Source organism: Symsagittifera roscoffensis, chromosome 3 (genome assembly GCF_963678635.1).
Source record: "Symsagittifera roscoffensis chromosome 3, txSymRosc1.1, whole genome shotgun sequence".
In the NCBI taxonomy this organism is placed as follows: Eukaryota; Metazoa; Xenacoelomorpha; order Acoela; family Convolutidae; genus Symsagittifera; species Symsagittifera roscoffensis.
The window spans coordinates 9,016,263-9,079,881 of NC_087064.1; the positions used below are offsets into that span (position 1 = coordinate 9,016,263).

The 63,619-nt window shown below is 35.6% G+C and overlaps 2 protein-coding genes and 2 non-coding genes across 4 annotated transcripts in view; all 4 read right to left on the reverse strand.

Annotated features, from left to right (window-relative positions):
- Positions 1-4,196, reverse strand: part of LOC134842839 (uncharacterized) — an 8,478-nt gene extending 4,282 nt beyond the window's left edge. Inside the window, exons 1-4 of the mRNA XM_063859338.1 lie at positions 4,073-4,196; positions 3,121-3,211; positions 1,002-1,066; positions 1-5 (exon numbers count right to left, since the gene is read on the reverse strand). The exon at positions 1-5 is cut by the window's left edge and continues 217 nt beyond it. Coding sequence (XP_063715408.1) covers positions 1-5; positions 1,002-1,066; positions 3,121-3,211; positions 4,073-4,094 — 183 coding nt within the window. The 5' untranslated portion in view covers positions 4,095-4,196. The remainder of the gene's footprint in view (positions 6-1,001; positions 1,067-3,120; positions 3,212-4,072) is intronic.
- On the reverse strand, positions 161-321 carry LOC134843021 (U1 spliceosomal RNA). The gene has a single exon (XR_010162595.1). It is a non-coding gene; the product is annotated as a U1 spliceosomal RNA (small nuclear RNA).
- A 29,282-nt stretch (positions 4,197-33,478) lies between the features above and the next one.
- On the reverse strand, positions 33,479-57,460 carry LOC134842741 (uncharacterized). Its single transcript, XM_063859219.1, has 5 exons — positions 57,273-57,460; positions 49,416-49,506; positions 48,996-49,057; positions 43,905-44,132; positions 33,479-33,949 (listed from the first exon to the last, which is right to left on the reverse strand). The coding sequence occupies exons 1-5, from the start codon at positions 57,286-57,288 to the stop codon at positions 33,696-33,698; spliced, it is 651 nt and encodes a 216-aa protein (XP_063715289.1). The 5' UTR covers positions 57,289-57,460; the 3' UTR covers positions 33,479-33,695.
- Positions 34,117-34,277, reverse strand: LOC134843022 (U1 spliceosomal RNA). Its single transcript, XR_010162596.1, has one exon. It is a non-coding gene; the product is annotated as a U1 spliceosomal RNA (small nuclear RNA).
- Positions 57,461-63,619: the final 6,159 nt, after the last annotated feature.

Genomic DNA, 63,619 nt, shown 5'->3' on the forward strand with positions numbered 1-63,619 from the left:
TATATCTGAAGAATGTCATCACAATGAAAAAATTATGTTTTCCAAAATTATCAATGTTGTATTTTTGATCGACTTTAATTAACATTGCAAAAACTGCGCATATGCAAATCTATCGATATTTTCTCGATTGAAGTACAGAAGTTTATAAGATTCATGATTATCAGGGAGAGCGCGTACGCAGTCCCCACACTAATAAATTGTGCGTCCGAGTTTCTCACTTGGAGAAATCGCAGGGGTCAACCTCCGCGCAGTGCAATGCAGAGGCCTCGCCCTGGACCACCTCTCTGCTTGATCAGAGGACGGTCGGCGCCAGGTAAGTATGAAGCTTTATGCCCCATTAGTGTGACCATCAAAAATTGCATGACTTTGTAATGTCAGTCATGTTAGTTTTAGACGCTTTACAAGCTTTGTTTTTACATTTTTGAAGGTTTTATCGATGTACAGTTTGAAACATAAAACGTATGTGAGAGTTCATCGAATATCTTGAGGTTGTTTTATTGCATTTTGACGACGAATCAAATAATTTTTCAACAGTCAGACAAAAGAACTATATTATGACCATATTTGGCCAGATTACCAAATATGGTAGCTTAAAGCACTTTGATTTGTAAAGTTTTGTTCAAAAATGAGAGAGCCAATGAGCGCTCGCGTGAATAGACAATTCGGTGAGTCATCGCGGTATGGCAATCTGTGTTGAGAAACATTTGGAATTCAAGTCAATAACTATGAAACTATTTTGACACAGAAAGCGAAATTTTACTCAGCGCAAAATTTTGTTGTAAGTTGGGATAGAAGTTCGAAAAATTGAATTGGGAGTAAAAATTTGCCGTTTGGTTTCAGGGGAGTTTGTAACTATTTCCCATTATGCTCCCTCTAGCCTAGAAATAAATAAAAAAATTACAGCCTCATTTCGGTAGGATTTTCGTAATATGGAGGACTATGGTTTGCTGGGGGAGGGTGGGGGGGGGGTATGGAAAGACTGCGTTGTGTGCATGGTATACCTTGAATTGGTCTGGCTACTCTGACTACTGCAACCACATCGTGGGGACTCTCAGCCGTGTCCCAGCTGGAACACAAAAGGATCAGATTCTTAACCCGACAAATTATGAGACTACATGGTAGAACTTATATGCAAACAAACACTCAGAAGGGTAAAGCTTAGTTGTGATGTAAATTTGGGGCCCATGTAAAAAATACTACCCCCCTAAGTGAACAACATCGGGGAAGGTTCTCATGCTTGGGGACCGGTTGCTTGAAAAATTTCGACCAATCAAAATCGCTAAGCGTTCCTATTGGCTAAATGCCGTTCTCACTAAATCGAAGTCAATATTAACAGAAAATGTATTAAATCAGTGGAAAATATTCAAAAATATTACAAATTGCGGGTTACAACCGCAGTACTATTCAGATAAACGTCAAGATATATGCGTTCAAGTTCATAGGAGTTTTTCAGCCTTGAAAACTTATCTGCTTATTATCTAATCGGTCAATATTAACACTAATGGCCTGGATTTTTTTTCTTTCTTCAAGATTTTTGCGATTTACTTTGAGATTTTGAATACTCAGTTCTAATTGGCTGAAAGTAAGCTAAAATTAATTTCAAGCATTCGATCCCTCAAGTATGAGGGTTACCACCAACAACATCCCCCTAAATTTAAATGGCATTTGCAAGCAGTAAGGACTGTATGTATTATACTCGAATCTGATTGACTGAAAAGTATTGCTTTTAACCAAGTGAGCGATCTCCTCCCTAATTTGAATTAGGGGAAAATTATTCACTTAGTCCTAATTTGGTATAAAGGTAATTTGGCATTGGTTAAATTGTTAAATATGTTAACCTTATACTGCTGCCGGTCGGCCAGTCGGTCATGTGAAAGAAATTCTGGTCACTTTTGGTTCGAATGGTATTTTTCAAAATTTCGAATTGGCCGCGCCATGCTCAAGTTTCTCATGATAACTAAAGAGAAATCATTACTATTCGCAATTTGTCAAATAACAATCAACATGAGTAGACTTGTCTTGTTCCTAATAGACAGCATCAAGAGTTCCACACTTGGAGCAAGAGAAAAATTGATTTGGAAGGTCGCCCACTCAAGTGACCCATTGCTCCAAAATTTATTGAAAATTTCTTGAGCGGAAATTATTGTTTTATTCAAACTTCTAGAGTTATAATTACATGATTCGATAGTGTCTGTAATTAATTCCAGAGTGGTTGTCTTGATCTGAGTACTTGAATTTAATTGCTAGAGTGCACTTTATACAGTTATGCTGAGGTGAGGCGAGTTTTAGGTTGATCCATCTGAATTGGATCAAATGTCCATTGGATCCCTGAATTGGATCCCTGAATTGGTTTAATTGAGGCTCCGACCCTGTTTTTAACCGTGTTTGCGTGTTTTAGGTATTTAGAGGCCTAGCCATGGGAACGTACTAATTTCAATCTAGAGTGGGTGGTTATTTTGGTAGTAGCCTTTTAATGTAACGAACCTTCAGTTCCATATCATAAGCGAATCGTGAGTTGGCTCCGACCGCGAGATTGAGGCAATAGTTATAGGGCCTATCCGTCTGAACATCATATGTGAAATGAGTGAACGACTGTTATACGGATTCACCACTAGGTTTGATATTCGCGTCTCTCCAGCAGTCAGTTTTGTCCTTAATTGGACCAGAAGGTTCATTACATGTACAAAGTGTATATTGTTTGTATGGAGTTACATTTTCACCCTCAATTCAAGGTTGCTAATTACCCAATTACCAAAAAGACATGATAATTGAATAAACTTTAACCTCATCGGTTGCCCGATGACGGTATTGGTGGTATGGTTAAAGTTGATCAAAAGGGCTATTTGAAGATCGCTATGAAGTCGATTGAAAGTTTTCAGCGGACGGTCAAAAAGTGCAATATGAAAGCTAGGATCTACTAAACAACCTCTCCCCTATGGTATCTAGTAAAAATTCTCCACTCCCATATACATAAATACAGTAAACTAGCAATAAAACTGGTGTTGAGAATTCGAACTTTGCTGCATGATTGGTCGAAAGTTCGATTAACTTAATCTACTTAATAATCCCCTTTCTTGATAGGGGGAGTTGCTTCGTAGATCCGAAACCTGTAACCCTTACGGTTCAGTGTAGAATACTTCAGTTGATAAGATAGGCTCGATTCGTCTGATAGGTCTTGTGTAGTCCCCAACCTCAACTAAGAAGCTGACACCTGAAATCACGCTCATTTCATGTGTTCCAGTGTAAAAAAGCGTTCCAACAAATTAGAAAAAAGGCAAAATTTAAGTTTTTTATTCCGACTTTTGTAACGAAAGTGACGGAATCTTTGTGCTCGGGGTGGGTTTTTCTTCAGACAAATTTCGACTTTTTAACTAGCCATTTTTTATGGAAAATTTTTTTATATCATTCGAAAGATATTGTTGTTCTGAGCTTAAATTTGAAAAAAAGATATTTCACCTGAATGTTCCGACTGCCTTTTAAGGTTTATGGAGCGGTAGTAACATTAGAAAATTCAATGAAATAAAACAATGAAAAAATTTTTTTCTAAAATTTGAATTTTTTTAAATAAAAATCATCCCCCCACATGCCATATATAGGTACAAAAGGATAGATTTCGCTCCTTGTAACAAATCAATTATGGCAAATAGGCTTTTTTTAACCAATTTGGAACGATTTCTAAGATGGATTAACTCTCCGCTTACGCGTTAATAGCGCGAAATATATCGCGCGTTAATTGTCCCAAATTGGCCAAAATGGCAATCTTTAAACCCCTGTAACTTTACGAAAAATGATCACAGGTGAAATATCTTTTCAAATTTAAGCTCAAGACAACAATACCTTTTGAATGATATTAAAAATTTCCGTCAAAAATGGCTAGTTAAAAAGTCGAAATTTGTCTGAAGAAAAAAAACCCACCCCGAGCACAAATATTCCGTTACTTTCCTATCGAAAGTCGGAACAATAAACACATAATGAATCGCGGATTCTCTGCTCAACATTGCCCAGTTTTCACTTATACATAGGAAGCATTAATGTTTTTTTTTATTAGTAAATCTACATTTGGATAAATTACCTTTTCCGTATCGCATACACATTCCAGAAGTAACAATCCAAAATCGATCTATAATAGTGCCGACACAAAAATTAGAAAGGGCATGCAGATATCGGATCCGGACCAAAAAGCGCCGATTGAAAGTCGGAAATCCATTAACGATAAGGCTCGAAGTGTGAATTTGGCTAACCCAAACTGATGTTTTATGAGTTTAAATTCATAGTTTAGTATGAATGAGCAAATCAAAATACAATAAAATATCAGAGTAGAATTCTTTAAGTTCATAATTGTTGATTTATTGAGCTGGTTTCACTACAAGTAAACACCTGAAATTAAAGAAATATCAAAGTTCGGTCTCCTCTGCTGAAAGAGGGATGAAGCTTAACGGTCGATATTATAAGGCTCTGTTTTTGAGATTTTGATTATCATGGCTGAATAATTAGATGTATTCATAGCCATTGCTCATGCATGATAGGATGCCACATCCTACGTGTCCTTGGAAACGTGGCTTTGGACTTTTTGGGTATGGTTTGACAAGTATCGCAACAAAAGACAACTCGCAAAATTTAAGAAATCGCGGGTTGACAAAAGATGCTTATCATACAATTTTCATAAATGAAAAAAATGCTTATCATACTTTTGCATACCATTTCATAGAATAAAAGTGTATGCATTAAAATAGCAAAGTGTAACTGACAGTTACCCAGAGGTACCCAGAGTGTAACTGGCAGTTACCACGCAGATAAACTGCATTTGATGGTTTCAGCCTTAAAAGTTAATTATAACATTTTCACATGGAAATATGTACCAAAAAAGTAACTTTTTGAATATGGCTAGATAATTTTTAGCTTGAAAATTTTGATGGTTGAGAAAAAAGGCCTGTTTTTTTACAAATTTATTTTTATCTTAGCAAATGAAACTAAAGATAATGTTCGTGTTTACAAAAAAAACAATTTCACGTAATTTTTGGGTTTTTTGGGTGAGAAACTCATCCTGGACTACGTTATAAACGCAAAAATGACAAATTTTGGCAAGCAATTTTTTTTTCGTAAAACTTATTTTTTAGCACAAATGCAAATTTGCAGCCAAAAAAGGGTTTAAAAATTTTTTACCTCAAATTTTTATTTTTGTTTATGAAAAAAATGCATATCATACAATTTTCATATATGAAAATTTTATGATAAGCATTTTTCTGACCGAAATTAAGTTTATGTTTTTGATTGTCAATATGCCCTCTATGATAGACATACTTATTTAAATCTATTTAATGTTACCCAGACACGTTTTTTCGTGATTTTGGAAAATTTTATTTTTTCTATGACGAAATGAATTTTTTATAATTTTCATACATGATAATTGTATGATAAGCGTTTTTTCCATAGACTTCATATATGAAACTGTATGATAATCATTTTTCTTCTATAGACGCCAACCCGGGAAGGCGATAATTGGCGGTAGATTTCGTATAAAGTCCTACCCTCTATTGGCAAGCTTGCAACACTGGCGCGTTTGCTCGGTGATAATATTGCGAGATGTAGTTTAATGCGAGTTGTCTTTTGTTGCGAGTTGTCATTTTTTGCGATTTGACTCATTACGGGTTTAACATATAGTCTTAAGATTGAAAAGTTTGCTAAAATGAACAAATTCTAATCAATTTTGTTAAATTTGAGCTGGTTGAAATATATTGAGAGATAGCAGCTTTGAGTCAAAACTTCATCCAAGCCAATTTTTCAGACGAAATTTATAACAAGCCATTTTTGACGGAACTTTTTTTAAAGTAATTCATAAAGTATTGTTGTACTGAGCTTATATTTAAAAACTTATCTTCATTGCCATAATTGATTTGTTTTTAGGAGCGAAATTTATCAATTTGTACTTTATTTGGCGAGTGGGATATGATTTTCCAAAAAAATATCTGAAATTTAAAAAAAACCCTATTTTAATTTATTACAAAAAACTTTTTCTTTTTTTACTGCTCCATAGACCTTAAAAGGCAGTTGGAACGTTCAGGGCTTCACCCCGATAAAAGCAGTCGTACTTACGTTGGTTCATTTTCCCTATTTGCTGAATTTGTTGGCTATACTCATTTATATAATCTAATATCTCAATTCTGGTTTTTTAATCCGACTTTTGCAAAAAAAGTAGCAGAATATTTGCGCTCGGGGTGATTTTTTTAATCAGATAAATTTCTAATTTTTCACTAGCCATTTTAGACTGAATTTTTAAATATCATTCTAAAGGTATTGTTGTCTTGACCTTAAATTTGAAAAGATGATATTCACTTGTGATCATTTTTTGTAAAGTTATGGGGTTTTAAAAAATGCCATTTTGGCCAATTTGGGACGATTAACGCGCGATTATTTCGCGTTATTAAAGCGTAAGCGGAGATTTAATTGTTCCGAATTGGTTGAATGAAGCTTTTTGCCATAATTGATTTGTTACTAGGAGCGAGATTTATCACTTTGTACTTTATATGGCGTGTGGGGGCATGATTTTCACAAAAAATCTCAAATGTAAAAAAAATCGTTTTTTTTTTAAATTTAATTTTGTAATGTTATTACAGCTTCATAGACCTTAAAACGCAGTCGGAAAATTCAGGGCTTCGCCCTAATGCGAGCAGTCTTGTTTTGTTAGCTAATATAATATCAGATTTCAGTGCTTCAGCGAGGCATGAAGTTTAGTTGGTAGTTCAAACTCTGTTGCTAACAACGGTAGTTTTGGTCTTATTGAAAATGACGCTCCCTTTTTTGATGAATCTACCGCAAAGTTGTCATATATTTCCTTCCCTCTTGATTCGAACAGTGTGATACAGTAGCGAAAACCCGAGTCAAAATTGATCCTCATTTAATTTTTTTTCATGGCGGGCGCGGACTAAACCCAAATTTTAGCAAAGAGGTTGAATAAGCCGATGATTTAGCAAACTGGGCCCAATTGTTGATCCCCAAATTCTCAATTTAGAGCTGAATGAGCCCAATTCTTCAAAAAGAAGCTGCAGCGAAAGGACCAAAATTTTTAGCGAAAGGACCAAAACGACCTCAATTTTTAGCAGTTCTGATTCATTCAGTCACCCAACTTTTGTTTAAAGAGACATCAAACTTTGTTAGAAACGAGGTAGCAAAGAGGTCTTAGGCACTCAGTCAATTGGTTTGAGTCCCTCGAGGAAATTGTTTTTGTTCAAAAAGGGTTAATTGAGCCCATTTTTTGATCTCTGATTTGCCATGGAAGGCTTGAACCGGGCAATTATTCTAAGTATTGGGCTCATAATTGAGCCTATTGCCCTGTTGGCAGGGGCGGATTTAGGAGGGGGGCGGACGCCCTTTCCTCAGGGATTTGACCCCCTGCCGACCCAAAGGGTCCCCCTTTTGATATTTTTTCACAGAAATCCATTTTTGGCCGACCGACCCTAAAACTTTTCTAAGGGCGCCTGCGGCGCCAGTATATACTAACTTTGAGGGTGAGCGCGCGCCAAAAAAACGCGATTTTTTTGTCAAAATTTATCAAAAAGTGCCCAAAAACGGCTTGTTTTTGACTTGTTTTTTCAAAAGTTTTTTCAAAAGTCAGACCCTTTTCAAACAAAATTTTATGCAAAAGATTCTAAGCGGGTGGTCGTATAGTGACTTCTTCTTTCGCCTCTGGAGTCGAGTGTGCGTCGAATCAACTGCGGGTGAAAAAAAAAGGTGGGGGTAGGGCGGATGCTTTTTTGCTCAGAAATTCAATCTCTGTATTAGTTATATTTTATCGAATCCCTTGTTGAGCGAACCTAAATTCATTTGTTAACTTCTTTTGAACGCTGCTCTGTTTCAAACACAAGTAGAGAAGTTTAATTCATCCTAGAGAAGATTGCCAAAAAGTATACTTCAGTGGTTTAAGGTATTAACCACCAGTATCACCCGTATGCTCAAACTTGTTGTCAGATATGAACTTGTCAAAATCAATTCTGTCACCTGGTGTTATGGTAATCTACTCTATCGTCTCCGTGCGGATAGTAAGGTCAAATAGTCATCTCCTCGTTATAGCGACCGGGCAACGTATTTAAAAAATAATCGAAAGGTCGCTTCAAATACGGCTAACTACTGTGTTTGCACCAGTACCCTTTGCTTGAACATGTACGTAGAGAAGACACTCAACTTTCTTGTATTTGCTCACTCGAAATCAGACAAGTGTTGGAAGAGATGAGTAAATGTGTTTCTTGGATGGAGTAAAAAAGGGCAAATTCCAATTTTGGAATTTCGACCCGTACGTAGTAAATGCTCTACTCTCTATCATTAGTGAAAGTTCAGATCTGAAATGGATTGTGAAATGTTAAAATAACGCTTCGATGCTTTAGGAATGGGTTATTTCAGATCTAATTTCAGATCTGAAATTTTGTTTTTCTTGATTATTTCAGATCTGAAATTGTTTTTGAGATCTAACTTAGTTTTTCTTGGTTATTTAAAATTACATAGATACAGATCTAAAATTACAATGAGTCTAACACAATTTTTGCTATTTTTGAGACTTTAGTACTTGATAGCTTCTGCTAGCTACTAGCAAGTACTCATCAAAGTCTCAAAAGGCCAAAAAACATTTCCCCAAGCAAGAGATTAACATTAAAAACGCATAAGTAGCGCCTGAAAGTGAAAAACTTGATAAGTCATCTGACTGTTTTTGAACTCTTTTTAACACAGTTGAACAAGAAACTTATTTGGAAAGAAAACTCTTTGTGAAGTTATTGGGAAGTCTTAGAAACTTATTTCGAAAGAAAACTTTTTGTGAAGTTATTGGGAAATCTTTTTTACCGCTAGTTAATCTAAACATAATTGTGTGTTGCTGAAACATCAAAAAATATAAACTCTATTTTTTGTTGGGAACGCATAAAATATAATTTAACAAAGGGTTTCTCAGATCTAATTTCAGATCTGAAGTTTTGTTTTTCAAGGTTACTTCAGATGTGAAATTTTGCATTTCAGTTCTGAAATTTCACACTCAAGATCTAAAATAGAGAATTTTACAATATAGAATTTATCTAAAATAAAGAATTTATCAAGATCTAAAACAAAGAATTTCAGATCTGAGAACCAACTTATGTTACAAACAAAAAAATTCAGATCTTGCACAGAAAATCCGCTGGGTACGGGAATTGCTGAGTTTTTTTTACTTCAAAATGCATAACGAAAGCTTCTGCATGCAACGAAGTATTGAACTAGGAAAAAACTCAAGAAACTGAATAAAATATCACCTTCTACTTCTGAAAAAAGCAGTATAGTATTTTGTTTTCTGAATTGTGCAGTAATTGGGCAATTTTGAAATTCTTTATTTTTTCTTCTAGAAAGAGAAAAAAAACGATAATCAATGCAAAAAATTTTTCTTGTTAAAACTTTCTTTGATACAGCAACATTGAAAATTGTCTCAACCACAATTGTTCAGTTAAATCAATGCTTTTAAAAAATTCAAAAGTTTGCTCAAATATTGTCGTTGCAGAAAAAGTCTCTTATTGTCCAGACTTCCGCAACAAAGTAACGGAATATGTGTTTTCGTTGTTTTTTTTTTATTCAGACAAATTTAGACTTTTTTAACTAGCCGTTTTTTTGACAGAAATTTTTTTTTATCATTCGAAAGAAAATGCTGTTTTGAATTAAATTTGATAGATAATTATTTCACCTGTTATCATTTTTCGGACAAATAAAGGGGTTTAAAGGTTGCCATTTTGGCCAATTTGGGACAATTAACGCGCGATATATTTCGCGTTTTTAACGCGCAAGAGGAGATTTAATCCGTCTCAGAAATCTTTCCAAAAGGTTGAATGAAGCTCATTTGTTAGAATTGGATTGTTCTAGGAGCAAAACCTATGCCCTGATACGAGCAGTTTTGTTTGAGTGATAATCCGTATTTTCCGTGGATGTGAACCAAAATCAGTTTGAATTGAACTTAAGGGTTTTAATTGCGAGAAGTTGTCAGTAAAAAAAATCAAAAAATTACGAAGATGGAATTTACAAAAGGTATACACCAGCAGTTGGTTGCTGAAAACTTACCGCAGAGATAATTAGTTTTTGTTTTGCCTGCTATGAAAGATTTTATTTTTTCAAATTTGTTTTTTTTGGGAAAAAATACATAATGTAACGTGTTTTGGCATCGCTTTGAAAAAATTGCCCGAAAATTTGTTTTTTTTGGTTGTCACTTTTCTCAGACTTGAAACTTTCTGCGTCGGAGTCTTCTTTGGATCAAAGATTAGACCAGAGAAGTCGTGAAATCTCTAAGAAAGTAGTTAATATAATTTTTGTTAAAAAATCTTTAGTTGAAGAGTGGTCTCAAAACTTATACTGAATTTAGTCACTTAATGACAAAACATAATATCATTTTTTGTCACTTTTTATCAAAACTTCAAAAAATTTTTGTCAATTTTCGTCGGAACCTTGTCTCACTTTTAGTAATCTATGGTCATAACATTTTGCTTAAAGAAGACGTCAACTCTCTGATAAAATAATAAATAACGTTTGACAAAATTTTCAATTGCCTCCAATCACAATCGGACAAAACTTGGGGATCGAAAAAAGCAAACTTTTGCTTTATAACATGATAAAACTAGACAAATTACACAATGTTATAATAATAAATCACCGTATCTTCTTTAACTAATTTTTGGAATGGATAAAATTCAGACTGCCTGCTTGATCTAGAAAATCTCAATTTTGGAACCTGATCTAAACTATATTTTATGATTGGATAAATTAAATGTTTTACCAATGTAAAGTATTTAATATTAACCAATCATGATCCATCTAACTAACAACCCACTTATTTGTAAGTGCTGAAGTTACTTGTAATTTCAGCACCAGAGAGATTTGAATTTAACTTAGAAATTAGTTGGACTCTCCCGAGCACTTCAGCAGCCGCAATAAACCAGTATACCCTAGATCTATTGAGCCTAGCAGAGACTAGTTAAACAACCTGAGACTAGATAGTATAAGAGTAAGATTAGGATCGGTATTAGACTAAGAAGTTGCACGAATCTATCCGGCCGAAAATAAGATAGCGTGACGAGCAGACGGTGTACCCTATCCGAAATTACTCTATGAGTTATACACCCCAGTCCTAACTCATCTGGTGCGACCATAAGTCTCGAACAAGACCTTACTAGATTAGAATTAACCAAAATTAGATTAGAAATTAGACAAAAACATTTACAAAATGTTATACGACAATAATTTAATTGAAATGTCTCTCCGACTCAATAGATCAGAGCCAATATTCCGAACCATAATAGAACTACCCGGAATTGGAAGAAGACATCGAACCAAAGACGACATACGACAAAGTAGAAACTTGCCGTATAGTTATATGATAGTTCGGCAAAAGCCAGAACAAACTTTTATATTTCGAATACTACTTGCAATGAATTTAGATTTCCATTTGCAAACATAAAACCTTGAAGTAAATCTTCAAAATCATTTCAGGCGCTAAACAAATTAATATTATACAATAACGATTGATAAAAAGATCTAAGATCGTTTTCCTAAAACTCTGCAGTATTATACAAAACATGTTTGAAGAATATTTATTGGAAAATAAAAATAAAAATTAGTAGCATGACAATAAATGGTTAGTAATCATAAATCATCCTGTTGTTCCAGCTTCATCACCTAAAACATAACAGCAATCATAAACCCACTAATATCATCAAAACACTAAATCTTTCCTTTACACAAATTTAAAACTTTATAAAAATTTAAAGTCACTTAATTTAAAATCAGATCATCAAGGCTTATCCTTGGATCTTAAATAATTTTCTACTTAATTAAATTTTAAATTTGATCATCAAGGCTTATCCTTGGATCAAACAGAACAACTTTGTTCTCCCCCACCCACTTAATTAGTGTCTAACGACCTCAAACGTCGATTCACTACCCAACCCTTTCTAAAATCCCAAGACTAATAGAAATTTTTAAACAAAACTAATCATTCAAATTAGGATAAACAGTGAAGAACTTCGGTTATTCATCCTTCACTTGACCCCTCCTCTTACCAGACCCAGGATAAATCTTAGACTTAGTAAGTTTAAAATAGTATCTAACGAACTACTCGCGTTCTAATTATACCTGAACCTTGTGGATCGATTTACTATTCTCCAACCCTTGAACACAATCACTACCCCTAAGTAAGATTAAGTAAGTTAACACCTTAGCTTATACTAGTCACGAGAAAGTAAAAATCATTCTTCGGAATCGATATACTTTTCTCTCCAACCCTGAACAATTAGACCCAGGTTAAGCTAACCAAAAAATCGTAAGAACTAACAGTTTAAGTCAATAGAAATCATTTAACAACCTTTTGCATCCGTCATTCTAAACCTTATGTCATTTAAAAACCTAGGAAATAAACAAACAATCATTTTACACAATTGTGAAATAGATAACAAAAAATACGACCTTGTAATCACACCTCATACACAAACAGTTGGATACATTCGAACAAAACGACAAACACTAAAGAGAAAAATAATAACTAAACAAAGACAAATAACACGAAAAAGATTTTCAAAAAATCGAAACGCATTTTCAGAATCAGAAACCAACAGTTTAGACGAACTTTACAAATTAAAAGAATCAATAGATAAAAATTACCCACAACACGATCAATTATATTTTTCTGACTCAGAAACAACTTCAAATTCATCACAAAGAGGAAAAAGAAGAATAAAAAAGCAGTATAAACACAAACCAGTACATCTATACAATTGGAATCAACCAATTCGACACATTAATAATTACATATTAACAGTCATCGAACGAAAAAATGAGTTCAACGCACACCCCAGGTGACGAAACTCCAGATGATGATGAAATCTTTCCTTTTATAGTAGATGCAGATACTGATAGAGGACAACACATATTTTGTCAAAATTTACTCGTAAATTTATTTGAACCCGGAATCAGTCCATGTAAAACAGAGTTCCCCGATGTAAAAATCAAAAGACAAATCATAGATCACTATCTAAAAGATATATGCAACATAACACAACAGTATGGAATCTACTCTATAGAATTCACTTCCCCAAACCATAATAATAGAACATATACTATTCAAACAGACGACCTTGATTTAGAATTTTCAAAAGTTTTTTCAGAATATATAAAAAGCATCCAATACCATAACTCACAAAGAGCAAACTCCATTTTCACCAATGAAGTTTTCGCACTAATATATAGTTATATTTCGATATTAGAAAATGAACTCCCATTAACAAATGTCTCACCGACAGAAACATCTAAACATTTAAGAGTACGACATGAAATCACACTACTCTCTAGTTATTTAAACATTATTAAAGAAAATTTCACGAAAGACGACGTTTCACAACATACCAAACACGATTTACAAAAAATTTTAGCATGGTTCATAATAGATTATTTCACACACAATATTGATTTAATTGCACAAGCAAGAAAAAATTTTAGACCCCAAAATTCGAACGATGATACCGCTATCACAGAACAATCAGATTATGTTTGGGACCCCGAATGGTCTCATCCAGCATTTATAAGCTTCCCACAATCAATCTCAAGTCAAGCAATAAGTACAATATCTTACATAAGAGATTATGTAAGAGTAATACCATTAACAATTGATGCAACACCATTAAACTATAATACATTTTTACCCGATACACAAAATAATAGTTTAAACTCTACAGTCATACACAATGAAAACCTCAATGGAACTAGGAATCTTACTCAACAAGATATCCAGACACCATCACACTTCATAAATGAAGAAATTGTACACACAACAACTACACAACAAAGTATTTCACCAATACGCCCAAATTTAACAACACCAAGAAATACAAATCCTTCACAAACACAGGTAACCTTACAATCAACCGTTAAACCTTCGGTTGCCCCTAAATATTCACATATGGATTACCAAACATACAAACCCATGACAATACCATCAAAAACACGCAAAACATTCACTAGAAACAACTTTGCAGACCATAATTATAATTATACACATCCATCAAAAACAAATTATCAACCACAAAGGAATTTTAATCAATATACAAAACTTCGAAACTGGGATAACCCAACGGCCCAATATAATTCCACAAATTTTCAACCAAATCCTCCACAGGATCGCAGTGGAAATTACCCATTTTTTCAACAAAATAAAAATAAAAAACAAACATCTTATCAAATGGATTATTTATCCTCAGATGAAGATTTCTTACAACCAGATATATTTGCACCAAATACTCAAGAATATCGTAGACAAGGAATACAGAAAACACGTACAAATCATAGAAATTTTTCTCCACAATCAATAGATGCACAATATCAACAACCAATTCAACAACAAAATCCAATTAATACACAATCTTTTCAACCAATTCAACAACAAAATCCAATGACTACACACTCGTATCAACCATCACAAATGCAAAATGAAATACCACTCCCGTATTATCTTCAACAACATGAAATAACAAGAAACCAACTTTCAAATTTTTCTCAAATGCCAAATGCAGCTGAATCATTACAAATGACAATGAATCCATACCTTATGGGTGGATCATCAATAACATCAAACAAACCTTTAATGGTTTTCACAGGAACAGACCCTGAATACTCTGTAGAAGATTACTTAAATGCAGTAACAGCAAATTTGATTTTAAATATAGGACCTGAACCAATTAATACGCCACTACATCAAAACTGGATACATCGACGCACAGCGTTGATACAAACAACCTTAGATGGCGCAGCCTAAAAATGGTTTTCAGTACTACCTCAAGAAATAAAATCAAACTGGAAAAGATTTACACAAGAATTTTCAAAAATGTTTGACTCCGAAAGAAACAAACAACAACAAAGAGTTTTATGTAATGAAATTCGCAGATTACCAAACGAAACCATCAAACAAATAGCAGTAAGAATCGAAACACTAGTTCGAAAAGCATATTCACTAAATACACACGACTATAAAAACACTAAGATGACAGAAATCTTAATGATGACCTTAACACCACAATTAAGGAAAATAGCAATAAAAAAGAGAGCATCCCATCCTTCTTCAATTCGAGAACCCGATTTAGATTTTAGAAAACTAGTAGACAAACTAGAACAAGCAGAAATCACGATGAAACTAGAAGAAACGGAGAATTTGAAATTACAATACGTTAACAAAATTGAAACGACTCCCACTAATATTAATAATATACAAGAATCAGAAACAGATCTCGTTGAAAAAATCACTGAAATACTCAATATTTACGAAAAGAACCCGAACTTTAAAGGCAAACCATCTTTCAAGAAATGGTGTAATTATTGCCGACGATACGGACATAGTATTTCCGAATGTAGACAAAAACAGCAAGATAGTCAAAATAAACCTCAAAAATACAAAGAACCAAATAAATCATTTTATCAATACATGAAAAAAGATCAAAATCTACCAAACAAAAATGTATACAGCAACAACAGTTCAGGAAAACCACTCCCGAACAATACAAGCTATACAAGAAATCAATCTCCATATAACTCAAGTTATAGAGGAAGATCACCAGAACGAAGAAACACGTATAATTCATCACAAAATCACTACAATAGACCGAATAGTCGAAATAACTACTCCAGATCAAATTCAAATACACAACGATTTGTTTCTAGATCTAATTCCCAATCAAGAAATAACTACTATCCAAACAACCAATCACGAAATTCATCATACAATAGGAATAGAAACTACTCCTATAATAGAAATAGAAGTTATTCAAACAATCGAAATCAGAATTACCCGAACAATCGATCAAGGAATAACTCATATAATAGATCGAACTATAACAGACAAAACAATAATTACCAAAACAGATCGCGAAATAATTCACAAAATCGACACCCAAGTTATAATAATCGTTATAGAAATTATTCCCAATCACCACACCGGAATAATAATCACTACAATAACTCTAATAATCGTCATAGAAGTAGTACACCTAAACATCAAAGACAAATCAATCAAGTACAAGCTAACCCAGAAACAACATCAGACCCCCCAGGTATTGATGACACAGTAACTGATACGTTACAACTTAATCAAATAAACTGTACATCATCAGATTCAGAAAGTGATACTGAAAACACTCTTGCTATCAATATGATAAAAGTCGAAAATGACTATGAATCTGTCATATATGAACAACCCTTTCCATCACACATATATGAAAATCAATCAGAATTTCTTCAAAATCATTACACTACACCCATAAATTCCACACCAACGACGCAAGAAACAAACGAGATTAACACTACAGATCAAACCAATAAAAATACCAAAACAAAATGCTTGAATACAAACCACATTTATCAAAATATACAAAAAGAACAACCCAAAGAAAAAATTTGGACAATACCATTTCTATTAGAAAGCCCAAGAAATAAAGAATTTCAACCACCAGACCTTGAAATAGATTTTTTAATTGATTCAGGAGCAGAATCAAACATAATAAACATTCCCACATGGAATGAAATAAAAACTTTACACCCAAAGCTAACACCTCTTGAAACCTCCAGTAAGTTAGCGACAGCACAAGGATCAACATTGATAAACTACGGAAAAATCCAATTATTTCTCCTCCCTACCAGAACAATGGAGCAAAGCAAACTTCTAAACAAGCCATTTAAACAAATATTCCATATTACTGATATTAAATATAACATCATTGGTATACCATTTATTTCAAAGTATATACCAACAATTAACATACTAAATAGTAAAATATTAATCAAAGATAAATATACAAAAACAAAAGAAACATCATTAACATTTTTTCAAAGATTAAATAAACAACCACCATTCTTTTCAAAATTTTATCCGATATTTAATCAACAAAGAAAACACCTGAAACCACTATCAGGAAACATCTATAATTTTTCAATAAAACAAGTTCATCAATATGATAAAGAACAAAACAAACAAAAATTTTATATGTCAGATTTTGAATTCAAACCTATTCATAAATTTTTCAAAATTACAATCTCTTCAATAAAATATTTGAAAAATTCGAATTCAGATATTATTTCCTTACATGTTTATAACAACACACCTTACCAAGTAACATTACCTTTAGGACTTTTAGGATATTGTGAAACTAACGCTACAATATCACCAATACACGAAAAAGCCTATCGCGTAAATAATATACTCCAATTACTAGATATTTGCCAATCTACAATTCTTAATGAAGAATTATCTATAAATAATATAATAAGTAACGAAAACAGAAATACGGATTATTTCACAAAAACTCCATATTTCAAACCTACATTCAACATCAGTAACTACACAGAGGACCAACAGAAATTTTTAACAATGTTTAATTTCCAACATTCACAAATAACACAAGACGAATTCGAAAAATTAGCCAAACAGCTAATTAAATATTCATCAGTCTATGCAACATCAAAATTCGATGTTGGCAAAATCAGTTCATCACTACATCTCCCATTAAAACCAGACGCAGTTTTCAAAAAACAAAGAGCAAGTAAAGTACCAATTCACTTACATGATAAAGTAAACAGATTACTCGATATTTTAGAACAGTACAATATTATATCACCAGTTAATAAAGAAGAACAACCAAAAGGCAACACATTCATCAACCCCGTTATCATTCTAGCTAAAGGAGAATCATTAAAAATCGTTCTCGATGCTAGATACCTCAATTCACTCATAGATGAATCAAAATGTAATTGGCCCATTGAACCAATACAAGTTATTTTAACAAAAATAAACGGCAAATACTTCACAACCGCCGACATGAATAGTGCATACAATCAAATGCCACTAGATGAACAATCACGACGTTTAACACAATTTGTTATCGGAAACCAACAATATGAATTCAACCGCTTATTCTATGGAATATCCATAGGACCAGCAGCATTTTCAGCCTTTATGAGCAAAATTTTTAGACCACTAATACTCAAGAAAAACGCAATCACCTATTTAGACGATGTTTTTATGCAATCACAATCAAAAGACGAAATGTTCAAAGTTTTAGAAACATATCACCAAATACTTCAGAATGAAAATCTGAAGGCCGCCCCCGATAAATCACATTTCTTTTTGACAAGAGTTAAATTCTTAGGACATAACATAGAAAGAAAAACAATCACTCCACTGAAATCACGCATTGACGCTATTCAAAAACTTCAACCACCAACAAATAAAAAGAAAATCCAAGAGTTCCTTGGAATGTTAAACTTTTTAAGTAAATATGTTTATAAAATGCAATTATATCTACGACCATTTTACAACATCCTTAGACAACAAAATAATTTTGAATGGAATACAGAACATCAAACACGATTCGAAGAAATAAAGAAACTTTTAACTGAACAAATTTCAAACACAATTCCAGACCCTGATCAACCATTTTATGCAATGTGCGATGCTTCGAACTTTGGCATCGGCGCAGCATTATTACAATCACATAATGGTACAAATAAAATGAACCTAATATCAGCAAATTCTCGATTATTCACTCAAGCAGAGCTACGACTCTCAACTCTAATGAGAGAATGTACAGCCATAATATATACACTTACAGAATATGAATTTCTGATACTTGGATCAAAACATCCCACAGTTTTATTCACAGACCACAAACCAATCATCTTTCTTTTTACACAGAAATCTAACCCAAACCACCGAGTTTACAGATTTCAACTAATTCTAATGAAGTTTCCAAACTTACATATAGTTTGGACTGCAGGAAAAAATCTTGCATTACCAGACACCTTAAGTCGAAATACACCACCTGAATTACTTACACGAAAAACAACAGTTGAAATACCCAAAAACATAAAATTCTACCTTGCAGAAAACGAAACATCACCTCGATTAGAATGCAAATATGCAGTTAAAACTGATATTGAACAATCACAAATAAATAATTTACAACATTTCCCACTTTATTTAGATTGTCAAAATAATCATTATGAAGTTGACCTACTTGGAACATCAACTTTTAAACCAATTCCATATTCTCAATGGATAAAAAATAACACCCAACAAAAACGAACAAAACAACACCTACCTAAAAAAGACCATTTTCCACTAATTGAAAAAGAAGATTTAACTGATAAAATAAATTTATCAGGACCACAAACAAATGATTCAAAATACACAATAAATCAAGTTTTTGACCTTCACGACCCACTTGATACAATACCCTTATCTAAATTCGAAGTTGAAAACATTTTTCTCCCCCCAACAGATACGATTACAATTTCAACACTGAAACAATATCAAAACCTTGACCCGATAATTCGACAACTAAAATCATGGCACAAATATAAAACTAAACCTATCAAAGCAGATTCAACCATTCTAGGAAACAAAACACTCCTCCGATACTTTCGCAAATTTAACAACACAACAATCAATGAAACTACAGACCTTTTAGAATACAATTTAAACGAATCCACAGTTCCCTGTCTCCCTATAAGTATGATTCTTATAGCTTTTAATATTTCACATACACAAAATATTAAAGGACACTCTGGATCAGAAAAAACATATTCAAATTTTATACAAAATTTTTACTTCCCAAATGCACCAATTTGGATAAAAGTACTATGCAATGATTGTATAGTATGTCAGCTAAATAAACCTTACCCAAATCAAAAACAAGTAGCACAAATACAAGATTTTAAAGGACAAAGTTTATACTTTAATCACCGTATCTCATTTGATACTAAAGGACCAATTTCACCCTCATCAGAAGGAAACTCCTACATTATGGTAATTGTTGACGCATTTACACATTATGTAGCACTTAATCCAGTACCACATTGTAACGCTTATTACGCATACACAACACTCTATGAACACTGGATAGCAAAATTTGGACTACCAGAAATTTTAGTTACAGACAATGGTACAGAATTCATAAATAATGAAATAATAACACTATGTCATTTATACAACATTAAACACAAACCACGTACATCTCATGCACCTTGGACAAACGGCTTAGTCGAAGGTATGAACCGTTCATTACAAGAATATCTCAGATGTATCATCAACGGAAATGATACAAAATATACCGAATGGTCAGCAGATGTAAAATTATTTCCCTTAGCATATAATTCACAAATTACGACAACTTTAGGAATGTCACCATACGAAATGGTTTTTAACCAAAAGCCACGCAAACCAATAATGTTTACAGCAAATTCACATAAAAACGCACAAGGTTATTGTCAACCAAATAAAGACTCAATTTGTTATAACCTACCTTTACATACACACGATGAAGATCATTTTCATCACCCACAAATTCTTAAATTAGCCTCCGGTACACACACCGAATGGATTTTAAATAGAGATAAAAAACACAATGAAATTTATCAAAAAATAACAAAAAAGTTATTACAAAGACAAAATATTAATGAACAAATCAATTCACGTTTTACACCAGCTTCCGATTTAAAAAATGGAACATTTGTTTTAATACCTAATTTTAATACTCACAAAGGAATTTCTAAAAAATTACAACCCCTCCGAAAAGGACCCTATCAAATAATTGCAAAACCCACAGATGTCACATATAAAATTATCGACTCAAACAAAAAAGAAATCGTTCAACATCGAAACAACCTATTACCTTATTACCCAAAAGAATACGCACTCCGCGAATTAACTCAATTATATTCTTTCACAGGATTAAAAATCATTCAAAATGAACCACATCTAAAAAACACAGAACAAAATGATAACCCCACCGAAACTCAAAACACAAAACCAACCGCCACCAAAAACAATACACAAAATCATAAAGAATCTCCAAAACAAAGAAAAAATAGAAAAATGACAGAACAAATAATACCCCAAGAAGAAATAGACAAATCAGAACATAGAAAGACAACAAGACTCCAAAATCAACCACGTAAAAACTACAAAATGTTCATCCCCCAATCTAAAATATTAAAGAAAGTAGAATTTAAAAAGTAATTTTAACATTCTATACTTCACAATCTTGAAACCTCCGTAACATTTTTCATTTCCATTTTTCAAAATAACATGCTCACAAAGTACGCAATAATTCTAGTTCAAAATAGACCAATAGGATTCATCCAATCCGCCACTTTCTCTAACTCAAACTAAGATCAATTAGACGAATAATCTAGAACTCCAGGCACATCTTTAACTATAACTTTACAACCTCCAGGTCAAAAATAAGCAAACCACTTCAACTTGACAGCTAAAATAAATATCACCATAATACCGTACCCCTCCCTTATCTAATAACCCAAAGATCAACAATATTTCCCCAACTCAGACCACGAATACCCCCAAAACAAATTTGATAACTTAGCCTAAAGTCACAAAATGAAGATTTTAATTAGCCTAAAGTATAAAAATCTCACCATACCCCGGATCATTTGACAAACAAAAATAAAGAAAAAGACGACCTCCCAGTCACCATGAAAATTGCCCCCAACAATTTTTTACGAAACTCAACCCACTTGTCAAAAAACTAATAAATAATTCGACCACACTAGAAAATCGCCTCAAACAGCAAAAAAACATTCGACCAAGAGATCATTTCTTAAATGCTTTTCTCTCAAACAGTCGCTCAAATATTTATCAATTTTAAACATTTTTTTTCAATACTTCAAGCCTTTATAATATTTCTTTTTGATATCATTGAATCTTTTCTAATAATCATAATAATTTTTTGTAACATTTTTTTAATTTTCTACACAATAATTGAACTATTCCTCCAACTTTCCAAAACCCTTGAATATATCCACAGGTACGATTTTAACAACTTGTCTAAATGATACGAACAATTTTCAGTAGAACTGATATTTTTTTATTGTTTGTAATTTTCATAACATTTCTATTATCCCTCATTTTGACAATATGTAAATGTATAAAGAAAGCAATCATCACATTTGCCCTAGCAACAATTTTTCTAATTCTTTTTTTAGAAGAATATTATAATAAACATAAACCTTCCCACTAAAGTAACAATTTAAAAATCCATCAAAAATTGCTACCCAACAGTCACAGAATCAGTCTTCACCGACATCATCCCAAGATAATCCAACACCACCTTCAACTACTCAAAACCCTCAAACATCTACACGAATTTCTTTTCAAGACAATCCATACACTTTTGAAGAACGGCACGCTCGTTTATCTGAACCACTAGAACCAGTTCAACGACAAGCATCCCTAAGTGAACCAACATATAATCTTTACCCAACACTACCACAAGAACTAAGTAGAATACGAAACCTTAGTCAAAACCAAAACACAGCAGAAATAAATAGACAAATCATACATCCTCGACGAAATAGAAATTTTCAAACTCCCCGAGTTCATTTTGATATACCTCAATCCCCAACACAAACCACTCCAGAAAACACCACTGGTATCACACCAGAAACTCCTACACTTTTTTCACAACGAAGCACTTCCAGTCTACCTTCAGACTACTTAGGTTCAACACCAACATCTGAACAGATACGTGAAAATCCCTTTAACCCCCCAAACCTAACATCACGACTACCATATTGGACTACAAATTCATTCACACAAGGTGAACCAAATTTAGTCAATGACCCCATAGATATTTCTACGGATACAACAACATCCTCATCACTACCAGAAACATTATCACTACCATCAACACCATCAATAAGTCAATTTTCACCACTACCCTTTAACTTAAATTTTCCAAATAATCTCGACGCCAGATATCGAGAACAATCATCTGTAAATATTCCTTTAAGATTAGATTGGAATACATTCACAGCACCTCCACCATTATTTGGACAACATCAAGAAAGTAACCGCCTTCATAACTGGGCACTTAATAGATTACAATATCGCCAAGATATTCACAACGATATCCGTGATCACAATATTCAAATACTCCAACAAAACAGTTTACAATTAAAGTTTGAAATCACAGTTAAGTTAAATAATATTACCCAACATCCCTACCCATTAAATCCACCTAACATAACAGCTCAATCACTACCACCACCGTTTATAACTACTGAAGTAATATACAAATACGACAGATACACCAAAAACACAATTGGTTACATTACATTTTATAATCCATACTCAGGATTATCATACACATGTATATTCTAAAATTATTAATTTTTCTCCAAACCTTTTTCCTAATAACCTCAAATCAAAACATAAACCCTTCCCCTCGTACAGGACCACAAGATTTATTAGTAACACATTACGATTGCGAAGAAAATGAACAAAAAACACTACATAAATATGCAATCAATCAGGTATCACAATGTGAAACAGAACCACAAGCTATAGAAACCACAGATATAATAGCAACACTCTATTCAAAAGCCCGAGCTACAACAGTTACAGGTTATAAATTCACAGCAACATTTTCCGAAAAGAAAGTACATTGTTCACAAGTCTCGAACGGAAACAAAAACCGACTTGACCATGAATCATTCTACCAAAGTAATATAGAACGTCTTTTACATCTCAATCCCGACGATTGTAAAAATGAATTACTTAGACTAAACATCACACAAAATAAAAACTCCCAAAGAAAATTAGTTAATTTTCAAGTTTTTTCAGACTCTGTACATCAATCACAACTTGAAAGACACCAAGGACATATAAAACTAGACGAAAAATACCCGTATAACGGCGCACACGGACGATTAACCTATGACCTACACGATAAACATTGGATACCACACATTGGTATAAATAACCCATCAAACTGCAAAGCAGACACGAAAAATAAAGGATACCAAGAAATAATGTTTTTCGATTGGAAAATACAACTCGAAAAAATACAACTCACACGAGATTTATCTGATAATACAATGATCTATCAAGGAATCCGACTACCTTGTAAAAATGATCAAGGATATTGCGACCCTACAACAAGAACACAAGCAACAATTGTTTGGTTCCCCGAAGACACATGTACAACATTTCAAGTAGCAAAAATACACGCTCGTATGATAAAATTTCACGAAAAATATTTCATACAATCAATTCCATATGAACAAGTCCATCCATCACGCAAACTAAGTTCCGATTTTAGAAACATAGACAATATAGAAAATAAATTGACACGTTTTCAAATATATCAAGAAACAGAACTTGCATGTAAATACAGGAATCCACTTCACAGAACACAATACTCTGAAATATTAGTTGAATATGAAAAAGGATTCGACATGACCACTGGTAAAGTAAAAATCGACCCATACGCCACAGGTCATCCTCTAAACGAAGGAACATCCTATATACCAGTTAATTTTCAAAAAAGCAACGGACAACCTGGTGGACATCTAAAACCTTCTGACACCAGAAGCACACGCTTACAAGAATTATCACTAATGAATACTACATATTTTGGTAATATCCACTATGATATTCATTTGGATATGAAACTAGACTATACAATTAGCCGCATTTTTCAAGAAATGTCACTCTCCGAATTAGAAACACTACATCAACTATGCGAATTAGAACGAACACAAATACTACAATCACTTGCACTAGCAGTATTAAAAATACCCTACGCAGGATACTTATTATCAGGAAATAGATCAAATTTTTTAGACTACGAAGGAAACATTTTATGGTTTTATACTTGTACTAAAAAAGTATCACCACTATACGTTTTTGAAGATAAACGATGTTATAAAAGGATCCCTATCTTTTATAAGAATAAAGTACATTTCGTGGATACACTTTCACGAAGAACCTATTTCTGGGATACCGCAGTCCCATGTGGATCAGAAAATAGCCACAATGTAGTACAACTAAACCCTGATGAAAACAAATATTATCTTCTCACTCCATATCCCACATTAATGCAATCACTCAAAAAATTTTCACCAGAAAGCATTCGCGCTATTGCTCGAAACCCAAATATAGACTTACAATCAATAGGAATCTATTCAAAATCAGATATTCAACATCACATTAGAACACAACAATTCCAAGAATTATTAACACAAATGGACACTATACAAAGACAATCAATAGACCAAAATTTACGCAAACTTGCAGAAACTGCAGGATTTGCCGATATCTACACGCAAGACTATAGCGGATATTTTAAAGACATTAAAGATTATATATATCTAAACGGCGAAAAATACCGTCCCCAAGATATATCACCAATTAACATTTTTAGCTTTGTTACACTCAAAAATGAGATCCTAGATTTTCTAGGATGGCCCTACTACATCTTAGAAAAATTGACTATTTTATACGCAATGTTTAACTTTATTGGATTTCTTTTCTCACTCTTAAAAGGAATCTACAATACATGTGCTATACACACACAAGTAAACAGACAAGCAAGCGTAGCACGCATACTTTTTGCAGGATTTTTTGGAATTTTTTCCACATCTATAAACAAAATTCTTTTAGACGCACAAATAAAAGAATATAACACAAAAATAACAACACGACAAAATACATACGACGAAGAACATAACAATGTCGACCCACAGCCAACGGCACCACAATTACCACCCCTACCAAATAACCATCCACTATCCCTAGTCCCACGAAATTTTAGAAATTTAGCAATCACACATAATCCAAACTTTAGACTCACCACATCACAAAGTCCCGTCCAACATATAATGACACATCAATCGCAAGATGATAATACTTACGAACAAATTATTGAACAACCACATACCACCGCTTTTCAATCTCAAAATAATAATTTTTTTAGCCCACGATGAGCCGCCAACTTGGATCACTCCATCGATCAAATTCCCATCCAACCAACCTTACCTCTTCAATCCCAATAATACCACTTTTTGCTTTTCCGCCACCCGATTTTCCATCTAGCAATGTAACATCAGGCATGAATTCCGACACTAACTCACAAATTTCAGTTTTATACTCCATTTCACAGCTAAATAACCCGAATATTGAAACCCCCGACGAATTTGCCGACTCAGAACCATCTCCATCCAATAATTTTCATAACCCTTCTAATTTTTCTCAACCTCCTTTTCAACCCATATTGTCCAATAACCCTAACCCAATCACTCCGACACCCTCTTATGCTTCCCAAGTTACCCCAACCTACTCCTCATACCATTCTGACCAATCATCTCCAGACACCCCCCGAATCTCCCCAGAGCTAGACAATTTTATTACCCTCCAACAACAACCCTACCACCTTAACACCCCGACCATAAACCAAATCTCCTCCACTACAACTTCATCCAATCCCCCTACACCCTCTTCAAATTATACTGAATCATTAGCACCATCATCCACATCAACTGAATCCTCACTCAACACTAATAGAGCTTACCGCACTTTTAAAAGAAAGTTCCCCAACCATCCTTTCCCAGCAAAACCAGGAACAGCCCGTGAATACATCAACCACCCCCAGCATACTAACACTAGAGAATTTTTAGCTATCACTTTACCCTCATTTCCACAATACACCTTAAACACCCCTCATGACGCTAACGAAACACGCAACTTTGTAGACGAATACGTTTTAATGCCCACTCTCTCTTGGACCTCATACTATCATTTCACTAACCCTCTTTGCTTACCTTTAACCAACACATCCATCGATATAGACCGAAACAAAGACATGCTATATCGACTAACTACACCACTCACCGCTAGACAATTTACTTACGTAGGATATAAAAAATCACTAAAAATACACACTGCACCTAGAGCTAATGAATATACACTAGAATACTACGATCACAACATCATCAGAGCTAACCAAGATCAATTCTTAGACGACGATCGCTTCGCTAACCCACAAATCACCGAGAAATTTTTCATCAAGACACCATATGTATTTACACTAAACATCTTCGACCGAAAGTTTGATCACATTATTTCAGAAGCACTAACAAGCACACAAGCGTACGAAAGTTTTAAAGAACGCTTCCAAATCTTTTCACTAACCTTTCATTTCCTTGCACCACACGAAAGAGATTTACACTGCTCACACGATATTATGTTGCGAACTAAACAAACACATACATACAGTTACTATCGTTTCATCCAAAATCACTTTGACCTCCACACACCCTCTAGACAACCACACCATCGCTTTCAATTCATCAATTCAAAATACACTTCACCGTATTTCCTAAATTTCACATATTGTATTAAAGATACTAACCTTCATGGTATTCTTCGTAACTATGACCCCATAACCCAAATGTACATTTTCTGCCCCATCACCAAGACCTTCAACGCCGAAGAATCCCGACCCTTCCTTATCCCGCACGAGTTTGTACAGCCTATAGAAATCCCCATTTTAGAATTCATCCACAACACTAAATTTAACCACAAATTATATAACTTAATCCAAAACACACCTTATGAGTTTGCAGTAGGCACTGAAGAACTAACCACTATTAAGGCACTTCAATTGCTTTGGCCACTGCTTCAAACTAAAAATATCATCCGCATCTTAGCTAAACTACTAACAACTTCAGAACTAATTCACGATATCTTCCCCCACGGTTTTTTCCCCGACGACTAACAGGTAAGTATGAATTAAATGAATATAACTAACTAATTCAAAATATTAAAAAACTCACCATTCTTTATTCATGTTTTCTTTAGATTTTTAGCCTTCATCTTCGATCATCTGAAAAATTCACAAAAGAAAAATAAAAAATAGCAAACTTCTTCAAAACTGTTTAAGACCCTTTTAACTTTTGCACCAACAATTAAATAAATATAATACCAATGCAGTAAATTAATTTATAAAATTTTCCCCCAAAGCAATAAATCTACATATGATGAAAATTTGTATCTTAAAATTCCCCCATTACTAGCAGTAAATTTCCAAATTCTATGCAGTAAATTAATAAAATGCAATTGCAGTACTAACCTTTTGATATTTTCATTCATTCGCACAGAAATTCTATCCACACTCACACAGCTCGCCCACGAAGAATTGTTTAAAATAATGAATTTCAGTTTCAAGTTTTCACACTCAACAACTCTAACATATAATAACAAGTTTCAAACTTTCCTTTAACCCGGTTGGAAAGGAATCATATACTAAACAAAACTAACCAACGCAGCTTACTAAATACCACAAATCATAAAATAACAGCATGACTTAGAAAAGGAAACCAACGGTACCCAAACCGGATTAACCCAGTTTAAAACTGGATAATTTATTCTTTTGAAGACTATTACAAAGTCTTAGAAAGAGATAATAAAACACAAAAAAGTCGAAAGACAAACCCATACCACAAACAATTTGCTTTTTGGAAAAAGTACATAACCAACAAGACATAAGTAAAACCACAACAAACCCAACATAAAATGTTGTCACATAACAGGACTCCTCATAAAAACCGCATGAAATCATACTCCCACACCTGGCCTAACCCACCAGGAAAGGACGTCCTGAGCATGCTCTATAGCCGGCCTAACCCACCGCGCTACATCCACGCTTTGTGACCACACCTTTATTTTTAATAAGAGCTACTCAAGGGTGAGTAACTCTTCAAAATAACCGAACTAAAACAAAAAGCTTTTGTGAAAACAACTAACTAAAATCATTATTAAAAAATATTAAACTAATAAAAGTTTTATAAAATGTAAAATCACATGATGCAATATATAGATCAGAATACAACACCAAGGACGAACATCAAAAGACAAGACGACCTCACTACACTCGAGAGAGAATGACCAACTACAATCGATATGCCGCTCACAATCACAACTCAAAGGATTTAGAGTACGACTTGACTTCGCAGAAAAGGACTTCATTGAACTAGACCAATGACCACCTCGATGTTCAAGTATACGTACAGATCCGAGTAACCAGGCATCCCCTCCATGCACAATCTCCACGCCATTCCCGAGCTAGATCAAACACAAAAGAAGTTCTCTCCGAAGAACAGAAAAACCTGACATAGCCAACCATTCTGAAACCAGAATTGATGCTGTTGCAGAGACTCAGTCGTTGTCACAAGAAGAACACAACGTCTTGTGTCCTCAATTCCAGATCCCTGGAACTTCCTTAACAAAAAGGAAACAAAAGAAAAATGATGTTCGCCAAATACCAACGTCCATCATCCATCCTTGAACTACAGAAGAACTGTTCTAAAAAACTCTGTAAAACCCGGATGGGTGGAACCTGATCTAAACTATATTTTATGATTGGATAAATTAAATGTTTTACCAATGTAAAGTATTTAATATTAACCAATCATGATCCATCTAACTAACAACCCACTTATTTGTAAGTGCTGAAGTTACTTGTAATTTCAGCACCAGAGAGATTTGAATTTAACTTAGAAATTAGTTGGACTCTCCCGAGCACTTCAGCAGCCGCAATAAACCAGTATACCCTAGATCTATTGAGCCTAGCAGAGACTAGTTAAACAACCTGAGACTAGATAGTATAAGAGTAAGATTAGGATCGGTATTAGACTAAGAAGTTGCACGAATCTATCCGGCCGAAAATAAGATAGCGTGACGAGCAGACGGTGTACCCTATCCGAAATTACTCTATGAGTTATACACCCCAGTCCTAACTCAATTTTTAATTTTTTCTTTAATCATTTCTTATAAACTAAATACGAATTTTTCCAATTGTTTTCTCATTTTCCGAGCGTCAAAATAATTTGATTTGTTTTAGTTTTTCATGTTCCTACCTTTGAAAATGGTTGATCTTTGCTTCGTATCTATTTTTTTATTTTTACGTATTTTTCACGCAAAACCAGGAACCGTAGAAAATTATCAAAATAAGGCACGTGCAGTAGCGTGTCAAGGGGAGCACGGTGGGGCAATCAACCCTCCTCAATTCTTGAGTAATGTTTTTTTTACCAAAGATTCCCTCATATGGGTACATTTTTACCATACGCTTTTTGTGAGAGCCAGGTTCATTTTTCAAAAGCGAGTTCAGCGCCTTATCAAAATTTATCATGTGTCTAATTAGGAGGCATGTTTTTTGACGGTTACATGTCAAGTCAGAAATTTAACAAGGGCTGCTTTTCAAAGCTCAAATTTTGCGCTTCTCTTCGAGGCCTCCAAATTTGAATGCATTTTCACACCTCAGTTTTAGGGGTAGTTTGCTTACACTCTGACATAATAGCTTTTAGAACCTGTAAACGAAGAGTCGATAACACTTGTCAAATTAAGTATATAAGTAATCCCAATTTTAACATGAGTTGCTTCATTCAAAATCCTTGACGGAACAAACGATTCGGCATCAAAACCGACGTTTTCAGTTTCTCTAAATCGTTGTTTGTATAAAATTTCAAAAAATGCTGACTTCCTTCTTTTTGTATATTTTTGTATTTTAGTTTTTCGAACTCAACTGATGTTGGAACTTGTGTTTTGTAAAACAAATGAAACAAACCGCAAGCCCTCGAACAAATTCTACACACGCTACTGGTCATTATATGTATCATTCTCTAGCCCTTTAAACAATGATATGAACTAAATTTCTCTATGTTTTGGTTAATATATATTGCTTTCTTCAAAAGATTTTCAATTTAATCTCATTTAAAATTGATTTTTTTGTCAACTGCGTTTTGGTTTTGCGTTGTGCAAACCTTTGCAACAAGTACTGAAGCTATCTCATGATTAATTAAAAAACTTGCAAACTAATCTAACATTTTACCCTACTGGAACTGTTAATCTACACCTAGTCAAATTGCATAAACAATCCAGACCATCCCCCATCCTCGACCCAACATTCAAGAGCTCTCCCCTGTTAGATTTACGAAACCCCTTCAACCATCCATCTACACAAGAATTTGCCTCGGTCCCATTCCGCCCTGCCTCGGGATCTTCACCTTATGTTTTCACCGTGCTCAAGTTATGTTTCAACCGAGCTTGTGGTATGTTTTGACCGTGCTCGAGGTATGTTTCAACCGAGCTTGAGGTATAATTTGACCGTGCTTGAGGTATGTTTCAACCGAGCTTGTGGCATGTTTTGACCGTGCTCGAGGTATGTTTCAACCGAGCTTGAGGTATGTTTCGATCGTGCTTGAGTTATAATTTGGCCGTGATCGAGGTATGTCTTGATCGTGCTCGAAGTATAATTCGATCGGGCTCAAGGTATGTTTCGACTGTGCTCGAGGTGTGGTTCAACCGTGCTCGAGGTATGATTCAACCTAGCTTGAGGTATAATTTGACCGTGCTTGAGGTATGTTTCAACCGAGCTTGTGGCATGTTTTGACCGTGCTCGAGGTATGCTTCAACCGAGCTTGAGGTATGTTTCGATTGTGCTTGAGTTATAATTTGGCCGTGATCGAGGTATGTCTTGATCGTGCTCGAAGTATAATTCGATCGGGCTCAAGGTATGTTTCGACTGTGCTCGAGGTGTGGTTCAACCGTGCTCGAGGTATGATTCAACCGAGCTTGAGGTATAATTTGACCGTGCTTGAGGTATGTTTCAACCGAGCTTGTGGTATGTTTTGACCGTGCTCGAGGTATGTTTCAACCGAGCTTGTGGTATGTTTCGAGCGTGCTTAAGATATAATTTGGCCGTGATCGAGGTATGTCTTGATCGTGCTCGAAGTATAATTCGACCGGGCTCAAGGTATGTTTCGACTGTGCTCGAGGTGTGGTTCAACCGTGCTCGAGGTATGATTCAACCTAGCTTGAGGTATAATTTGACCGTGCTTGAGGTATGTTTCAACCGAGCTTGTGGCATGTTTTGACCGTGCTCGAGGTGTGGTTCAACCGTGCTCGAGGTATGATTCAACCGAGCTTGAGGTATAATTTGACCGTGCTTGAGGTATGTTTCAACCGAGCTTGTGGTATGTTTTGACCGTGCTCGAGGTATGTTTCAACCGAGCTTGTGGTATGTTTCGAGCGTGCTTGAGATATAATTTGGCCGTGATCGAGGTATGTCTTGATAGTGCTCGAAGTATAATTCGACCGGGCTCAAGGTATGTTTCGACTGTGCTCGAGGTGTGGTTCAACCGTGCTCGAGGTATGATTCAACCGAGCTTGAGGTATAATTTTACCGTGCTCAAGTTATGTTTCAACCGAGCTTGTGGTATGTTTTGACCGTGCTCGAGGTATGTTTCAACCGAGCTTGTGGTATGTTTCGATCGTGCTTGAGATATAAATTGGCCGTGATCGAGGTATGTCTTGATCGTGCTCGAAGTATAATTCGACCGGGCTCAAGGTATGTTTCGACTGTGCTCGAGGTGTGGTTCAACCGTGCTCGAGGTATGATTCAACCGAGCTTGAGGTATAATTTGACCGTGCTTGAGGTATGTTTCAACCGAGCTTGTGGTATGTTTTGACCGTGCTCGAGGATGTTTCAACCGAGCTTGTGGTATGTTTCGAGCGTGCTTAAGATATAATTTGGCCGTGATCGAGGTATGTCTTGATCGTGCTCGAAGTATAATTCGACCGGGCTCAAGGTATGTTTCGACTGTGCTCGAGGTGTGGTTCAACCGTGCTCGAGGTATGATTCAACCGAGCTTGAGGTATAGTTTGACCGTGCTCAAGTTATGTTTCAACCGAGCTTGTGGTATGTTTTGACCGTGCTCGAGGTATGTTTCAACCGAGCTTGTGGTATGTTTCGATCGTGCTTGAGATATAATTTGGCCGTGATCGAGGTATGTCTTGATCGTGCTCGAAGTATAATTCGACCGGGCTCAAGGTATGTTTCGACTGTGCTCGAGGTGTGGTTCAACCGTGCTTGAGGTATGTTTCAACCGAGCTTGTGGTATGTTTTGACCGTGCACGAGGTATGTTTCAACCAAGCTTGAGGTATGTTTTGACCGTGCTCGAAGTATGTTTCAACCGAGCTTGAGGTATGTTTCAACCGAGCTTGAGGTATGTTTTGACCGTGCTCGAGGTATGTCTCGATCGCGCTCGACGTATATTTCGGTCGTGCTCGTGGTTTGTTTCAACCGTGCGCGAGGTACCCTCACTGACAAACTTGAGATTGAAAAATCTCAAGAAATTTTAAAAAAAGAAATTCATTTGATTTCTATACAGATAATACACTTCATCGAAATCGATTTAGACATCTAACTCGATTTAGAATGGAATGAATGGATTTTTACGATAGAACTGCATAAAAATTGGATTCAGATCGGTTTAAATACCTTTTCGCAAAGTAGTGAAAATCATCAAACTATCAACAAAGCTGATTTTTATTAAGTATTTTTTTGTTTCGATTCTTGAGCAAAGTTTCTACTCAAGAAAACTCCACTAGAACTACAGAGAGCAAGAGTCATTCGAGGAGAGTTTTGTACCGCAAACTATTGCGCTTAAGGGATTCCCTTTTACATTGTGCAACACTAAGGGTTCCAGGGGCTCTGAGAAGTAATGTTTTTGTAAAGTTTTTTCAAAGGTCGTTTTCAGTATCAATTTTCTGAGCGCAAATACATTATCTGTATAAAATTGATTGCAAACCAATTCTGTAACGAACTTTCTTTGTCGGTCTAGCAATGACAAGTGCTCGAATTAGAATGCCGAAACATGAAATGAGCACCTCGCAGCATGTAAGAGCAGAAATTTATCAAAGAAACAAACTTAAAATCATCATTTTGAGCTCAACTTCTATAATCTATCCATTAGCTTTTTCTTAGTTACGGAGTCTAATTTGAAAATTGTTTCTCTGTCATTTTAAAGATCAAGCTTCCGTCCTAATGTTTCTTTCGTAGTTTTCAATCACATTCAAAATATCTGGCCTCCAGAACGTTATGTTCACAAACACCTCTGGGCCCTTGCACCCTCGATGCTCGCCAGTCCTGTCCAGATCATCGTAGGGTATGGACTTAACCATCCCATACAGACACTTGGGCACTTTGTACATTACTCCGTCTGTAACTTCACAGTCGAATTGGTAGACAGGAGAACCCGCGTCTTGTAAACACGTGTGTGTATCTAGGCAACATTCGATCAAAAAATTCATTATCAGTTTTGACAGGAATCTTCAACGAAGTGTGAATAAGAGAAATTAAAGTAGAAGCCGCCTTCCAGAAACGAATCATCCTTATGATGATATTTCCACAGATTTGCAGCTAAAGACTTATTCAAATGGTTCAGAATTTTCAGGGAGAGCGCGTACGCAGTCCCCACACTAATAAATTGTGCGTCCGAGTTTCTCACTTGGAGAAATCGCAGGGGTCAACCTCCGCGCAGTGCAATGCAGAGGCCTCGCCCTGGACCACCTCTCTGCTTGATCAGAGGACGGTCGGCGCCAGGTAAGTATGCTGTCTCTCGGCTCCAGTTTTTCCTATAAGAAACTGCAAAACTTTCTAATGTCAGCGTCAATGAACCAATAGGCTGAAAACTTGCGATCAATATTTTTAATGATTAGTCGGGCATGCATAAACTGAACAACAGAAAAATATAATATTTTTGTGATATTTTTCTGCAGTAGATCTCCTTTGATTCTTATATCAGCCTACATAAAAGCTCAAGAATCTTTCAAAGAATTATATTATGACCATATTTGGTCATATTACCAAATATGGCAATGCTTAAAGCACTGCAATGTGTTAGATCTTTATTTCATTTTGAGAGCCAATGAGCGCTCGGGATCATTGTTGTGAGTCATCAGTAGTATACCAATGTTGTTAATTGTAAACAATTAAGGTCACCTTTCTCTCAACTTGACTTTTGACATTACAGCCAAGCTGACTCACACGTTTCTCTCAACTTTTCAAAAACAGCATGACTTACAAGGAAATGACAAACTTTCAGGTAAAATAATGTTTCAATTTATACGAAAACTCGGGATTAATATCAACTTTTCTGAATAACCCCCTTATTAACAGTTCCCCTTTTCTAACGTTCGCCTTTTAGTATTCCCCGTACCATGTAATATAATATCCCTATTTATGATATTATATTTACCTTAGTTTTATCCCTGATTTACTATTGTATTATTTTTCATGTACTTACTCAACTGATGCCCAACTGCATGGAACTCCTTTGACTCAACCCTTAAAACTACCCTTATTAACAATTGGTGTACTACTCTCCTCAGGTAATTTACCCAATTATTATATTGGCGCCCCGAAAAAGTTTTGATTAGCTCGTTACACTGTGTTTTTTATTCCCCCACAACCAAAAATTTATGGTTAGTTACTGATCGCAGTTTATTTGATTTACATTTTAAAAAAAAAAAAAAAGATCAATTATTGCTCTTGATTTCTAACCCATGTAAACTTTAAACGTTTCAATTGTTCATAGCTTCATTTACTTTGAATAATGTATTAAGTTATTTTCATCAATTTTCCCCTTTCAATTCGTTTTTTGTTGCTTTGCTATTCCGAGTCTTTTGTGACTCATTTATGAAAAAACTTCAGTTTTCCCGACTCATTTTTCATTCCGTTCAGAGTCTTTATTGCCTTTTGCGTTCCTTTCCGAGTCTTTTCTGACTCAATGTTTCATTCCTTTCCGAGTCTTTCTCGACCCATTTGTTGTTCGTTTCCGAGTCTTTCCCTACTCATTCATTCATTCCTTCCGAGTCTTATCTGACGCCTTGTATATTCCTTCCGAGCCTTTCTTGGCCCTTTGCTTCCTTCATTGCTTCCTTCCTTCAAGTGTTTTCTGACACTTTTGCTTTCTTATTGCCCGACTCCTTGGTTACCTGATTCGAGTTCTTTTTGGACTCTCAATTTTCGTCATTGTTCTTCGACATGACATTTGTTTGAGCTTTATCTGAGCTCACTTATTCCGCTTGCTTCGAGCCTCACTGGGTTCGTGGCTACATTCGAGCTTCGTCTTAGCTCACCTTATTTTCTGCTTTGAGCCTCTCGGTTCTTGGCTACTTCCTGTCGAGCTTTACCTGAGCTCATTTCCTCTGCTGCTTCGAGCCTCACTGGGTTCGTGGCTACATTCGAGCTTCGTCTTAGCTCACCTTATTTTCTCCTTTGAGCCTCTCGGTTCTTGGCTGCTTCCTGTCGAGCTTTACCTGAGCTCATTTCCTCTGCTGCTTCGAGCCTCACTGGGTTCGTGGCTACATTCGAGCTTCGTCTTAGCTCACCTTATTTTCTGCTTTGAGCCTCTCGGTTCTTGGCTGCTTCCTGTCGAGCTTTACCTGAGCTCATTTCCTCTGCTGCTTCGAGCCTCACTGGGTTCGTGGCTACATTCCAGCTTCGTCTTAGCTCACCTTATTTTCTGCTTTGAGCCTCTCGGTTCTTGGCTGCTTCCTGTCGAGCTTTACCTGAGCTCATTTCCTCTGCTGCTTCGAGCCTCACTGGGTTCGTGGCTACATTCGAGCTTCGTCTTAGCTCACCTTATTTTCTGCTCTGAGCCTCTCGGTTCTTGGCTGCTTCCTGTCGAGTTTTACCTGAGCTCATTCCTCTGCTGCTTCGAGCCTCACTGGGTTCGTGGCTACATTCGAGCTTCGTCTTAGCTCACCTTATTTTCTGCTTTGAGCCTCTCGGTTCTTGGCTGCTTCCTGTCGAGCTTTACCTGAGCTCATTTCCTCTGCTGCTTCGAGCCTCACTGGGTTCGTGGCTACATTCGAGCTTCGTTTAGCTCATCAACTGCTTCGAACAACTCTAGTTCGTCTCATTCGCTACGCTACAGCGATAAAGGCAAGTTGTCCTCTGGGAGGTCAACTGGTATAAGTGCAAATTTTATTGCACAGGGATAAATCTACGGTATTAGGACAGGTAGGTAAACAGGTACATCAACTTTAGTTGTCCTCTGGGAGGTCAGCAATCACAATTCGGTCGTCTGCTAAATAGCGACAGGTAGGTAGGTAAATACGTCATCCTCAGTTGTCCTCTGGGAGGTCAACACTCATTGGTGCTAATCTTTGCACCCGGTTTTTTTTGCCGTTTATACTGGTAATTGGTAGGTAGGTAGGGTCGGTAGGCTGGTAGGACCAGGTAGGTTCTTGGACTAGCTTTAAAATCGCAGTTAATTGTTAATACCGAGGACACTTTGAACGACCGCTCAATTTTCCCTCGGAGGTAGGTACAAGTGGTAAGGTACAGTGGTAATTGGTTAAACTTTATCCATTATTTCGCTCCTTCTTACGAGCATCGGTGGTATTCGGTATAAGTTGGTAGGTTGGTAATGGTAAATTCATATACTGGTATAAGTTGGTAGGTATTGGTTTACGTCTCCTGGTTCAAGGTATGGCCCCATCTGGTAGAAATAAAACGACGCAAAACAATGACAGCGATCCTTCGGAACAAAATGGTACCCAAACGCAAGATACCAATCAAAACGTTCAAGAGACTGGCGTTCGAAAACTGGTTTCGCTTCGACGTCATCACGAAATGGAGATCAATACTTTGATCGACATGCTCGAAAACAACATCTACGAGGAAGAAGATGATCTTGAACTCATCAATGAAACGTTCACTGAATTGTCTCAATTCCAACAAAAACTTGATACCCTGAACGATCAAATGTTACAGGCTGGTTCTGAACACGATTTTGAAGAACATTCTCACTGGACAGTACAGTTGAAACAGAAAATCCGAGTATTTTCAATGAAAGTGAAAAAATATTTGAAAAAACAAGTATCAAATCCTGCTACTTCTACAATTCCAAATAACTGCGCTCAAGAAAATGCTACTTCAATTTTCCCACAGGAAACCGCAACCTCCATGCCGACTGCAAACATAATGGATATACCAAACAACAACCTTATAACCATGAGCAACAATACTCAAGGCAATGCAAGAACAGCTGCCTCTGACGACAACCTTTCGGCGCCATTTCAAGGCGACCAATCATTTTCAAATCCATTTGCTAGTGATGTTCCTAACCACAACTCACAACAAGCTAGTGCTGCAAACCCTCCTAACAACAACAATCGAGCTTTGGCAACTAATTCAAGCGACACTTCTACTACATTCAGTCGATCAGTGCCAAAACTGAAGCCTACAATTTTCAATGGCAATCCCAACTATTGGTTGCACTGGTATGGTGTATTCGTATCATCGATTCATAATTCTAATATGTCTCCAACTGAAAAGATGATCCATCTTCAATCATTGGTAACTGGCCCAGCTAAACTAATGATAGCTGGTTATGGTGCAAACGGCGACACATACGAACTAGCACTACAACGTCTTCGTGAAAATTTTGGCAATACCAATAGAATTGTCAACTCTTTTTTGCAACGTCTTGCAAATTTCAAACCTCCAAATCTGGCTCAACCAGAATCATACATGCAGTTTTCAGCTTTTCTCCTAACTTTAGTGGACACTTTTGAGCAACTTGGTTTTGTTCACGATATTTGTTCTACAACAAACTTGAACACTGCTCTGGCAAAGCTTCCCGACCCTGTGAGATTAGAATGGAATCGCTTCGTCATCGACAAAGACTACGATCAACCCTCCTTGAGACATCTAGCACAATGGTTTCAACGGTACGCACAGGCGTGTCGCGACATGCCTCCGACAGGTTTCCGAAACCAAAACAATAACAATTTTAACAATTCTTCTGGAAACGCTAAACACCCTAGTGGTTCCCGTTTCAATGGTTTTACTACAAATGGTGTAGGAAATCAAAATCAGCGCTTTAACCATCAGGGAGATCAACAAAACTCTCGTGCTCAGAATAATGTAAACTCGAATGCTTGTCCTAGTGGAGACACCTGTGGACCTCTCTACAAATGCGAGCACTTCAAAGCTTTAGACCCTAAGCAACGAAAAGAGCATGCCCGAAAAATGCACTTATGCTTTAACTGTCTAGGGAATCATAGGTTTACTGACTGCAATTCGAAATCGCTCTGTCGAACCGATAATTGTGGTAAAAAACACCACACTCTACTCCACGATCCTTCTGATACTTATGGAAAAAACCCTAGTAAAGCTGCAGTGAATCGCGCAATAGCTTGTCAGAGATCAGGTCAATCAGCTTTTGTACCAATCGAATTATCAAATGGTGATAAAACACTTTGTACCTACGCTTTCTTAGATAGTGGTAGCTGCGTAACTCTACTACTGGACTCAGTGGCAACTCAACTAGGCTTGGACGTCAATAAGAAGCTCTCACTTCCCATATCTGGATATCATGAGACCAAGTCAGTTCAAGTTACATCTGTGGATGTACAAATTAGACCATACAAAAGCACATCGACTCCAATGACGCTCGATGACGTACTCACGGTAGATGAAAATAATTTGGCCCCAGTTGATATTTTTCAACTAAACGCAATGTGCAACAATTTTCTACTTTTAAAGCATGTTAAATACCCGGACTTAAACGACAATAGCATATCGCTAGTCATCGGAAACAACAATCCAGAATATCATGAGATCAAAAATACCGTTTATGGCCCCAAGAATGTTCCCTGGGCTATCGAAACCCTTTTGGGATGGACATGCACAGGTCGGAACAAAACGCAATATAATTCCGTTCCATCTGTTCCGGTGAACTTCACACAAGTTCATTCACACAATAACTTAGATGAAAAATTATACCAGAAAGTTCTCAACTGGATGAAAATAGAAAACACAGGCATCGCTTCTTCAAAACGCTCGCACTCCAAATCGGATAAAAGAGCAATCGATATTCTCGAAAACTCTTGTACTTAAGTAGATGGTCACTATCAAATTGACCTTCTTTGGAAAGAGGATACTGATCTTCCAAATAACCGTTGGCTAGCTGAAAAGCAACTCAACAGCCTCGAATTTCGCCTTAAAAGTAAACCTGATTTAAGGGAAAAATACCGCGCAACAGTCATCACTGACTTAGAAAAAGGCTTTGTCACCAAAATAGATGCAAAACATGACACTGCAATCAAATCTTGGTATTTGCCGCATCATCCAGTGACAAATGTCAACAAACCAGACAAAGTTAGACGAGTCTCAAATGCTTCCAGCATTTTTCAGGGTAAATCCCTCAACTCGAGTTTGCTCAAAGGGCCCGATCTTTTGTGCAACTTAACAGGTCTCATAATTCGCTTTCGACAAAATAAAATAGCAATATCTGCTGATATAGATGCTATGTTTATGCAAGTGCTAGTCAGCCCAAAGGATAGACCTTTTCTAAGATACCTTTGGAAAGAAAATGGTAAATTAGAAACTCACGAATATACACGACACATTTTCGGTGCCACAGACTCACCATGCGTGGCTTGCTACGCAGTACGACGATGTGCATCAGACAGTAAAAACGACTTTCCTCTGGCTTCTGAAATCATTCAACGGAATATCTACATGGATGATTTGTATGTCACTTCGTCAACGGTAGAAGAAGCCCTCCAACAAATGACACAACTACGAGGATCTTTATCTGGAGGTGGGTTCAACTTGAATAAGTGGAACTCAAACAGTAAACCATTCCTGGATTCAATTGATCCAAATATTTTAGTCAGCCCTAATGATCCAACGCCTAAACATCAACGAGTTCTCGGTGTTCACTGGAATACCAACACTGACTGCTACTTCATCGATAACAAAAAGTTTGTAAAAATTCTACGTATTGGCATTGCTACGCAACGGAAACTCCTGAAGTATACCGCTTCTTTATTTGACCCACTCGGAATAGTGGCTCCATTGACAATTCGGATTCGAAAAGTTCTCCAATCTGTTTGGTCACAAGGTGTTAAGTGGGATACTCCATTAGACACGGATAAACTTCCCGATTTCAAACTTTGGGTAGACGAAATGGAAAATTTCGAAACTGTTTCATTCCAAAGGAACTTCTTTGATAAAGAAAACCCTGCTTCAATCCAGCTTCACACGTTTTGTGATGCATCAGAATTCGCTCTCGCTGCTGTTTGCTACCTAAGAATAGTCTACAGCGACGGCTCCACATCTTTGAAGTTTATAATAGGAAAGACAAGAGTCGCTCCTATGAAACGTGTTACAATTCCCAATCTCGAGTTGCAAGCTGCAGTATATGCTGCCCAACTATCGCTCTTTGTTTCAGAGGAAATTGACCTCAAAGTTGAAAAAACTTATTTCTGGTCTGACAGTACTACTGTTTTGTATTGGCTGCGAACACCTGAAATACGACACAAAATTTTCGTCGCTAATCGGCTTCAGAAAATTTTAGACGTTTCTAAACCTGAACAGTGGTTTCACGTTCCAACTCTGCTAAATCCTGCTGACGACGGTACCAGAGGATACATTGCTTTAGAAATGACCTCAAGCTGTCGGTGGCTACTAGGACCGGAATTTCTGTTGAACGATTCTTCTCAATGGCCTTCACAGGAAAACATTCGGCTTGAGAACATTCCTGTATTCGTTACTTCATTAGAGGCTAAATTTGAGCCTATATTTGACATCAAACGCTTCAGCAACTGGAAAAGACTAATACGGACAGTTGCATACTGCTTCTTATTCGCAGAAAATCTCAAACGGAAGATCAACAAACAGTCGAAGGTCGATCTTCAACTCTTGCATCTAACGAAATCGCACTTTCTCATAATTAAAACTGCCCAAAGGACAGATTTTGTCTCTGAAATTTCAGACATCAAAAAAGAAAAACCAATTGAAGGCAAAAGTAGACTTCGAACATTAGCACCGTTTGTGGACAACTTCGGTATCCTGCGTTCTCGTGGACGTCTCACGCGTGCCCCTATCATGCTATCAGCTAGATATCCAATCATTCTCGCTGGTGAAAACCCCAATGTTCGCCTGCTGTTAGCTAACATCCATGTTCTACATTCCCACTGCGGAAAGGAACAAGCAATGGCCATAGCACAGGAAAACTACTGGATTCTTCGCTGCCGCGTCATGCTGAAAAGTATCATACACAGTTGTATACCCTGCAGAAGAATGCAACAACAAGTCGACTACCCTCAGATGTCAGATCTTCCAATTGATCGACTGCCATCAAAAAATCATTTTCCTTTTGCAACGACTGGATTGGACTACGTTGGACCTTTTCCCATCATCCTTCAAGGAAAACAATACCAAGCGTATATTTTACTGTTCACATGCTTACTGATCAGAGCTGTGCATCTTGAAATCTCATTAGGACTATCGACAGACAGCACTCTTCTTTGTATCAGACGCTTTTTTGCCCGGCGAGGAAAACCATCGAAAATGGTTTCTGATTGTGGGACAAGTTTTGTGGGCTCCAATTCTGAGCTGAAGAAATGTCTAGACAACTTGGAAAAGAACAAAGAATTTGTGGAAAGCATCAATCAGCTGGACGTATCACTCGAATGGAAATTCAACCCTCCTGCGGCCCCTCATTTTGGTGGTTCTTGGGAACGACTAGTTCAGATATTTAAACTTTCCCTGTACAAAGTCATCGGATCAAGAACACTCTCCTATGAAACACTGGCTACTTTCACGACCGAAATTGAATCAACCATGAATTCACGACCTTTAAACAATGTGTCTGACGACATCAAAGATGATCTGCCTCTCACTCCCAACCATTTCCTTCTTGGTCGTGGAACTCCAAATTTACCGCCTGGTATCTTCAAGGACAAGGATTTATCTCTGTCAAAATCATGGAAAGCATCCCAACTACTCGCAGATCACTTCTGGAATCGCTTTCTTCGAGAGTACTTACCAGGTCAGCAGAAACGATCAAAGTGGACTTCTGCGACTTCCAATTTGCAACCCGACGACATGGTCTGGATGTTGGAGGATTTTACACCTCGTGGACTGTGGCCTCTTGCTAAAGTGGTGGAAACCTTTCCTGGACAAGATGGAATAGTCCGCTCAGTGAAGCTGAAAACGCCAACTGGATTCAAAGTTCGACCTGTGGTCAAATTGAGCCGCGTTTTCCCAGTTTCGCAGTAACCAAGCTCCAAATAGCTAACCAACCAAATAATCACGCAACTCAGCCTTCAACATATCAACTCGACAAAGATGAACAAATCTACGACTCGTCAATTCAACTAAGACAATCAGCTCAACGATAGACAAACCAAGATGAAGATGAAAAAGAACAATTTCTGGTTCCCTTATCTACTGGTTCCCTTATCTTTGTATTTTACCGTATCCTTACTATTTTATTCAATACTTTATTTGCAAGCTCTGCAAATGTGGGCGGGTGTTAATTGTAAACAATTAAGGTCACCTTTCTCTCAACTTGACTTTTGACATTACAGCCAAGCTGACTCACACGTTTCTCTCAACTTTTCAAAAACAGCATGACTTACAAGGAAATGACAAACTTTCAGGTAAAATAATGTTTCAATTTATACGAAAACTCGGGATTAATATCAACTTTTCTGAATAACCCCCTTATTAACAGTTCCCCTTTTCTAACGTTCGCCTTTTAGTATTCCCCGTACCATGTAATATAATATCCCTATTTATGATATTATATTTACCTTAGTTTTATCCCTGATTTACTATTGTATTATTTTTCATGTACTTACTCAACTGATGCCCAACTGCATGGAACTCCTTTGACTCAACCCTTAAAACTACCCTTATTAACAATTGGTGTACTACTCTCCTCAGGTAATTTACCCAATTATTATAAATGTTATTAGCATCGCAAATTGCAAAAGAATCATCCGAATTGAATGCTGGGTGGAAGATTTTATCGTGGTCTATCTGAGAGGGAGGATTCCTCCCGCCCACACTAGTAAAATCACAGCGTTCGTTGAGTTAAATCACTAGTAAAATCAAATGCAAATTGTTAATGGAGCTTCTGTGTTTAGAAATCGCGATTTTTTGGTGGAATAAATTTTAAGCCATCAAATTTGAGCATTATGATCCAATTTTCAAAATAATTAAGATATAATTTATAGGCCTTATAACAAAAGAAATCTCTATCACTACCCCCCCCCCCCCTGTGAAATCTATTAAAAAATAACATCATCCCTATAAAGAACTAATTCAACGGTTGAGCATATATATTTTTGCACCTAGTATAACGAATCTCCCCCTTTTGCAAAAGGGGGATGGTTAAAGAGATCCCAGAAGAGACCCTCCTTACTGACCTGGGTGTAGCTTTTCCGTGCATATATCTTTAGCATTGCAAAAAAGAGGTGGATCATCTAGGAATGGAATGAAGGCACTCTTCAAGTAACTGACTGTGAAGTAAGCCTCAAGCAGAGATCGCGGATAAAAAGGATGAGTCTTGGAGAACTGGCCCAAACCACTGGTTCCAATTAGGTCCCCTTGCAGAGCTGGCTCCTTGCAGATGGGCAGAATTTTTTCATCAGGGTCTGAATAGATGAAGACATTTTGTCGAAAAAGTTTATTTTTCCGGTTCTTAAAAATTTTCAAGTTCGTCTTATTATTCCAGTTTCTCAGACTTCTTTCAGCAAAGCATTGAATATAAAGTATACAAGAATGCTCGTATCAGGGCGAAGCCCTGCATGTTCCGACTGCCCATTAAGTTTTATGGAGCAGTAACATCATTAAAAAAATAAAAGTAATAAAACAAAATGAATTTTTTTTTCTCGAAAATTCGAAATTTTTTAAATAAAAATCATCCCCCCACACGATATATAAAGTACTAAAGGATAGATTTCGCTTCTTGTAACAAATCAATTATGGCAAATAAGCTTCATTAAACCAATTTTGAACAATTTCTAAGACGGATTAACTCTCCGCTTACGCGTTAATAGCGCGAAATATATCGCGCGTTAACTGTCCCAAATTGGCCAAAATGGCAACCTTTAAACCCCCATAATTTTACGAAAAATGATCACAGGTGAAATATCTTTTCAAATTTGAGCTCAGGACAACAATACCTTTCGAATGATGTAAAAAATTCCGTCAGAAATGGCTAATTAAAAAGTCGAAATTTGTCTGAAGAAAAAAAACCCAACCCGAGCACAAAAATTCCGTTACTTTCGTATCGAAAGTCGGAACAATAACTCCCTTCCGCATCATTTTAAGAAGTTTTTTTAAAATCAAATTGAGGGCAGTATTATTGTTCCGGCTTTGAAAAAAACTACGGATTGTTTGTGTTCACATTGTGTTTATTTTCTCCAATCAAAATCCGACTTTTCAACTTTGCATTTCTGGCAAAATTTTGTAAATGCTACTTGAATTATTTTGATACTTTGGCCTCAAAACTAAAAAGATATTCAACCCATTTTTTGTGAAGTGATGTTTCGTGCTGTTAACGCGAAAGCGGAGATTTGAGCCGTCTTAGAAATTGTTCATAATTGAAATGAGGCATGCATTTTGAGCTATTTAACACTTTGAAATTTGTAAAAAAATATCACTTTCGACTTTACACGTGGAATTTGTTATTTTTCTTTCCTTTTGAAACTGTTCGCAAAACAGCAATTTTTTTCTATATATCGAAGATGCCTAATTATTATTCATTAGTTCAGATCCTCTCTATAAATTTGAAGCAATCAGAAAACTTTTGTTCCAATTTTCGATACGAAAGTAACGGAATATTTGTGCTCGGGTGGGTTTTTTTTTCTTCAGACAATTTTCGACTTTTTAACTAGCCGTTTTTGACGGAATTTTTTTATATTATTCAAAAGCTATTGTTGTCCTGAGCTTGAATTGGAAAAGATATTTTACCTGTGATCATTTTTTGTAAAGTTATTGGCCTTTAAAGATTGCCATATTGGCCAACTTGGGACAATTAACGCTCGATAATTTTCGCGCTACTAACGCGTAAGCGAGATTTAATCAGTCTTAAAAATCGTTTCAAATTGGTTCAAGGAAGTTAATATGCCATAATTGATTTGTTAATAGGCGCAAAATTTATCACTTTGTACTTATTAGGACGTGTGGGGGGATGTTTTTACATAAAATCTCAAATTTTTTCAAGAAATTTTTAAATTTTTTTTTATTACATTGAAATTTTTCGTCTTATTAATGATCCATAGACCTTAAAAGGCAGTCGGAACTCTCAGGGCTTCGCCCTGATACGAGCAGTTTTGTTTGTTTTTGGTTTTCTTATTTTTTTGTCGGTACTTTCTGTGCTACTTGCTCATAGCCAAAACACTTGGCGAAAACGTTAATTATATAATTGCGACCCGAATTTTTATGCCTAAAATGATGTTTTATTGGGTGTCTAGGAAGGGGACTATAGAAGGTTAGATTTGCCATGGTACTGATATCTTATCAACATTCACCCCCCTAAAGAGAACAAATCATAGTCCTTCAAACTCATTCAGTTTGGAACAAGGTCGAGGGGGTTGTTTCTACAAGGTAGGGACCAACTGATTGAACACTTTCAGCCAATCTTAACCGTTATAAAGTTGAGAAAAATTGAACTATAACGAAAAAGAAACAAGTTAGTCCTCTAAATAAAATGGTGTCCCAAAATTGCAGAAGGAAACTACAGCATTCAACACAACCCATTTGAATGTTCAAAATAAGCTAAAACAAAACAAAACGGTTCAATTCACTCAAACTAAAACATCATTTTTTCCGGTATGATAATGTTTCAGCACTGATGAACGCCCCCTGCTAGATAGAAGACGCATTACAAACCATTTCTCAAGGATATGAAGAAAAGTGGGTAAAATGATATAATGAATCGGCACGCTAGATTTAAAATATCATTTTACAAAATTTTCTTTGTATCCTCGAGAAAAAATGTTTCTAATGCGTCTTCTATCTAGCAGGGGGCGTTCAAGAGTCTGAAATATTACCATACCGATAAAACTCATATTTTGGTTTGAGTGAAATGAACCGTTGTGTAATATTTTAGCATACTTTGAACTTTCATATGGGTTGTGTTGATTGCTGTAGTAGTTTCCTCCAGCAATTTTTGGGACACCATAGTAGAGAACTTATTTGTTTGTTTCCGTTGACCCCAGAAGCAATTACAGAAGTTTTTTAGTCTTCGGAAGTCCTTGTTATAGAAAGCTCTGCACTCTTGCACTGAACCATCCATCTAGCAATATTTGAAACTTCATATACAGTGCTGATTAAAATTATCCGGACAAAACGAACAAAACTTGAATTTTCAAACGCGTTTTTCTCAAATTGGGTTAAGATTAGACAAAAAGTGAACAAAACAAAAGTTGCTTAGAATTTCAGCAGAATTATTATGATGTAATTTTTTCTCCGAAATTCTCAACCAAAATTTTACCCCAAAAATGGGTCATTTTGGCTTCTTTTTTCAATTAATCAAGAATTACGCTGAAACTATTTTGTTAATTGATGAGAATATTATATCATTAGAAGCCTCTTACGCAGTCCAACAAAGTTTAAGAAGGGATAAATCTCCAAAAACCAGTATAAGAGAAAAAATTTTCACTTGATAATAAATAAATGTGATTTTTACTATATAAAACCCAGAATCTTTGCTTAAAAACAAATTTTACACTATTTGCTCAATTTTTTGGAGATTTATTCCCTCTTAAACTTTGTTGGGCTGCGTAAGAGGCTTCTAATGATATAATATTCTTATCAATTAATAAAATAGTTTCAGCGTAATTCTTGATTAATTGAAAAAAGCCAAAATGACCCATTTTTGGGGTAAAATTTTGGTTGAGAATTTCGGAGAAAAAATTACATCTTAATAATTCGGCTAAAATTCTAAGCAACTTTTGTTCTGTTGTTTTTTGTCTAATTTTAACCCAATTTGAGAAAAACGCGTTTGAAAATTCAAGTTTTGTTCGTTTTGTCCGGATAATTTAAATCAGCACTGTATATTCATTCAATTTATTGTGTAATAGGTAAATTTTGATTTTAACGACCCGGAACTTTTGGCTCATTCAACGACTTCCGCGATTTCATTCAGCATTTAGAATTATCAGTTGAAATGTATTCAAAACTAATTATTCAACTTTCCGTTCCTCCATCAAAAATATTTCTAGACTTTTATAAAAAAAAAATTGAATCGTTACCATAGTTATCGCTGTTTCTGGCCCAGATCAAACCTAGATAAAAATCAAAACAAGACTGCTCGTATCAGGGCGAAACCCTGAATGTTCCGACTGCCTTTTAAGGTTCTATGGAGCAGTAATAACATCAAAAAATTAAATGTAATAGTATAAAATGAAAATTGTTTTTTTTTTCTATTACTTGAATGAAAATCATCCCCCCACGCGCCATATAAAGTACAAAAGGATAGATTTCGCTCCTGGTAACAAATCAATTATGGTAAATAAGCTTCTTTCAACCAATTTGGAACGATTTCTAACACGGATTAAGTCTCAGCTTACGCGTTAATAGCGCGAAATATATCGCGCGTTAATTGTCCCAAATAAGCAAAAATGGTATTCTTTAAACCCCTTAACTTTACGAAAAATAATCACAGGTGAAATATCTTTTCAAATTTGAGCTCAGGACAACAATAGCTTTCGAATGATATAAAAAAATTTGTCAAAAATGGCTAGTTAAAAAGTCGAAATTTGTCTGAAGAAAAAAAAAACCAGCCCGAGCACAAATATTCCGTTACTTTCGTATCGAAAGTCGGAACAATTACTGCTGAAATATCTCTGAATCAGCACTGATAAATCAGCTCTGATTTAGCGCTAAGCCATCTCTGAAACAGCGATGAACTTTGGAGTAAGCGCTTAACTATCAGCGCAGATTTTTGGAATAGCCATCATCACACTGAATCAGTTTGAAAAATCATCGCTTTTTCAGACTCTATTTAGTGACCACTTGTCCATGGTCACTACATTTTGCAGCTCTGATTCATTGTATAATGCTGAATCAAGGATGACTATCCCTGCGCGGTCGTCAACCCGGATTACTTTGAATTTAAGTTTTGCATTTTTCTCCTATTCTTTCGCTCTTCTTAGCCAAAAGATGTAAGAAGATGGGAGCTTACGAATGGATTTCAAGAAAGTTTGAGTATTTCCAATAAAGCCTGGCTGAACGGAGATTATCCGAAAATTTGTTGAGTTTGTATGATAACAACTTCGCTTATCGCCACGAATACTCGCGAAAACTGGAATAAAAAAGTTATCGATTCCAGCTAAACTTTTGCGTTTTGACTCGAAATTTAAAGAGAAAAATCTTGAAACTACCTTTAATTCTTTTCATAATGGTGCATATAGCAGCATAGAATCATCGTTAGCATCAACAAATTTAAACGTTGAATTTAAATATTTCAGCAGAAATGAACTATTGAAAAATTGTGTGAACTATCTTACCGACAATGGGATACATTGTTCTCATAAGTGCAATCCAACTGTCAGTCGTCCGGCTTTGATCTCTAAATCAAACGCGAGTTTTTAATCAGCCCTGCCTGCGGGTTTATCAGTCAACAGTTTTTGATCTACCGACTTCGAAACTGTTCTAAAATGGCACTTTTATAATAAAAACTCTTCAAATTTATCCTAGATTTGAGCGTTTGTTAAAGTTGTCAAGAATATTTTCTCAATTGTTTAGAAAACACCCGAAAACGCCATTTATTGGCTTCTTTGAACGGTTTTGAATAAAGTTTGTCTTTCCGTGCCCCCTGAATCCTCCCCTGGGAAAGATTGTGTTGAGTTTTTCTAAACAATAAAATAATTGATAATGAAATAGCTAACTTTTGAAAATCAGTTACAGTAGACTAACATCTGAAATACCTTTGCGATATGTAGAGAGTTTTGATACCGAATGCGTGAACTCTGTGGGTAAGACTGGAGAAGTCGCCAACCTCTACGAAGAAGTCGACTTCTGAAGCGCAAAACATTTGACGTCATTATTGGCATGTCTAAAAGACTTCGATGATGCTGATATGGGGGTGGGGGGGGGGGGGGTGGGTGGCGTGGGAGGTAGAAACTGGTTTTTTGTCAACTCACTGATCCGAACTTAAGTTTTAAAGTTTTTAACAAATTTTAAGTAAAGCGATTAAGTTACGTTTTTTATGTGTAAGTTTGTCATTCAGGCTAAGAAAACGTCGTTTTAATAAAAATAAAACTGAATTTGAAGCTTCATTTAGCGCTTCCTTAAAGAAAAAATTTTGGAAATTTTTTAAAATACTTCTTCGAATTTCGGCTGTTATTTTTTTATTGAAAACAAATATTGTCAAGTATGCCTAAATGAATAATTTTTTTACGCGTTTGGGTACTTATCTGCAATTTAGTGCCATGAAATACAAAAAAAAAATGAAATTCAATTTGGATTTGAAATCTATTTCAAATATCTTTTTCAGTTTGAGAAATTTCAATAAGAAAATTTAGTGTGCTTACTACGTAGCTCCCAAAACTGCATTTTTCGTACGGCTATTCAAAAACAACTGAATGATGCGCTGGTGGTCTTTTTTGAGTTTTGTTAGTCTTCAGAAAGATATAATATGGTCATAAAACTGAACAAAAATTGTGAATGAGAATCCACCCGCCGCTCGCCTGAACAAACTCCAGCTCTTGTTCATTACAGCCTCATGTGCATAAGTATAATACAACCTCATGTTCTCAAAAAACTCTTGGGGTGATTTTGGGAAAAAGACAAAAACCTAGGACAGCTTTTGTTACTTCGGTTATTTTTCCACCTAATCTGTGATTTTTGCATGTAAATAAAAAAAACAATCACAAAATTTTCACTTAAAAATACATCTGTTAAAATGTTCTTTTTTAAAACTAATTTTATTAACAATTATAAAGAAATAAGAGTAATGAGTGATTTAATCTCAAAGTTGAAACGCTAAAAAGTGTGAGAGAGAGAGAGAGAGCATTCTCTCCGTCGCAGAGAATGAAGGTACCAAGGTCAAATGACAAATATCGGTCAAAGTAGTTAAAAGTAAAATTGATTATTGAACAGATCTTCACAACATTCCTTTAAGTAGGAAAAAAGTAAATTGAAAAAACAGCAACTAAAGAGGTGAATGCTGATTTTCTCCTGACCAAAGAGGGGAGTCAGAATTAAAAAACAAGTCAAGTAACAATAGAGTAAAGATTTTTTTTCATTTCAGCCCGATATCAAATTTTCAGCTCTGCATCGAATAAATATCGGTCTGTGTCTACCGTTACCTCGAACTCGTCTATTGTCATTCAAAGTGATTTTTCAGTTGCTGATAGTGATGGTACGTCGTCGGTATTCATTTCTGTTTTGCATGTCATTCCATGTATTTGTGTTGTTGTCAGCTGTTTCGTTGTTAGCTGCTTCGATTGTATATCTATAAAATCTATAAATAATTGTTGACTGGGAAAATTAGGCGGGCCATTGTAACGACTAGATTTGCGTAATAAGGTGTTATAACCATTGATAACTATTTTACTGTGGTATAGTTAATGCATCGCCCGTAGAGTCTTTGATTTCGTAGCTGAAAAATCAACTGAAGTCTCCGTTAAGGGTCTTGACGAGCGTTGATTCGATGGAATATGCCCGTCTTGACCTCCAGGGCCGGGCGCTGGTGTTCTACTGTCCTTGGATTTGCTGGCATAAGGCTGATTGGGCAGTATTCCAGAGGAGATATTTCCATGCCATTGAAGCCAGGTTCTTCTACATTTTCAATTTTTACTCCATTTAGCGTAAAATTGAAAAAAATATGTCTGAATTGGTTCTTCACTTCAAAATAATTGAAAAAATGCTTGCCAATGGTATTCCTATCAGGGAAGTATCCATTTCCAATCACTAATGTTGAATGAACCCGAGGGAATATACAAGGAGTCACCACAATCTAATTAACCTGTGGTAGGTTTGGTCTTCATACTGCAAGGAGGTTGTCTTCTAGATGGTTTGGGAGAAGAATTCTGCGAGGATATTGTTGTCTGAGATTGCCAGTTTTATTCTTTTCCGAATTTGGAACCAGGTCTCCAAGAATTCTTGGCTGTTTGTTTTGTAGTGTTCCGTTTGGTACCTACTGCAACATTATGGTTGGGAAACACTGAAAAATGAATGTTCCTTAAAAGGTTCTCTAAGTTGAGCTGACTCCGATTTTCGTGAGGTAATGTCAGATTTTGTGATGAATTTCCGCCAGGGAAATTAATCGTAAATTTAGTTGAACTTATGATTTTTCGCGTTCAATTTCCTGTAGAATGGATTCCAGATTTGTTTTTCATTTTTCGCAGAAAAATATCCTTGAATGGAACTTGGAGTAGAGATTTTTGACGTAGAAGCTTTCGAGGTTGAAGGTTTCCTTTTTCCACAAACATTGATTTGTCTTATCGATGGCTGAAACCTTGTAGCCTACTTCGATCCTAACATCAACATTCCGTTCCAGTCTCTGTTTGCTCAAAATCGTTTATTTTGCCAAATATTGCATTTGAAAATTTATTAGATGCGAGTGGAATCCAACTTATTTTGGATTTTCGTTGGTAATGAATTCCGAAAAGCAGGCATTCTGTTTCTGGTTGATATGACGATCATAAGTTCCAAATAAATTTTGAAAGAACCTCTTGTATTTTTTTTTTAGTTTTTGTAGTTGTCTTATAGCTCTTGTATTCTCAAAAGTTTGAAAATGTCGAGTTCGCCAAAAAAAATCCAAATTTAACTCTTCATTCGGTTCAAATTAGAATAGAAGTTTGCTTCTAGTGGACTTTGGGATAATATTTCATAACATTTTTTACCAGTTTTTTACATTCATAACAATTTAGACAAAGAAAAAAAATTGGCCATTGAAGTGTAATCAGCAGAATTATTGTGATAGATACTCATTCCCAACTGGCCCTGATGGAATTTGTGTAATACCCCCATAACGGCCTTTCTGAGGTTAAAAGTAATAACTAGTTTGCGATCAATATATAACATTCCTTTGGCGTATAATGAAACAAGGAACCGCAAAAAGATGAAATTAGCAATCAATTTCTACAGTTTGTCATTTACACTCTGTTTTGAGTTGTTTTACTATGGGACTCAAAAATTAATATTCTTTTGTTGGAAGCGCAGTAAGTTTTTCGTTAAACCGAGATTTCAAGTCCTAGGTCTTTCAAGTAACTTCATGTTTTCACCTCATTTTCAACTCTTGACTACTAGTTTTTAGCAAACAGCGACGTTGTTTACAAAATTCACAATCGAGTCTATTAGTGTTATTACGTAATCTTGCGTAATTTGATTTTTCCAATTTTGAACCAATCGCATTGCAGTTTGGTTTTTGACTATTCTTAGAAAAATTTGACATATTGATTTTGTCAACTGTCGCTAACACAAGCTCCTCATTAAAAAGACATGAGGATATCGTATTTCCAGATGGAATTCTTGATAAAAACTGTGAACCCTCTGTCTTTTTCTGCCGATTGTTCTACAGAAGGTTTTGTTGGTAAAAGTCGATCATTTTGTGTTGTTAATCTACTATGATAGGTTTTGTTTCCATGATTTGTTAAAAGAGCTGAAACTAGGTCTTTGTGATTGATAATATTCCTTATATTTGAACTGTAAGAGTAGCTTTTGCCCTGAGTTTTCCACTGAATTTCTATTTCATTCGTCGGATACTTTGTGTCGCGAAGAATTTAATTTCATGAGGCGATTGTTACAGTTTTCCAGTCAACCCTAAGGAGTTGTTCCAGATTTGCGCCCGATCTGTTATAAAATGCATCTGTCTTGGCTCATATTTTTAATTTAACGATGAAGTGTATCTTTTCTGTTAAACTATTAGCTTCTTGTTTATTTTCCAGTAGAAAAATGATTTCTTAATCAGTAAAGAGCTTCCCAAATTTGCTAAATTAGGTAAAAAAAATTGATGTACTTGTTTGAAGAAACAAAAACTCATCCCAAATAAAAAAATTTGAGATAGGAAAACCTTTAAAAGCTTTGCTTTCATCAACCAATGGCAAAATGCTTTATTCCGTTATTTCGAATCCCAGCAACTCTGGGTTCTGAGTTTTTAGATTGCTTCTTTGTGTTAAAAAAAACTTTCTTTGAATGCAATAAAAACGTCTTCAATATAGCAGTCCGTAAAAGTTTCCGTCCCAATAATTGAGTCGATGACTTTTTAAAGTGCATATGGCCTATCGCCAAATTCTTAAACTCCGGCTTAAAATTGATAGATCTTGCTGCCTACTAATCTAACATTGCATTGATTCCCGGTAATTTTTTCTAAATAAAAGTAATTATAAACGTTTATTAGGCCAGGGCCTGAAAAACAAACTTCTCCAACGGGAGGCAATGTTTTCAATCAACTCGTATGTGTTTGGTTTGTGATATGTTTTTTGTATCTGCTGATTGATTAATTTTTAGTCTGATGTCTGTTTGTTGCATTTATCCTAATTACAAGTGATGACGATCAGGCTGATGAAAATGCCCTTGACACAGTTTTCTTTTTTTTTGAGAAGACCTATTCATTTAAGTCAATTTAAATCTGTTCTTACTGGTTCTACCTTTTAGCTGTATTAATTTCAGTGGTTCATGAATATGAGCAGTTTGCAATTTTTTCAATTCGTTGAACTTTTGAATTCATTTTCTGTAAACAATTGAATTTCATTTTCTTCATCGCCCATTGAAACAGTTTCCATGTACTTACGGGGTCTTTTTGGTCTGTGAGGAAGGGAAAGGTTCCTGCGAGATATCTATTCCCACTTTAAACAGGTAATCGTTCCAAGAAGATTCCTTTCGGAAGTTATGAGGAAGTGGCATTCGTCATGAAACCATCCATTTGAGAAAATTGGGATTACTAGTTTTCCTATGATGTTAATTAATTGTCCATGGACCCTCAGTTTTTCTTTGGTTGATTCTTCCACCGTATAGATTTTCAGGTAGGGCTATCCTAGTTTCAAACTTTGAAGGACATTTTTTTGAGAAAAAAAAGCTGAGCTTGACGAACCTACTTGCATCTTCAAAAAAAAACTTTTTCTTTTTCGAGGCAATTTTGTAGTAATTTTAAGAATTATTTCCGTCGTTTTGTAATTTTGAAGATTGTAGTGATATTTGTTACAGAATAAGAATTATTGCTCTGTCCGAGTTCTGACCATGCACTGATCACATCAAAACATTCCCTCAGCAGGGTCTCTGCTTACATCCAGTGCTTCCGATGGTTCATTTTCTTCCCGTATTTACAGTTTGAGTATCCACGATACTTACATTATTACGACCAGCGTTACAAAGTCTGGTAGATTGACATCTGGGAAAACTGTTAAGGATTGCTCTGAAAATATATCGCAGTTTTTCACACAGCTGTTGTTGCGTTCTAAGTTATGCGTAGAATCTCTTTTGATAACAAATTGAATTAAGCTTTTTGTAGAGAAGATCCGTTGTATTTGAAATTGATTGCCATCCTCGAAAGGTTTGTAGTTTAGTTTTATCTATGAATGCGACGCTTAAAGCTACATTGGGTGTAGAGTTTTATTTCAAGTTTTCGCTGATTATCAACATTTTATGTTACTTATGAAAATGTCCCTGATCCATTCAACTTCTCCTGCGGAGATATCGCAATTTTTTCGCCATCTTGGCAAAAGCGCTCCAGAATTACTCTAAAGATTCTCAGTTGCGTTGTATTTAATTAAATAACTGGTGTATTGTAAAAGTGACATTAATTTTACCGACATAAACAGTTGCTTAATGATATCAAAATTTTTGAACGAAATTAGTACGATTTTGAATTCTATGAATTTTGTCCGAAAAAACGTTCATTTTTTTTCCTAGTGCAAGGATTAACATCAATCGCAATTTCTTGTGCGACTTATGTATTCGAATTTCATTTTAATGTTTTGACTCGGTTTGGTTGAATCTAGTTCTTCATATGTGAGTTTCTGCAATTCTTGCGTTTTTTTAGTTTAAGTTTCGCCCTCTATCGGATATTCAAAAAGAGGAAATTGAGGGTTTTGTATAACTATCTAATTTAATATATTCTCGATATTCATATTTTTGTTTGCAAACACTGATTCACAACACCACCGCGAATACCGAAACTAATACAACCTAATGAGAATACAACCTGCCATTCGAAATCAATGGCTAACCAACTTTTATGAAATTCCATAAACTTTTTTTTTTATAAAATGTCTATTTTCCTCAAAGTGGTGGGAAACTGGAGATAATTTGATTAAAAGAGCTATGTTTTTAGTGAGTTATCATTTAATTAGAAAAAATTGAATACCGTCATTAATTAAAATTTGTTATTATTCCTTCCGTTCAAGGATATTAAAAATTTGCATTTAATTGTATTTTAATTTTTTCTTATATTTCAAAAACACCAGTAGTCATCAGAAAACGTCAAATGGGTTATCACAGTAAAAAACTGATCAACGACTGCCTATACTTGTGTGTGAAGTTTTGAACATTGTGACTGCCCTTTGTGGTCAATTAAACAGTTTTTTTTTGTAAACAAAACATTCGAAAATGAAAGAACGCATGTTTCAAAAACTTTTTCATTCATCCCCAACTTTCAACTAAACTACTGCTCTTATCAGATAGAGGTCCCATTTGTTCTAGCGGCCTTTTAAGGTCTACTGAGTAGTGCTCGATTTAAGAAAAATTGAATATTTTTTCCAAAAAAAAATAAAATTATTTTCACTCGGCACGTTTTTTTTCTAAATCCCTCCGCACACTTTTTCAACTACTTAATATTTCATTTTATATATAGTAAAGTACTTAATAGACCGAAAAGCATGTATCAATTCAATTACGAATCATTTTCTAGACGGATTAAACCTCCGCTACGCGTTAATAGCATGAAACATATAGCGCATGAACTGTACCAAGTTGGCTAAATTGGCTAAATTCGCAGTCTCTGAGCTCCAGAATGGTTCACGGGCAAATATATTTTTTAAATTTGAGCAAAGACACAAAATTTTTTCGGATGGTTTAAAAACTTTGCGTCAAAATTTCGCTAGTTAAAATGCCCAATTTTTCCGAAAATGTTCAGAAAAAAACAACCCGAGCACAATTACTCCGCCACTTTCATCAAATGTCGGAGTAAAAAAGATGTTTTTAACGTCTCGTACCCTTTCTTTACCAAATGACTTGCTTCTTTTCAGTTTGGAACGCAAAAATCCTCCGCTTACGCGTGATAAAAGAGCGAAATAAATAGCTCATAAATTATGCCAAATTAGATAAATTGGCAATTTTTAAACACTCGTTACTTCAAAAAATAATATGACAGCTGAAGTTTTTTGAATTTCAGCTCGAGTCAACATGATTTTTTAGATCATATAATGCTTTTTAGATGGTATGAAAACATTTACCAAAAAAGTCGAAAACTGACTGAGTAAAAAACCTCAAAAGCATAAATATTCCATTTTTTTTGAAAGGCGGAACAATAAATGCAAGTTTTCCAAAGTTTTGTTTATGTGCCGAGAGCAAAATTGTTTCAGAGCCGAGAAAAAACGGTTTGAAAATATTGCATTGTGTATCTATTTTGATGGAAATTTTCTAAACTGTCGTGTGCATTTATGATTGTTATGTTTTATATACACCGATAGAATTTTACGTATAAGGCCATAAAGCCAAATTTACAAAATTAGCTCCCTCTTCATCCCCCCTAGCCCCCCCCCCCTCCCCATCCACTAAAACTTAGTCCATCACGATGTAGAAAAAACATAGGCAAATTTTTCAGCTATTAGTGAGCTCACCTGTTGCGTTTTTCATACACAATGCAGAACTGACAACCCAATGTTTATGAATCACAGTCGCCCCACAATAAGTCTGAGAGTGTAAAGGTCTCACGCGCGCAAAAAACTTCCGGTTGAACGTCGGAAATCCATTTATGATATTGGATGAAAGATGTGTTTTTTGACGATTTTCTGCTCGTAATTTCAAATTCGACAAAAGCAACAGAAATATCAGAAAAGTTGCGATCAAAGAAGAGTCAATTTTGATCATTTCACAAATGAAACAAAATAGTTCGGTTTGTTAGATAACCTCGGACTAAAGGATTCTAGAGTTAATATATAAGTTTGTTTTGGAGTTTGGAAAACATAAGAAAATGATTTCTATTTACAGATTTTGTTCTGGTCAGCAGTAGCTTCTGTCCGAAACGTTTAAATCATTCTTTGAACAAATCGGTCCACAGCGTGATTTTAGCGTTAAGCAAAACACCACTTATTTAAGCTGAATGATAAAAAAAACAAAGTACAACGTAGAAAAAAATTTAAATAAAACCAAGAAACAAAAAACCGGTTTTAATTAAAGTTTTAAAAAATTTTCTGTAAAAAAAAAATGTTTATCTGGGGTTATGGGCTTAGGTTTTTGGTTTTGGGGTACTAACAGTACTACTTTAAGTGTCAAAGTTCAGTTATTGACAGCTTAATAGGCTTTTAAGACCAATTTTATCTGCTTGAAAGTCCTTTTTTTTTCTTTTATTTCCATTTGAGGTTGCAGCGTTTGAAAATACCAATCCCTATTTGCAATTTGAAAATACCAATCCCTATCTGTAACTAAAAATGTTCGAGTAATATGTCTCGACATTGAGATTGCTTTTCTCATTTCGATCGAGGCCCACCAATCCGTGTTCCTTGCTTCAGGGCCTGGCAACATTACCCATCCCAGCGGTTCGCCGTGATGAGCTGTACAACTCGTATCTTGTACCTTTCTCTCGTGGATGAGTAAACAGGCTTAAAAATGAATGAGTAAACAGGCTTTAAAATAAATCATCAGTAGAATTCATTTACTGTAATTTATTTGTAGCACCTGACTATCCGTTTGCAGAAGCATTTGAAGTACGTGACTATACGTAAAAAAAAACATACTTACTCGAAGCTTTAGTTCATTATCCCAACCATAGTCCGATTTTAAACTATTAAACCTTTGCCGGACGATGAAAATGATACTTTTAGATTTCGCTTGAAACCTCATACATTCCACATATTTAAGCAATTGTATAAACCATTGAATTGTAAGACTGGCATTTTCTCTTTGATTAGAACTGTATGACTAGCGTTTTTCGATAAAAATTAAATCGCCGTTTTTTAATTCTTTATTTTGTTCCCTTTAATTTCCGTGTTTCCTAAAGACAATGAGTGTTGATAATAATTTTTCAAGTTCATAGAAAAACTTCATCATATCGTTATATTATGAAGTAGACGCCAACTTTTAAGCAGTGATAGGGAAAATCAATCCGTTCCTAACAGTTGGGGCAAAAACCTTGCTGAGTTTAATGTTTGTGCAATTCAATTAGCTGGAGTGCCTGGCACCGATTGGGGAAATTATCCGTTTTTATACAATTTAGAGCCACTAATTGGCCAAACTTGGCAAAACATATTGCTTATGATAAAAATTCTATGAGCAGAAAAAAGTGTTTATATTCTGATTTTATATGCAGACAACACTGTTATAACAAAAATAGCTAGAAACAGTGAGTTAAACGGTAGAAACCAGGAAGCAATGAACAAAACAGCATGTTGGTTATAAAAAAAACAAGCTGACCTTAAATGAAGATAAAACAAAAAAAAAACAATGATACTATCTAAGAAGAGCAGCAGAAAATCAGATGAACAAATGAATGGAATAACTATTGAAGAGAAAACAATCCTTCCGTTACTTAGCTGTTCAAATTCACTCTAAGCCTTCCTTTTTAGATCATATTACAAAAATTAAAAATATAATGTCGAGTTTTTGTGGTAAATATTACAAGTTGAGAAAATTTTTAGGTAAAGACCAACTACTGAAAGCATATAACGCTTATGTTTTATTTTCCCATTTTACAGTACGTGGTTTTGGCTTGTGCGTCAACAGGCAAAACTAAATTAGAAACTATTGAACCTAAAATTCAACGACTTCTGAAAAATTTTTGTTTTAAAAGAAGAACTGAAAACACAGAAGAAATAAGCCAAAAACGAAAACTGTACTTCGTAAAGAAATTACATATCTATGAATACTTAAAATTTTTTTGTTGAATTTCTGGTACCTTTGCATTCGAAGGGTAATCAAAAATCATTGAATGTTAGAGTTAGAAAACTTTTCAACTTTGTACTAATTACTACCTAGATTTTGTAACCTGGCTTCAGAGCTGCACAGAAAATCAATTACAAAACTTACAATTTTCAACTACACTTGATGATTCAAAAATTGAACAACGTTTTTTTGAAAGCTTAGGTAATTGCAAAAGCCGTCTCAAATATTTTGAACTACAGCGTTTAATTTTTTGCCCTGACAGAAGAAAAGCAGTTTGAATACACGTAGAGCTGGATGCTTATTTTGCATTACAAAAACTGCTTATCCTGCTTCCGAAGTAGAAATTGTGCGTTCGTTAGTACCATACCACTCGTATTGCTTCAATGAAATTGAATTTTATATCGACTATCTGAAAAAGGGTAGGAACTTTCTATTCGGGTGTGTTTTAGTTTTTTCTTTTTTTTTGTTTTTCTTGCAAAATCAGCTTCTACAAATAAAGTAGTGATTCATCAAGACCTTACAGTCGTGATTTGAACGACATTAATAAACTTAAACATTTTTGTCAGTATCGGGAAAAAAACCGGGTAGGAAATTTTTGTTTTTCGTCTTAATGCGAGCGATTAAAGCGAGCGGGCAGGCTTACGATACCCTAATTTAATGGCTTAAAATCCTTACTTGCTGAAATTAAAGCTTGATAACGTTTGTTTTTGGGTGTCGTAGTTTTAGATTAAAACAATTTCATTCTCGAAAAAAAATCATTTCACAAACGGTTATTCAGTAGATCGAAGTTGGTCCGAATAAAAAAACACCCCATATAATATTTCTGTCACTTTCTTGGAAAGGCCAAACAATCACTACTTACTACTGTGTTTGACTGGATACGAAAGAATTGATGAACGACATTTTCTCTTTACTGTAAAAAGTCTTCACTTTGCCAGGTAATCCAATCAGTGCCACTTGAGTTTGCTCATGGTGTTTTCGCTGGTGTATGAAACAACTCCCAAATATTCAGCAAGACGTTTTCAGATAGTTTTTTTTATGATTACCTTGTCTGTTAAAAAAAGCGTACGGTATTTCTTCTTCAAGATTGTAATTTCAAAAATTAAAACTCACAACCACTCAATTTTAAAATGTTGTTAAAGACTCAAGAACTCCCGAGTCGAGATTTTTCACCTAATTTGAAGCAAGATTTGAGCGGTTTGGGCGGTTTTTTTAGACAATTACGCTCAAAATCTTGCTTCAAATTGAGCGATTTGAGCGGTTTTTGAACGGTTTATCTAAAAAAAACGCTCAAAAACCGCGCAAGATTTGAACGGTTTTGAGCGGTTTATCTAAAAAAACCGCTCAAAAACCGCGCAAGATTTAATAATAAAAAGTCGACCACAGAGGGATTCGAAGATGCAATCTTCTGATTCGAAGTCAGACGCCTTATCCGTTAGGCTATGCGGACTTATTCTCTATTTGTACGCTGCCTAACGGATACAGAATAAGTCCGTTGTCTAATATTCGCTGTATTTGTTCTACTGAATATAATACAGCGAATCGTACTTGGTGATTCCCATAATCGTACTGGTGAGCACTGGTGATAAAAATATATCGCTACAAGGTGTAAAACCATAAATCCAATGAAAGGAGCAATGCTGATGACAAAATTTTTTCAAGTGTCGGTACATCGCTGAGTTTATCTGCTATCTTTGGTTGAGGTAGGGTCATAATTTAGGCTAAGGGTTGAGCTATTTCTACTAAAGATTATATTTTTCCGACTTCCGGTCCTTGCACATGTTTTTCGCGAGAGTTGCGATGCGAGGCTACGAACGCGGTTGTTTTAGCGAGAAGCGGTGTAGTGATGACATTATTGAGTAGTTTTGACTCAAAGTTTAACGTGTTCGTTGAACGTGAGGGGGTTACGTCGCGGGTTGGGGGTACGTTGAGGGGGGGGGGGGGGGTACGTTGGTGGGGGGGTTTGTTGGATGTTGGATACGTTGAGGGGGTACGTTGGGGGGAAGGAGTACATTGGCGGGGGGGGGGGTGGGGTTGTTGACGTAAAGAGCTGGTCAAAAATGCTGTTTTTGGGCACTTTTTGGAAAATTGCTACATATTGGTCGCCCCTGGATGAACGTGTTCGTTCGAGTTTTGCAGAGAAGAGAAACGTTGAGTCTGGGACCTCGACCCGGGAAGACCGCTCAAAAACCGCTCAAATCTTGCTTGAAAAACCGTTCAAAAATCACCGCAAGAAATGAGCGGTTTTTGAGCGGTCTTTTAAGCAAGATTTGAGCGGTTTGAGCGGTTTTTCCAAAAAAAAACGCCCAAACCACCCAAACCGCTCAAACCGCTCAAATCTTGCTGGAAAACCGCTCAAACCGCTCAAATCTTGAGCGGTTTTTGAGCGGGATCTCGACACGGGCTTTTTCGCTCGCAGCAGTCAAATGAAAGTTTCATAATCAACACAAGCATTAAAAACCAGCGGACTTAAAGTTATTCTCTTTGTCATTTGGAGATTTTAATTTGTTGAAAATCAACAAAGGTTTTTAGAACCCGCTCGTTCTTTTTTACATGCAGGGGCGGATTTAGGGGGGACGGGCGAACGCTCCCTCCCCTCAGTGATTCGACCCCCTACCGAATCAAAGAGTCCCCACTTTGTACTATTTTGCAATATCCACTTTTGATGATGGAATTTGAAAATTTTCTAAAGGCGCCTTTGGCGCTCGCCAGTATAAACTAATTTTGAGGGGGCAGCGAGCGCCAAAAAACCTCGTTTTTTGGTCAATATTTTGGAAAAAGTGCCTAAAAACCCCTTAGAATCCCTAAGAACCCTAAAAACCCGCAGAAATTTTGACCAAAATAGGGACAAAACAGTGCTTTGGTCGACCTAGAAAAAAATGATAAAACTTTCGAAAATTTCTTTAAAATCCGCCCCCCCCCCTCGAGTTTAGTTTCATGAACTCGTTCATTTAAAAGGGCCGTATCAATTGCTTGTTTTAATCAGTATTTAAGATGGCTTTGCTGAATTAGTTCATCCATTTTCGAATATATCATTATGAACGCAAACTGGGGCTTTGCCAGAAAACTTTCCAAAACAAATAATCATTCGGCTTATTACTTGCGGTAGCTTTTTCAAAAATTTTTCCCTGAACACAAAAAGCCAACCGCAAAAACCTATGAAAACTTTAACACATCAAATTTTTTTGTTTTTATCGACATTTGCTTAAAACTTTGAAAAATCTGGTTTGTAATTTATAGTGTTTTTCTGAGAATACAGTAAATTGGTGTAAAGGCAATTAAGCTTCTGATTCTTATTAAAAATAACATGAATTGAAATATGCTTTTGATTGGCATGGGATCAATATGATAAACTGTCCGGTCGCCGAAAACGAGCATACCACAATGATGTTGGCATCCGACATAAAATAGGGAATGCCAGAAGGAACTATTGCACCAATGTTTTGTCAGCTGTCATAGGCATGACGTTTGTTATCCTGATTTTATTTAACTTCAAAGAATTTTACGTTCAAAAACTTTAGTTGAAAAAAATTATATAAAAATTTATATTTGAAAAAAAAAATAACGCGGTTACATCACATTTTTGTCAACTTGACTTCCATCCAATTAGTTGCAAAAGCATTTCAACTCTATTTACAGTTTTTTGCCGTAAATCTCTTTTGTTTCAAGTTAGAAAAAAAATTTTGCGAGATATGACTGACCAGACAACAACGCAAACAGCTTTTCTCCTAAATGTTCAATCCATAAGAGCCCATCATGACCAATTATCAGTTTTAATTGAGTCTTTTGATAACAAGCCTGCATTAATCGGGCTGACTGAAACATGGCTCTCAGACAATGATCCTATTGGCATATATAACTCAGAAGGCTATGACAATATTGTCTGTGCAAACCGCGTAAACGCTAGAGGTGGGGGCGTTGCAGCTTTCATTAAAACTGGCCTTACTGCTTCGTTCGATGTTAATGTTTTCAATGAACACTTTGCTACTATTGGAGAAAAACTAACAGAAAAATTCAAACAAAACGTGAATAGATCAAATTTTCCAGTTAATAAAAGCAGGTTCGTTATATATGATACCAATCGATA

Bases quoted from the DNA above. Each gene is read 5' to 3' on its own strand.
- LOC134842741 (XM_063859219.1), bottom strand. The intron at 44,133-48,995 runs GTAAGATAGTTC...TCATCTATTCAG, and splicing joins AACAATGTATCCCATTGTCG to ACCCTGATGAAAAAATTCTG. The intron at 33,950-43,904 runs GTCAGTAAGGAG...AATGTTGCCTAG, and splicing joins CACGGAAAAGCTACACCCAG to ATACACACACGTGTTTACAA.